The 70,451-nt window shown below is 47.9% G+C and overlaps 3 protein-coding genes across 3 annotated transcripts; all 3 read right to left on the bottom strand.

Moving 5' to 3' along the window:
- Window positions 1-15,785: 15,785 nt before the first annotated feature.
- RPS21 (ribosomal protein S21) lies at window positions 15,786-18,845 on the bottom strand. Its single transcript, XM_042832538.1, has 6 exons — window positions 18,780-18,845; window positions 18,480-18,565; window positions 17,584-17,647; window positions 16,743-16,814; window positions 16,030-16,085; window positions 15,786-15,847 (listed from the first exon to the last, which is right to left on the bottom strand). Exons 2-6 carry the CDS (start codon window positions 18,527-18,529, stop codon window positions 15,838-15,840), a joined length of 252 nt encoding a protein of 83 aa, XP_042688472.1. The 5' UTR covers window positions 18,530-18,565; window positions 18,780-18,845; the 3' UTR covers window positions 15,786-15,837.
- Window positions 18,846-19,176: 331 nt separating this feature from the next.
- CABLES2 (Cdk5 and Abl enzyme substrate 2) lies at window positions 19,177-36,461 on the bottom strand. Its single transcript, XM_042832511.1, has 10 exons — window positions 35,887-36,461; window positions 28,076-28,147; window positions 27,784-27,876; window positions 27,345-27,422; window positions 26,102-26,210; window positions 25,339-25,504; window positions 24,552-24,655; window positions 24,065-24,171; window positions 22,591-22,795; window positions 19,177-22,137 (listed from the first exon to the last, which is right to left on the bottom strand). The coding sequence occupies exons 1-10, from the start codon at window positions 36,459-36,461 to the stop codon at window positions 21,997-21,999; spliced, it is 1,650 nt and encodes a 549-aa protein (XP_042688445.1). The 3' UTR covers window positions 19,177-21,996.
- Window positions 36,462-42,399: 5,938 nt separating this feature from the next.
- RBBP8NL (RBBP8 N-terminal like) lies at window positions 42,400-52,544 on the bottom strand. Its single transcript, XM_042832247.1, has 13 exons — window positions 52,478-52,544; window positions 51,531-51,573; window positions 51,147-51,242; window positions 50,895-51,007; window positions 50,527-50,599; window positions 49,351-49,517; window positions 48,882-48,964; window positions 47,317-47,465; window positions 45,524-46,328; window positions 45,028-45,184; window positions 43,662-43,732; window positions 43,203-43,326; window positions 42,400-42,518 (listed from the first exon to the last, which is right to left on the bottom strand). Exons 1-13 carry the CDS (start codon window positions 52,542-52,544, stop codon window positions 42,400-42,402), a joined length of 2,067 nt encoding a protein of 688 aa, XP_042688181.1.
- Between the last annotated feature and the right edge of the window lie 17,907 nt (window positions 52,545-70,451).

Here is a 70,451-nt window from a genome sequence, read left to right as displayed (position 1 = left end):
TGAGAGAGGGGCATCCGACTCACGTTGGTTTAAATCAGCAGCTCCCAGTGTGAGCAGTAATGATGGAAAGCCAACTGGAATGGCACTGTGCCCGAACAGAAATGGATCCATCCATTTTAGAGGAGAGAAGGCAGCTCAGTGCACTGTGGCGGAGGTTTTTGTTCCATCCATGCTGTGCTGTTTCAGCTGGATTCTTGTTAGGGCAAAATCCCAAATGTTCATCTGAAGCAGCCTCCAGCCAAACCCAGATTTGCAGTGTGAGTAGCACAGCTCATCTCATAAATAAGAAGATAAATCAACAGCAAAAAGAGAAAAGCCAAAAAATATTTGAAGTTCTCAACGGGAGCTGCTCTGAGTCCCTTTTTATTCTCATGAGTTTCCTATGTGGTCTTGGAAGAGCAACAAACCAGCCACAGCTCCCAGCTGTAACACAGTACAAGTACAGACAAAGTGGGGAAGGAGCTGGGTGTGAAAATAGGAGACAGAGGATGCCCAAAGAGACAAACCCACAGAATGGCACATGGCACAGGCAGGGGACAGGCGCTTTGAACCTCAGCAAGTATGGGATGGCAATGGCAGCAATTTGGGAGCGCAGTCCGTTCTCAGGGAAAGCTCTGGGTGGTGTCTGACACAGCTCATATAATAGAAGCCAAACAGCCTTGGCAATGCACTGCAAACACCTCCTACTCAATGAAAGCCCACCTGAGCATCCTGCTTAGCCTCACAGCAGCTCTGCATGCAGCCCAAGGGCTCTGGGATGTGCATAGAAACACCCTGCAGAAACTGCAGTGAAACTACCTCATGCTTCCCCTCGAGCCCTCACTCAGACAAGGCTCTGAACCGGGTTCAGAATTTCAGGTACTCTCCAGCTCTGTAAATTGTTGCTGGAGGGTTGCCCAGGTCCATGCATTGCACCCAGTGAGCAGGAGCTGCCCGCAGGCTCAGTTCCTCTGTCTCAGTGCTGCAGAGAACAGGCAATCCATCACAGACCTCCTCCCATCTTCCATGGATCCCCAAGCATCTTGCTACAGACAGAGCTCAAGACCCAAAATACCACAACTCACAGAGTGGAACACTCAGCAGAATGTGAAGGCATCCCAAACCACATCACTATCACCAGTTGGTAGGAGCCTATCTCAAATATGGGAAATCCCCCACATGCAAAGAGCTGGGCTCTTCAAAGGCTGCAGCTGTCACAGTTTTTTTTGGGAGAGAGCTGCCTTCACACCTTTTAACTTCAGATATTTCACAAGGTGAACTCCAGGACCAAGGGATTTTTGGGAGATACATCACAGGATCAGTGAGATTTCAAAAGACCTTTCAGATCACTAAGTCCAGCCCCAATCCCCCACCATGCACAACGAATCCAACCCCACCATGCCCACTGAACCCACCCCACCTCACAGCAGAAACTGGTGCACCTTAACGTCATTAGATTTTAAGGTAAACAGCAACCTTCTGAAAACCAAACTTGTTTCACCAACACCCAACACGATTCGCTTTGCTCAGCAGTGCTGCCCTGCATGCAGAGGGTCAGAGGAAGATCCCGCATGAATATTCTGAAATGCACAGTGACAGAGGGCTGTTCCCCATGTGACAATGACACACAGCTGACACGCTCCGTCCTGAGAGCCCAGCAGTAGGTAAATCCCCAAATTCCTTGACAAGTAGCTGCATCCTGTTACTTTGCCTTGCAGCTTCACAAATGGAGGCAAACAGCCACGTTGTTTACTTGGGGTCACGCTCAGTCCATGCCAGATTTCTTTAAAATCCCTCTGCAAACCACTCAGCTGTCTGAAGGAGGTGAACTGGGGAGCAGCACCAGGAAAGGAATTCCTGCAGCATTCCTCAGGAATGCAGAACAACTCCACAATTCTTCCCAATACTTTTTTTTTGTGTGTGTGATTTCTAATCTTTATGGTGTTTACATTCCATATATCACTTTTAGAACCAGAGATCAGAAGGGGATTATGACCAAGCTCTCCACACAGGACTGTTTATCTAAGCAAGAAGAGCAGCACTCCTTTAACCATTTCCACAGTGGCAGAAGTGCTCAGTGTGGGACACACGCATCTGGATGCACATGTGGGAGCAGCACTTCTTCAGTACACAGCAGTCTCCAATAGCAAGCACGCGCCCAGAGCTTGTGTCATTTTTACACCCACTTTACATCCCACTTTTTTTGTGATTGGCATCAGGAATTGCATCCCTTCTCCCACACTGCTGACGAAAGAGCCCAGTGACCTGCAGACCTCTGGCAGGCAGAATTTAGGAAAATCACAGCACTGAGCTAAATCCATCCTGAAGTTCAAACCATCCCCTGGGGCCGAAGCTTGGCTACAAGTACTGGGCTGCCCAAAGGGACCAGAATGAAAAAAAAAAGCTCCTATTCACATTGCTGAGGTGAGGCCAGCTTGGCCAGCACTGCCTGCTCTCTTGGAGAAGGGTTGGTTGCTTATGGGCTGATTGATTATTGGTTGTTGGTTATGTGTTGGTTGGTTACTGGTTGATTGATTATTGTCTAGTTGGTTATGGGTTGAGTGGTTATTGGCTGGTTGGTTACGGGTTGGTTGGTTACTGGCTGGTTTGGTACGGGCTGGTTGGTTATTTAGGATACAGCTGTCAGCTCTTAAGGGTAAACAGTGAAGTTTGGGAAAGTTCCTTTGATCCTCAGCAAACATTACAGCCCTGCTATCAGAAATACTTTAAGCTCTGTTTTTGAAGTTACGAGTGGTATTTCCTCACTTCCAATTCCCTCAGAGACAGAATGTCAGAAGGAAAAGAAAAAAAAAGACATTAAAAAAGTAGGGTCTTAAAAAAGCATTAAAATGCTTGTAAATATTCAGCAACTAAAAAAGGAAATTGATTCATTGGTGTGTAACGGCATCTTCTTAAATTCAGGAAGAACAGAGCCTGCTCTGGTGGAGGAAGTTGGATGTTAGAACAAAGCAGCTGATGAAGAGAAGGAAAAGGGACCTTGAAGACATTTCAGAGCTGGAAAAGGTTCCAATTTGGGAGGTCGGGGATTTAATGCTTGTAAGGTCATACTACAGGCCTTGAGGAGAGGGTTCTCAAGCGCTGGTTTGCAGAGTGCCTTTAAGTGCTGTATAAATTATACAATAACCAAGGAGAGTGGGGCTGGGAGGCCTTTACCCTCATTTGAAGCTCACCCCCTCTATACTTCCTTGGAAGAAAAATCTGGCACCCAACCTGCAGCCAACCTGCATGCAGCAGATCAGGGCTGGGGGTGCTGCATACACCGTGTGGGTATCAGTGATACTGCACCACCAAATCCAGCCCCAGGGACCCCTCCCCTGGGGAAGCATCCAATGAAGCATTCATGGATTTGGGTAACACAGGACCCCACGTGCAGAGGTGGCCATGCATACTCCATGCTCCTCTCTCCCCCCACAGCTATAAGCTCCTACCTGAACCTGCAGCCCCTCCTGCTGCCCTGCAGCCTGCTGCTGCATTTGCAGTGCAGATCAAAATCAAACCCCAGGGACAGTGCAGGCAGCTCCACAAGGCAAAGGTTACAGGTGTTCCCGTGCCCCCGCAGCACTCCCAGCCCCGGTGACAGCTGATGGATGACATGCTCCAGTGTGGCTGGCAGCTTCCCTGCCCCAAGGAGTGCCAAGGTTCACTGGCATTTTTCTCCTCTGAAGTCAACCCCTGCCTGGCTGCCATTCCTGACCCCTTCAGGTCATTTTTTCCGTAATAATTTTAAAGATAAAAGGTACCAGGAGACCTCTTCTTTGAGATCCCTCAAGATCCCCTCCTCTGGGCCTCTGACTGCAAGAAAGACATGGAGACCCCAGAACGTGTCCAGAGAAAGGCAAGAGAGCTGTGAAGGATCTGGAGCACAGGTCTGGGGGAAGTGGGATGATTCAGTCTGGAGAAGAGGAGGCTCATTGCTAAAACATAACCCTTGAGAGGCCCTTTGCAGTTGGAAAGTCCCACTCTGCCACAGACAAAATATCAGGAAACTTCAGTTACATCAGCAGCTCTGGAGCAAAGCCAGAGACCCCCCTGCTGCCCACGCTGCAGCTCTGAGAGCTGGATCCTGCAGGGCACTGCTGTTGTCGTGTGTGTCCTGCACAGCACCAGTGGGCTCTCACATTTCCTGCTCAGTACGAGATCTGCAGAAAATTCCAAGTCTGTGTAGAGAAAATATCTTTTACACTGCAGATGTAAAGATGACCAAGGCTGCAGAGTTCTTTTCACTAAAGGAAGGTAGGCCAGGCAAGGAACCCAAAGGAAGAGCCTAAACATGTGAAGCTAATGAGTGCAGAAATAGCAGAGGTGTCGTAGCATGGACGTCAAGTACATGGACACCAGGGACATGGACAAAAGCACATGGACACCAATAATGTGGATACAAGCACGTGGACACCAGGAACAGACAGACACAAAAAGATGGGAAAGCACAGCCTGCACCTTTCTACAGCATCCAGGAAGGGCCAGGTCCCATCCCCCATTTTAGCACTTTCAAGTGACATGTCCATCCCTGGCTCACAAATCTCAGCTAATCAGAGCATTTCCTTGGGCCCCCGTATCTATGTTGAATCACTTTCCCCAGGCCACGCTGACTCTCCAGACCTCTCACTCAGTGCTTCCAGCAAGGGACACAACAAACTCCAGCCTAACACAGCTCCCCACAGCTCAGGCTGCTGCTGCCATCCCTCACACACAAAACCAGGCAACTGCACAGAGCCTGTGAGCTCCCACAGCACAAAGCTCCACTGTTAGATGCGTCCGCTCGCGTGGTTTAACATGCATCATCTACCATGCTGACAAAGATTAAATGAGTCATCCCTTAGCAAGCGTTCAGCTGGCCAAGCTCAATCTCGTGGGGCTCTTTGACTGTAACTCAAGCTACTTAAATCTGTTCTACATTAGACTCCCGACAGCCCGAATGGTGTAATTTAAAACATATGTCGGGGTGTAATTGCACCTTTTAATGTAGGTTCAATAAAACCCCAAGGTGATTGAAAATCCAAATGACTTGTCATGAAAAACCTCCAAACGATGTAAAAACAAGCAGCCCGCTCTTCCAGAAATCTGGCTCGAAACACAGCTCAGTTAGATCATGTCTGCCTGATACTGATCCATGGGAAAAGTTGGTCTTAGTACATGACACAGTAGCAAAGAGTTTAAATTGTCCATGTCTGGGGACTGCTCCTGGAGTCTGCAGTGAGTGCCTGCTATTGAAACCCTCATGCTGTAAATAGCCCCAGACCAACTCCAGTTCTAGCTTGTGACTGCAGCGGGAGATAAAAGTTGTGACAGCAAAACAAAAGATGCTCCACTTTCATTTCTGATTTACAGCTCAGTGAGCTGGGACTGGGGGAGGGGGCACAGAGACAGAGATAAAGAATGAAGCAGTGATTATTTCACAGACCTTTAAGCAGATTGGCCATGAAACGTGAGTTTCAGAGAGTGCAACATCTGCATCCTGGCATCTTCCATTACTGGGGGGCTCTGGTCTAACAAGAATTAGACATCAGTATTACAATGGAATAATTGTTTGACCTTCTTAACAATGAAGCTGCCTGGCTGGTGCTGGGGGTAAGAAGTGGATTTTGAGGCACACTTTTATGAATGGGGACAATCGGTCAGAGCTGTCAGGAAGGCTTTCCTTAGGATTAGCAAAGGATATCCAGAAGCGAAGGTGTTCATAGGAAACCAAATGTGGCAATGCTTCGCTTTGCAAAAAAACCAAGCAGACAAAATGCCCCACAAAAACAGCCACAAATGGTGCAAAAAGTTATGTTGTTATCTACCTTCATACCAAACGCTGCAGCAAAAAAGTAGGAAGAAGTGAATGGGGTGAAAGCAGCATACACAGGCAGCTACTGTCTGTCATCAGTACAGCAAATGGTCCCTACAATTAAGAGCACAGGCTCTGTCTAGTTTTGGCATCATTCATCCTAATGGCTGCTACCATATAATGTACAGATGCTGTAGGTGAAATTAAACCTGGAACACCAAAATGATACATCATTTTTGTCCCAGTTGCTGATGTGAAAGACATGCTCGTGCTGGAATGCAACAATTTCAGTGTTGTTCCTGTCAATCTTCAAAAGCATTGCAATTAAGAGTAATGAAAACAGTGTTAGACGATGAGCAGCAGGGACAGGTGATGCTGAAATGAATAAGCATGAAAAATCTTGGGGATTTATCTGTATCTCTCTGTCTGCAAGGAGCTGACCCTCGTGGGGTTTTTATAGATGTGGTCTTGGTTCAAGACAGGCAAGTAGGAACAGTGGGGAAAAACGTGCTGTGAGCAAGTCCATGTCTGAACAGTGGGAAACACTGGGGGCAGGGAAGGAGGAGATAAGAGATCCCTGCGGGGCTTCCCGAGCCTCAATTAACCAAGCAGTTCTCCTCACACAGAACACACGGCGTTTCCTTCCCCACTGCCCCAGTGGGTGATGATGCAGCAGGAAGCACTCGGTGTTCTCGGTGCTGCACGCTCCTGTCCACACAGTTTTTCCACGTGGGAAGCCCTAGCGAGGCCAAACAAAGGGATTTTTTCAGATTTCAGGTATGCACTGTGAGCATCACGGCCACAAACAGGGTGGGAGCAGCACCCAGCCTCTCTCCACCCAAACCTCACTGCTGCAGAGGCACAGCTGCTGCCACTACCATTGCATCTCCTTGCTCTCTGCGGTGTCCTCAGCTGCCGTTCAGCCCGTTACATCAAACACAAGATTTAGTTAATCATACATGAACAGAACACAGCCCTCTTTGTCAGAGCCCTGCAAGTGGAAAGGACTGTTCAGACAGAGGGTGGGCATCGTTTCCATTTGTGACACTACTGAGTGTCAAACATTACTTCTTTCCCTTTCATTAGCCACACCAACCCTGAGTAATGCAGTGGAAAGCCTTCACCTGCCCACCTCTATGCACAAAGATGGGGTCCCAGTGCTGTGCCTGGGCACAGGCAGGCTGAGGGTGGGTGGCACATGGCTGAGAACCCAGCATCTGTGTCTTTCCAGTGAGGGACAGCTATGCACAGTGCCAGCATGGCTGGTAGCCTTCTCCCAGTCATTAGCATCTTCACAGAACCACAGAAACTCAGAATAATGGGATCATAGAAACATGGAGAGACAGGAACATGGAATCATAGAATTATAGAAGTGGGTTGGGTTGAAAGGGACCTTAAAGATCATCAGTTGCAATCCCACACCAGATTGGGCCACACAGGGTCCATCCGTGGCCTCAGGGGACCTCCAGGGATGGGGCACCCACCGCTCTGGCAGCAGTGCTGGGGCCTCACCACCCTGTGAATAAAGAATTTCCACCTAACAACCAACCTAAATCTCCATGAAATTAAATAATTTCATTCCTCACTTCTCCCTGCATTTATTGCCTCCCTTCTTTTGCGATGGGACTTGATGCAAACTCTACCAACTACGTCACAATGTCTTTGTGTCTCCATGTCTGCTCCTGGAAACTTCAATGGATTCAGCCTGCTTGAGTGGCAGCAACTCAAGGAGTTTTCTGGCCTCTGTTGGGACAAAAGCCCAATGTGTTCCATAGACACAGCTTACACTTTCTTTGGTTCAGCTCATGGGAAAACCCAAGACCCATAAGTGAACGCGGAGACCCAAAAGATCAATTCCCTACGCTCCCATCATTTTCCAAAATAAAATACTAGAAATCAACCAGTGTTGCCTGGACTGGTAAATGACCACAGGCTGCCCTGTGTGGGCCGACCTGCTGTCGTCTTGGGACCTCCAACAGCAAGAAGAAATGTGTGTAGGCAGAATTCCACAGCCAGCTTCACGATTCACATAATGTGATGGGAAAACATAGGGAGAACCTATATGCTGTGTCCCCAACAGCCTGCCTGAGAGAGACCCAGAGGTTGTGTGCATTGTGCATATTGCAGACTTTGCTTTTAGTTTCTCTAAGTGCAGTACATGCCTCTTTGAGTGCTAACAACTGAACACACCACACAGAACCGAGCAATTAAAAGAGGACATTCCACCAGCCAAGGGTTTAATTGGTAGCCATTAAGTACAGTGCAGAACTAATCAAGCAGCTTTAGATTTGCAGCTATTCCCTCCGCCCCACACAGTGGGAAGAACCGGAGAACGCAATGGGATGTGGGCACAATTTGTTGGTGCCACCCATACCGTGGGCTGTGATGGAAACAGCCCAGGTTTGGGTTCGTGCTCTTTGGAAGAGTCTCAAGGGAAAGAGCGGAGTGAAGCTCTCTGAAGAATCAGGCAAGATTCCCATTGTGGAGAAAATTCCCTAGCAGATTTGTTACCACAGTAGGCATGGATGTCATCTCTAATGCACAGAGGAGAGCATTTTGGGGTCTGGAGGAGGGCAGAGCTGAGCACTGGTGCTTCTGGGGGGACCCATGGACATGGGCTGGCTCTGAGCAGGGAGCCCAGGGCTGCTGACACAGCACCGCCTTTCAAATGTAAACAACTGCCCATGGTCCAGGAAAGCATTTCACAGAGCCCAGCCCAAATATTAAAAGAAGAAATCTCCCCTCCCTCTCAAATCTCACTGCAGAATCTCAATTTAATTTTAATTTTCATCACTTTAATGAACTCTGGCGTTTCCCATCTGCCTTTTGTTTTCTGGACCACGGGGTACATTTCAAGGTGTTTGTTTCCCCGCCCCCCCTTTGTGAGAATAAATGCACTTTGAAAAATGTCAGCAGAAAAGGAAGCCTGGAGCAGCTCATGGGGCGCTGCAGGACGTGCTGAGGGCCCAGGAGCGAGCAGCCCTGGCAGGGCGCCCCGTCCCACCCACCCCTGCCCGCGTCCCTTTTTGAATCGCCCTTTGTTTGCTGCAGACTCACTCTAGTGGTTTCTCACACCACGAATTAAGCCCTGATTTATCCAAACCTGGCCCAGAGGGCCTCTGGCTCCCCGCCAGAACATACATCGCCTTTCTCTTTATTTGCTCTTCCTTTCTCAGTCTCTCTCTCCCTTCAGGCTCCCGTAATTATTATTAAAAACAACAACAAAAACACAACAGAACACACATTTTGCTGATTAAAGTACTCACTTTCATGTCAATACATTTGTTTTTGACTGCCTTTGGGGTCAGAAGGAAGTACAAATCATTTTGGATCTAAAGGGAGCTGAGAGAGGGCAAAGGAGAAAAAGAGATATTACAAAACATTCCTTTGGTACTGGTACTCAGGCACTGATATTGGGCAATGTTGGATTATTTGGGAATATTCATATTGTGGAAGGAAATGGCATTTGAATGCAGTGATTTCTAGTTTTATTTCTTTGTATGATTTGCCATAGCTTTAAATTGGACATGGTTTGGTGGACGTGGTGGGGATGGGTTGGACTTGATGAGCTTCGAGGTCTTTCCAAACTAATGCTTTTGTGATTCCTCTGAAACAACGCAGACCCTGCTTGTAAAGAGTATGGAAAGAAAATAGCTACATTAAATAGCCTCAAGGCAACAGAAGGGCGATGGTGTCTTTGTCCAAATTCGGTGTCGAAGGTCTTTTAAAATCAATTTACACTGAAAACGCATTCCATTCCTCTCCTCCCTGTCCAGAGATCAGCAGCAGTCACAGGGCACTCAGCCTAGCGTGGGCTGGAGATCAGAACATGGCTCTGACACGAGCACCAGGCAATTATCACAGGACATTGCACTCAGGGAAAGTGCTCATGTGATTGGGATTTAACAGACGATTAAATAACACCGGCATTTCTGACAACTAATGAAGAAACTGTGATTAAAGGATCCAGAAAAACTCATTTTTCTTCCCAGTTCCAATGCCAACTGCCAGGAATTTCCCTACCATTAATCCAGATGTTCAACCAAAGCCAACCAGAACAACTCCAAGGGGAATGGGACGGTCCTGTCCTAAAGGAGCCAGCCCTTAAGAAGCTCAGCATGGGAAGTTGCCTTGTGCCTTGGACTTCATCAAAAGGGCTCCAGCCACACGATTCACATCTCCAGATTTCAGTGCACCTTTGAGGTTTCCCCCAAGCCACAACCACAGCACACCTCTCATCCCCAGCAGCCGCTCACCGGCCCCTCTGGCCCCACTGTGCCTAGTGCTGCTACACTGCCCTGCCTCATCCCTCACTTGCAGAGCAGCCTGGGCATGGCAGATAGCAGACCCACTCCTGACACTCAGAGCATCTCTCTGGTGGCATCAGATCCAGGCTTGTGGCTTCCCTGATCTTCATCTCTTTGTTCCTCTCCATCTCACCTCAAGTAATTTCTATCTGCAGAGGAGGAAGGTGACTGCAGCTGCAGTGATGTTGCTAGAGAATCGTTGAGTTAAAGAGCATGGGGCTAGTAAGTGACTAATTACAAGTCCCAAGAGAGAAGCTGGTAGTTTTTTAACGCAGACTTTTCAAGGGATTGGAACTAGCTGATCTTTGAGGTCCCTTCCATCTCCAGCCATTCTATGACTCCATGATTAAACAAGCTCTGTAATCCCAGCAAGCTGGTTTCTCCAATATACATTATTTTACCCATGTGCACATTTCCCAGCCATCCCATGGCAGCCTAACAGCAGTTTGGGGCTGTGCATCCGAACAGCGTCAAGCTCTGCTCATCCCTGAGGCCACGCATGCACTCAGAACCAGCACCACAAAGACATTTCCCAGAAACAGTGTCTTCTGGGAACCTGAAAGACAGAATGGAAACTGTTGATCAGAACAAGCAGCTGTACATCCCCGGAGGCGACATCCGATGCAGAAGGGCTGCTGCCTGACACTGTGTTTAGGTTGGGTGGATTTATGAGCTCCTCTGATAACTGCTATCTGCAGCATCAGTCTCTGCCCCTTCGCTGGAATTTCTCACGGTTTGCTGTTCCCAGCTCTGAGCACCTCTGGAAGGATCCTGCTGTAGCTTTGTCATCGTGCACATTCAAAAAGGTGGAAATCAAGGTCTGATGGCACCTTGTGAACTTTTAAAGGCTCCATTGGTCTCAAAAGTCTGATAAGCTGAGTGGCAGCAGCTGCTCAGTCGGTAGCTGACACAGTTGTGCATGGCAGAGCAGCAGCGTGTTGCACAGCGCTCAGTCCTGGTGTCATTCACAGCTCCTAGATCCAAGTGATCAGGGTGACTGGGAGCAGACTCCCCAGGAGCACTATTTGCATTTTGGAATCCCAAAGTCCCCGAGGCGTTATCTCAAGCTGCAGAGCACCATAAATCAGCGGGGCCCTTCCCGGCAGTCAGCTTTGATACGGCCCTCCCCCTCCCCAACCCATGCCCTACGGGAAGAAAAACCCTCAGCCATCTCACCCTTGTAAACGGCTCAGGATACAAGAGGAGAACAAAAGATATCTGGTTACTCACAAGCTGTGTGACACTTCCCTGCTGAACAGAGGATAACATCACACAGTGGTTAAGACATGTCTGCTTCACCTACACCGAGTCTCCTACAGATTGTCTTTAAAGTATATACACCATGCACAGCGGTTATTTAATCAACACTGCTACTTCACATCACATCTTCTGATCATTCTGCAAATCATTTTGAAGTCGGCTGCTTCATTCATTACATTTATTACAGAGATGGGTAAACTGTAGTATGGGGTGCAGCAGAGGAAAGATTGTACGTAACCCAACATCGCTGTCAGAAGCACAAACTAAATGATTCTGTGATGAGCTCCTGAGCCTTGGGGACAGAGCTCCAATTTTTCTGATTTACACCAGAGTCAACTCTCTGCTCAGCAGAAACCAGCAGCATATATACATATATACATGTACATTTAAAAGCACCAGAATCAGTGGGAGTCGAGTATTAGGACAGACAGTAGCCACAAGATATCTGATGGAGTGACAGCTTGACATTTTTACATGACCGTGGAAAGCTGTTTTATACATATGAATATCCCAAATATTATTTTGGAGGGAATTAAGACTTAACAGCAGTCAGCAGCAATTCCAGCTGAGCTGAGAATTAGCTCTGTTGTCCAACAAGTTTCAGATAGGCTTGAAATGGAAAACCCGTGGAGATGCCTGTGACAAAAAAGAGTTTTGGAAAGAAACCTCACATCTGTGGCCTTAAAATGAAAGCAGATCTGATACCAACCATTTCATAGCTAAGATCAGAAGTGAGCACTGGGCACAGTGTCACTGCAGACAAGGATGCTGCCATCTGCAAAGGCTCCTGCTCCCTGGATGTGCAGATTTTGGTCAGACTGCCTGGAGATTTCTCCATGTTTGAGGGGGCCACCAACAGCACCAACACTGGGATGCTGATTTCAAGAGCTTGAATGCAGCTCTCAGTTCTTAAACTTCTAGTACCTACAGCTCCTACTGAGGATTTAGCCAAGAGGAATTCCTGCCTGATATTAGACAGTACCGTATTTCCCAGCAGGAACAAACCACCTCATTAGTTTTCTCTTTCTTTCATGGCTAACTATTCCTACAAACACGTAGGGAAGCTGTTCCCCCAGAATGCTTAAACACAAACCATCATCAGTGAATTAATCCAAAACAAAAGCATCCTTAACTTATTCAGTATTTGCACCAGGGAAGTGTTTTGTCTCTGTCCGTCACCAAGAGTGACAGCAAGTGGACAGACAGGGGTGGGAACAGTCATCCTCAAAACATGAATGAAAACCAAAAATGCTGCCAAATCTGGTGAACAGCTTAGCTTTAGCCAGGCTTTCAGCAGCTTCACATCACGGCAGCTTCAAGCCTTTGCTTGTTTCAGGAAAACAAACAGCAACGCTCCCAAAGCTATCGCAGCTCCCTTCCTGCAGGAAGCTATCCTGAGCAGCCTGTGCTCCTGGGGTGATGGAAGCAGTCAGCACAGAGCAGTAAAATGGACACACACGAAGGCAAAAGAAACTTGACCCTTTGTATTCCTCCTCTGAGACACAGCGCTCCTTTTCTGAGTAAAGCACAAAGATGCCAGGGAGGCATTTTGCCTGGTGTCTCCTCCCAGCCTTGGCAGAGCTTTGCCTGCTTGGCACCTTGCAAGCAAAGCTGATACCATCAAAGCATCCAATTCTATGCTCCCAGCAACAGAAGTTACAGCAGCCTCCTAACCCCAGACCTCTGTCAGAACGCACAGCTGAGACTGTCTGAAGCAGCTTTTCAACACCATGCAGCTCATGAAAAGAATGACAAGGCTTTAAAGAAACCAGATCAGTATGAGACATCTACAAGCTCCCAACCAAAAGCAAGGTGTTCTAAGGAACAGACTGTCTGAGCAGCAACATTTTGGCCAAATACACCAAAATAGCCCCAGCTAAATCAGATGTCTAGGATGCCACTGCCAAGTCCTTGTAAGTAACAGAGAAGAATTTCATGACTTGGTGCAGTGTAACCATGTAAGGGCAACTCTGTCCATCTTGTATAGCACAAGTACAGTTCATTCCCTTTCTTGGCTCTAGAAGATCCGAACTATTCCTGTCACATGAAAACAAAGAACATTTTACACCACAATACTAGAAAATGTAACTCAAAATTGATTTTAAAGGGCCACATACCTTTCCTTGTTAGTGCTCTGCTGTTCTGCAGTCTGCAACACCTCATGCTGGACACCACCGATGGCAGTGGGAATTTCACAAAGCATTTAGGGCAGCATTAATCCCCTCCCAGCTGAACTACATTTAGGATATGGCATCATAGCATTTCATCTGTTTATTTTACAAGAAATCGAGAAAGTGATGTTTGCTGCTCTTCGTATTTCAGAATTTAAAAAAAAAAACAAACAACACAAAGCAGCAGACAGTATGGATAGCAGGGAAAGTTCTGAATTCTAATTCTTAAATATATAATTCATACTGGGTGCAAATTTCATTTGGTCTGTTTATGTTCTAATGGATTTTTATCATTTAAAGAAACCTCAACTTCATTTTGAACTTTTAAGCTGTCAGTCCACTTTCTCTTAATGGGGGAATTCCACTGAAATCCACATGGATGAGCGAAGTCCCAGAGGATTAGATGGAAGTCAACAATATTTACTCCTTGGTAAACCAGGCATTTATCAGCAGTAAACAGACACTGGTTTATTTAGAGCTCTTCCCTAACACCAAGGCAGAAGCAGCTAATTGAAGATACGTCAGAAACATGAAATCCAATTAAAACTTATTTCCTTCTGCTGTGTACAAAAGAAAATAATGAGAATTGGACATCAGCCAAGCCAAAATGTCTCCCTTTTGGATACTGTATTTGTGTTTCCAGAAAGCGCTTTCAGAGATTTATCTGCTGGAAACACAGCAGAATTACAACTAAAAGCTTTTTTGGTTTTTTTTTGAGGTCTCTCTCATGGCTGACACTGATGCCAGAAAATAACTCCAGAATAAAGAATGGCATTCAAAAAGTGAACGTGAATTCAACACAAAGCTTTTGTTTCAGTCTTTTCAAATGAACTCCTGCTTGGTTGAAATGTAGGAGTTCAAAGGTTCTGTCATGCTGGAAGAGGAGTAAATTCAAGGGTCATCAGTGGGAATGCAGAACGTACAAGCAAAGGTGTTTTACCTTATGGCTATTCTGACAAAGGCTAACAGCTGATTCTAGCCCTCTCTGGGGAATTTGCTTCAGAAACAAAGGTCTACTTTACTCTGCAACTACACTTTAACATGGGCTGATCTACTGTGCCTCGCTTCAGCAGGTATTGCAAAGATGCATATTGCAGCTTGAAGCATCAAGAGGACAAAACACAGATAATGGAAAGATACAAAACTTGAGATAAATGATCCTCCTTGGTTAGACAGGGCCACTATTTCACACTCTCAAGAGAAGTCTGAAGTTGAAGTTTCCCCACACCAGTTCCATGTGGAGACAATTTATAGCATGAGCAGGAAAGCAACACAAAATGTATCTCTTGAGAAAACTCTGAATTTGACAGAGCAAAGACAATTGCAAACATTGTCCTAGAGGAATTAACATCGTACAACCAGGACACAATATTTCTTTCTTGCAACACACAGTACTTTCTTTCCCAATGACCACTTCATAAGCTTTTTCAGCAGTCCAGAAACAGTTAAAAATAAATACCTGAAGTACAGCAGGCAAAATCACGAATCAACTTTTTCAAATTAAATCATAAACATTTCTTTGCATGTTACATCAAAAGCATGAAATGATAGAAAATGGCCAGAGAGAAGGAATGGCAGATAAGAAACGCAAAGTCAGCAGATGTTAATTGACACTGCTTGCAAACTGCCTGGACTCTGCGAGTAAGATAACTAAGAAATAACACAGCAGCAAGTTTATCTAGCCACTGAAAGACTATTAAGTCAGCTACCAAAATATTGCCAGATACTAAGAGTTATTTCTCTTAAATCACTTCCTCACTTCTCAGCATCAAGGCCGTACTTAAGGGGTTAAAACTCTGAGTCTCTCTCATGTTGAAATCAGGCTGCAAGCACACCACAGAGTATTATTATTACATTTTAAGTTTTCTATGAGCTTCATTGTTTGTAATGCACCTACAGAACACGTGTCAAAAGCAGAACAAATATTGGGAGCCTTTTATCAGCAGGAAAAAAGATAAATTTTGATAGCACAACCAAAACAAAGCCTTTGGTTTGGCCAGTGAAAAATCAGCAAGCAGGATGAGATTGTTCCATTGCAAACTGTTCCAGCAGAAATGAAAAGAGGTGAGCTACAGTTGCAAAGGTTGTTTGTTATAACTAGAAAGATTGTAGTGGACAAAGAGTGAAGTGGAAATTCTTGATTTACAGCCGGCGCTGAATTCAAAATTAGAATCTGTATCATGCACCCCTCATTGATACACATTTCTAAGTACTTTTAAGACAAACCATAATGAAACCACTGCTGCTCACTGCTTGCACAAAAGACACAGCACAGCATAGGTTGGAACTGTTTATTTGACATCCGATGTATCCATACCAGTTTCAGTCATTAGAAGTTCCTAGAAGAAAACCAAACAAAGACATTACAAGCTGTTGCACCTCAACAGCTCCACTACGTATTGCAGATCAACCGTGCAACAAGCATCCTAAAAATACAGTGCATGCATTTTCATCCTGAAATCTGGGTTGGGACTGAACGTTACCTCTGCAAATGTTATTATGGAAAGATAAGCACACGTACTTGGAAACAATTCCATCGTTTTTTGCCAGACGCAGAATGGAGTCATCTGATTCCCCCTGTAAGAAAAACAGTAATTCTTAGGTGAGTGAATGATTGCTGACACAGGCTGAAAAGAGGCAGCAGCAGCACTTACTGATGGCAGTGAAATGCACAAGGTTGTTTGTTTTTTTTTTTCCAAAACAGGTCGTTGCATTTCATTGCCACAGATTATTGTTTTTAAAACAAGTTGTTAAGTTTTCATTCTTCAGAATAAGAAACAGAGCTTAATAAAATACACACTTGCATTAACAAGACATATTTCTGAGCAAATGAACTGCTGATGAACTGTAGGAAGCTTCACAAAATGCTTCTTTAACAAATTCCAGACAGTATCATATCTAATAACGATAAACTGATGATAAAATGATAAAAAGCCAGCTATCAGCTGCTTGGTGCATTCTTGGAAGAAAAAAAATTCATTTGCATCTTGTAGTGATTTTTAAAAAATACAGACATAAATTATTCCCCAATCAAAGAATTGAGGAAAAAACATAAGAGATTGACTCTTAAAGTCAATTAGCTCACGTCTTCACTCTGTTTTTATTATCCCAACAAAAGCTTTTCCTCCAAAATATGCTGAAAGCACACTTCATTTTCCAGGGCCAAACAAACCTAAAAAATCACTGGTCAGTATAAACAGGACCACAGTCATATTGTTCCAAGAAAATACCCACCATCCTACGAATTGCTCCACAGATGGCATATGTTTTGAACTGCCCATTGACTCTGCCTGTTACCTTGTCGACCTGTAATAACAAGCACATTACTGCACGGATTCTTACAGAATTCTTACCAAGTTTTACATCATGCTTGCCAAAAGCTCACTAACAAATATTCTTTGCTTTTCTGCAAAACCCCAAGGCAAACACTTCTGTTAGAATCTACAAGGTATACATTCAAAGCAAACACATTGTTTACGACGTAATGTAACTGTAACATCTAATGGATCACACAGCATTACAAAACGCAACAGAAAATGGTAAATGTTACTGCCTGTTTAGTTTTTTTTGTTCAAGTTTCTTTTAATTAAGTCAAGGTAATTAATTAATTCAAGCTGCCCAGAGAAGCTGTGGATGCTCCAACCCTGGAGGGGTTCAAGGCCAGGTTGGATGGGACCCTGGGCAGCCTGGTCTGCTATTAAATGAGGAGGTTGGTGGCCCTGCGTGTGGCAGGGGGTTGGAGAAGAGCACGCTGAAGAAACGTGCTTTCTTGGACAGGTAAAATTAAGCACTACTTTCTATTTCCTTCGGGAAAAGAAATCCCCTAATTTTAACTCTATCTAAAGTTGGCTGTTTGATTTAGTCACACAGTTAAATGGTCAGCAATAAGTCATTTTCAACCTTTCAAAAGGTTGAAAAATAACCAGGAGTGACACAGTAGTATCCTAGTAAGTACAAAAGCTCTCCAGCTCTGCACTTGTACAATTACTGAAGCTTACAACAAGTGTATTTACTAACTTCTATCAAAACTGAAAGGCACTGCTTTCTTATCAAACTCTTCTGTGAAGAAACTTACCTCAGAAATATTTATCTGAATGGAAGCATGGTCCTTGGCACCAATTATTCGGTTGCTGGCAGAGCTGAGGAGTAAACAACGAGGTATACTTAAACACTGTCAAAGCTACACTTACATGAAAACAAGAGCTGCACATGTTCATAGTGACAACACGAGGCTCAGACACTGCAGTGCACAAAAAAGTCAGAATTCAGTTTTAAGAATGTTTGATGGAGACTTTCACTTTAGTCCTTCTCAGCTGCCAATGATCCCTACGGTTTGGCACACTCAGTTTATTCCTATACAGTGCAGCCACAAGCAGAGACCTTTGAAATGTTGTACTAAATTTGACTTTTCTAACGTACAAAAACCATTGGTCATTTAAATCCTTCAAAAATGTATTGCCTATACCTTTATTCACTAGAAGCCATAAAAGCTATCAAAAAACATTCACGTTGTTCAGTCTGCTCAGAAATTACTGGCTTCAAAAACATCTAATTAAAAAAAAAATCACCCAAAAATAAACCATTTACGTGCATTTTATGAGATATAAAAAAAAACCTTCTCTGTAGAAACTGTCCATTTTCTACAGACTCAACACTGTCTTTACGATTCATGCCTGAGATAACAATCATCTAACACGTTCTCTGCAGCAGCTTGCAGTGCAGAAGTGGTACTACACTACAAACACGTTTCCTTTAAAAGCAGCCCTAAACGATCTGCCACAGCCACCGTACGGGCGGCTGCTGTACAAACTAAGATAGAGAATTCTCTTCAGGGTCTTCGCTGAAAAAAACTTATAGCAGATAAGTAGAAAATACGGAAATAAGATTCTCCTCCCTCCAATTAAACATAATAAGCCAAACATCAGCCTCTGTTCCCTTTCTCTGCCCGGGAACCACCACAGCTCCGCTCACCATTTCCGAGGCACGTAGAGGTCCACGAACTCGCCGGCGTCGTTCTGCATCGCGTGCGGGTGGAGCCGGGCACCGAGCGCTGAGATCTGGAACGAGCGAGGCAGAGCTCAGCGCCGTCCCACGAGGCCTGGGCCCTACAGCTCCCCCCACCCGCCTCACGGCACGCTGAGAACGGAGCTACGGTCATCCTCCCTCCCGCCTCCCAGCCCCCAGGACCTCCCCGGCTCTCGCAGCCCCTCTGCGCCGGTGCCCCCCCTCACCGAGCCCTGCCCTCAGAGCAGCCGCGCGCCGCCGCCATACCTCACACACGCACCGCGGCGGAAAGGAAAGGCTGCTCGCCGGAAGCGGAAATGAGAGCGCGGGCGGGGGAGGACTTCCGGCGTAGCGTCGACTTCCGGTGTGTTGCCACGACGTTACGGGTGGCGTTAGGCTGCCTCAGAGGCGGCGCTAGCCGCGCTGTCAGGCCTCCCCCGCCCGCCCCCAGCAGCACAAGCACCATACCGGAACGCGACGTTTGGTTACAAAACACGTATCAAAACAGTTTTATTTCACAGCATTTTAAACGCACAAGTTGACGGGGGAAAAAAAAAAAATAAAAGTACATGGAACTGTATAAGCCAGGTTCTTAAATAACATAGACAAAAAAAAACCATAACACAGCATTGTTTTCCTTTTCGTTTTTTTTTTTTTTTTTTTCTCTCCTTTTCTTTTTCCTTCCATACACGAGAACCTACAGCCTCTTGTCGAGAATCGCAAGAGCAGCACCGCACTCACAGGTGCGCAGCATTCGGCCGCCCCTACCCCATGAGGGCTCTGGGCACAGATGAAGCTGGTGAGGGTTCGGGTCCCGCTTTATTAATAGGTAACGCAGTAATAGTCCTTCGCCACACGGTGGCAGCTTTTAGGTGAAATGATAAATATTGCTACAAAGGAAGAACTGAACGGGGCTGGAAGTTACGCACTGGAAACAGAAAAATAAACACACATACACAGCTACTGTATCGCTCCAGGACTGATCCTGCAGAGACAACACAAAAGAGGTACTCATTTACAAGCTGTATCTGGCTGCTGTTGGCCCAAAGCACTGCTTGTGCTCCTTTCCAACATCACTGCCTCCCCTGGGCTGTCGCATCTGCCTGCACCCCACACAGCCTCCAGGCTCAGCACCACTGCATGGGCCTCAGCCAATGCTTACAGTTACTTTTAAACAGCATTCTGTCACTTAATACTCCTAATCCTAATCTGTTCTTCTGAAGAAAAAAACAAAACAAAACAAAACAGAAAAACAAACCACACCAAAATATAACCAAAACCTTACCCATTTATGATGGTAAACAATAGTTCCCATTTTGCAAGGGGAACTCCAGCCCAAACACCCACAACCAGACAAACTTCCACTGAATACAGACTGAACTGTTCCAAAAATAAATGCGTTTTTTTCCCCTACATGGGGAGAAAGTTAATTGTTAAAGAAAACTCTTCGTATGCTAAGTAGAAGGAAATCCCCAGAGACATTCTCCAACTTCATTCTCACTAAGCAAAGTGGTTATGAATTTCTGGACATACCACCTGAAAAATTTCTTTGCTCAATTTCAGTTCTTCCTCCTTACCCAATGACCACAGGGAGCAGTGGACCAGTTGTGCTCACATCTGTTCACTAATTCCAAGGCTCACTATATATGTTTAGCACTTTGTTATTGATTGCATGCAAGGACAGTTACATTCAGTAGAAAGTTGAACCAGTAGGCAATTTTAAAACCCTTCTGTTAGATAATAGGCTAGCCTAACTTGTTACCTACCATCTCACTTACAGAGATTGGAAAGTCCTTCTGTGTTAAAGAGAAGCCAGAAGCACATTAAATTTACACAAATAACTTGAAGCTACGTACAGCTAAACAGTTACAAAGGAGTCAATAGTCAGTGTAGTTATTACATATGAAAAATACAATTTGAGCCCTACATAAAGAGGAAGGAGCTCCAAGACAGTTTGCTCCAACTCTAATGAAGCAAAATTAGCTTCAGGCCAAACATGGCTGATGAACAAAGATTCAGCTTTGTTTTTGCCCACAACATCTAATACAAAGAACAGAAATTTACATTACTTTACATATTAGATAGCAGGTACCCATACCTCAATACAAGGTTTAGCATTCCCATTTAGAAGTCAATCAAATTACAAATTTCTCAGTCTTAATAGCTAAGCATCAGCTTTGCTTCTTGCAAATGGACACAGCTACCTGTATCACAATATTGCTTCAGAAAATAAAACCAATATCACAAAAGGTTCCACATGTAATCAGAGCTCATTCCCAACCTGGATATTTTAAGAACAAATGAAGGAATAGTCAATGGTCAAAGAACTTATTAACCTCTGTGTAAGCAGTGGGGTGCTGCCTGGCACCAGCTGGTAAGTAGCTGTTCAGATGTGCAACAAATGCTAGTATTATGAGGACTGTCACAGTGATGCAATGCTTGGAAGAACAGAGTAAAAAAAGTAGCATTTTCAATATCAAGCATGCTTTGTGTCATTGGCTTGGCAGGAACAGCATTACTGACTTAAGTACTTGCTCAGAGCATGTAAGACCATATATAATACAGTCCTACTGAAAAAGGTGCTTAGTTCAGACTACAGAACACAGAAACAAATCAATATAAGAAATTATATATTTTAGACCAAGTTGCTCTTGGTCAAAAGCACTCATCTTTCATTTGAGAGTGAACTGGGCTGGTAATCACCTTGCTGCAGCTACCTTGTTCAACAGGTGGTGTTTCATGACAGACTTCAAAACAATCTTTAAATAAAGTGTATGTTCTTAAGATATTATAGTTAACTAAATTGAAACAGCAACTTAAGTCTAGCTATAGTATGGGACAGATGCCCTGGGTATCACTAGTGCAGATATACTGGAATTGTTTTCCTTATACACAAGGCCAATGCAGGTAAAGAATAAATGTCTATATAAATTCAGGATTCTCTATGAAATAACATAACTAACTTAAAAAGTACTGGTACCAGACCAGCCAGTTTTAGGCACATCTTTAAAAAAAATAAAGTGTGTGTTCCATTAATGTAAAAACGCAAGAAGACTCTTGGAAACATCTGGACTTTATGGTGCATTGGAATGGAAGTGATGCTTCCTTTAGTTTCAAGGAATAAAATAAAAGCTTAAAAAAAAAAAAAAGAAACAATACCATAGGATTCTTCATGTGGAAGAACAGTTTTAGTAAAACTGCAAAGATAAATAAGGAATAATCAGCAGCCATGACAGCTGACTGGTGAACACTTGTGCTTTAAATGTCCAAAACAAAATGAAGTTCAACATCTCTTCTCGTACCATCTCCCAGACTTCGCATGTGTCTCCATAATGCAAACCTCGACAGTTTGAAAACACACTGCAGACTTGAGAGCCAGAGCTGGCAGGATGCTCCCAGGGCACAGAGGCCAATGGCAAGTCAGCAGCAGGGCTCAGCGATGCTATCCCAGCGCTGCCAGCTACCAGCTGGAGTGGAGCTTTGGTTAAGATTGTTGTGTGAGCCGTCTGTAGTGAGGTAACACTTGGTTTTCAGGAAGATAGAGAGCCAGTTCCAAAGCTACAAGGACAGTGAATTCAAAACCGATAAGATCTCTTCTGTTGAATCTGAATCTCTCTTCTAGTTTCTATGATAGTAAAAAAAAAAAAAAAAAAAAAAAAAAAAAAAGCAGAGGGAGAGAAACAATCAGTTATCCAGAATTTCTCAGTGCACTTTCAGATTAAGTCAACACAAAAGAGGAATAAGTGATGCAAGACCAGAGAGAAGTATTGCCACAGATCAAACATGTAGATCAGCACAGCTGTCACACCCACACAACAGTTACTGTTTTCCAGGCAACCACTGAACACAAAAAAACCTCACTGTAAGATCAGTAGGACATTTACTGTATCAGTCAGCTTTTCATAAATTAGAAAAAGCATCCAAAAGGAAGAGCCCTGGATGAAGCTTGAAACTAACTGAAAGAGTCAGTCTTGAATGCAACATGCAGCGCTGAAATTCTTGTTTCTTTTTATCTTTGCTTTGTTCTATGGAAAAGGAAGGTTTTGACCACACGCAAAACATGCCTCATAGTACTTACATCTATAAGATGTTTAACTTCATGTTTCCTGAGATCACTGCTGATCTTGGCTGCAAGCAGAACGCAAGCACCAGCACACAGTTTGCGGTTCTGTTTGTTGAGTTTGCCTTGCAGAACAAGCTTCTCAAAGTACACATAAGCCATGGACACAGTAACTGGCTCCAGATTGCATTCTTCACTCAGATTCCGCATCTCTCTCTTCAAACTAAGAACAGGCAGGAAAAAGGAAAAAACACCCTCTGAGACAAACAGCTTTTAGAAAATGCTGTAGGTACACTTCAGTGCGTGCCCACCAACAGTGTGAGTTTCACTGTGGAAACTCAGAAGAGCACACATTCAAGACTCTTATTTGGAAAACCAGGGCTGGTATTACCCCAGACTGGAGCAGCCCAGTTGGCAGCAAGCTGGAGCTGATCCATGAACTGATTTCTCCTGGCTGACTGTGGAAGCACAGTTCCTTATCTGACCATGAACACTACGAGTTCAGCTCCCTCACTGAAGCACAGGCTGTTGCTGTATGGAACCCTCTGAGGTCCCAAACAGGTTCATGATTCATAAGACCCAACTGCCCTGACCTACACACCATCACATCAATGCTGTGCACAGAGAGGCCTGTCTTCCACACACCTCAGAGAAGAATCAGGTCTGAGGGGGAAGGCAAACTGCTTCATTCCCCCCCACAGCAGATGGCCCTTCACTTCTGCATGAAGGTGAACGTTATGCAGGATGCTCCCTCTCACTGCTATCACCATGCTACAGAGCTCTCTGCAAAAATCCCTGCTTGAAACAACTACAAAGAGGAGCATGCAGGACACTGCCAGACTTTGAATGAGCAAACCTTGTCCTCAGCTGGGAACTGCAGTGCTAGTGATTCAGCAGTATCATGTTCTAAGCTGGCTATTTCAGAAGGCCCTAATTGCATTAACTCTGGTGTAATACCAGCAGGATTACAGCTCTCAGAAGGCATAACAGTACATCTCATTGGTGAACAGTCAGACGTTTCCTGAATGGTGAGGAATTCTATGCCTTCAAAAAATACTTTACCAAGTGTTCCCAGAACAGACTTTTTTTTAATTTTTATTCTAGAATACTGTTGAGACTGCATTCATCAGCAAATCTTGTAATTGAAAGGTGGAAACAGCCAGAGAGACGAGCTGGATAAGAGCAGGACTGCATGAAAACCAATCAACCAAGTTACGAGTATTTGTTTCAAAGCTGATATTACTTCATTGTTAATTGGCTATTAGTGTTGATGAAGCAAAACTCATCTAGGCTGAAAGATGAAAACCAACTGTTACTCCTTCCCAGCAACCTAAGCATTCCTGTCATCCTACAGCCAGCTCAACCAGCAACAAGAGATTAGCATTTAATCATATATACTATAAATAGATCTAGTATTTGCTCTATACAAGTGACAGATAAAAGCAGCCTTGCACTGTGTAGATGATGATCTCAATCACTGCTTGTTCCTTACCTCCTAATTTTGCTCAGTGTCAGCTTGATATGAGGAAACTTCTCTCTGAAGGTTTCATTCATATCCTTTTTAAGGTCTGAGGGTTTCACGTATTCTATGACTGTTGTCTGAAACAGAGGAAGAAAAATTATTTGTCTTGTGAACAGCACTGACAGCTGAACAAGTTTGTCAAGGGCACTTGAATACAAAGGCAAAAACAAGTTTTATTTTATAATTCTCTGATGCCTAGGAAATAGCCCAGATTGAGTCTCAGCCACAGAAAAAAAACCGAACGAGTAAGCAAACAGTTACCATAAATAAATGCCAACACGGAGATATGACAAGTTGGTCCTTGACAAGCTCAGCATACAAACTCAACCACTTGTGCATCTCCCAGTCAGCTCTTAAAAAGCCACAACTGCTTCCTCAAGGATTTTTTCTCCCCAGGGAAGTTGTTTACAGGAGGATCTCTCAGGCACTCTCTCCGCTCAGGTACACAACCACTCACCATGTAAGAGGCAAAGATGAGAACCCGTTTATGTTTTCCACAGGGCCACTGAGGATCATCCAGAAGATTAGGATCATACTCTGCCACTTCCCCAGCTTCGTTTCCTGAAGGAATGAGGAAAGCACAACATTGAGCCACAGAGCTTCAAATTTCCTGTTTCCTTTTTAATACAGTGTTCAAACAGAAAACACTAAAAGTCTTCGCAGACCCTACAGACAGGCAAGCTGCAGCTAGGGTCATCCATTTGCATTCTGTATGTGTCAGGCAATAGATATACAAAGCAAACAAGCTGTCTCCAACATATGCCCAACACCATTTTATACAGTGCAAACTAACAGTTTGTCTTCCACAAGTATGCATAGAGAACTGCACAAACGTGGTTTGCTGCTCAAATGTAGCAGATGATAGCATTGTCAGGTTTGCTCTTCTACACAGTTTAACATAAACCTTTGATTTGTGCATTGTTACACTGCTAGAAGGCAAGGAAGGCCATCTGTACCCATGCACACCAGATGTTTCTTGCTGAGCAATATTAAGCTTCACATTGCCAAGGAAATGCTTTGCAGTCCTTGAATTGCACCAGCTATGCCAGATATACAGAGGATGCAAGGAATGCATACAAGCCTCTCAGTCCTAAGGCTCATCCTTCACTAACAAACCTCCCCTGCTCAGCTCTAAGCGGTCTCCTTCCAAACACTTCACCACTTGCAATTCTTTCAGACTAACAGTCCTTTCCCACCTTTCTGCTCCATGCAGAAGCGGTGAGCATGCTGGCAGCCATCCTTACCAATCTCTGTTCCTGCTGGTATCATTTTTGCAGTCACAGGTTTGTATCTCGACCCAGGAAGACTCCGTGAAGCACCAGCTCTGCAGGAAGGGACAGCACTATGGCTGTCAGCCTTGCGAACAACCAGGGCATTAGTTGGGTACAGGAATTTTGCATAGGACACAACCTTCAAGAAAAGAAAGTTGTAGTAGTTATGGGGGAAAAAAAAATACTGGAAGCTTATTTCCAGACATACAGGATCCTACAACACAGAGACCCCCAGTGAGAGTGAGGACCTTGAAATTGGGGGATGGGAGGAAAAGCCTCTACTTGGGAATACTTTGCTTTTGTGGTCTTCAGTATGAAAGAGTTGTTGAGGATGTAGGAAAAGGGGAGAATTGCATCAATAAAATTCTGGCAATATACAAATATAACTGAAGAGGTATGCATCTCATCCTTTAAAAAAAACTTCTATTAAAAAAATTATTCACATGATGTCTGAGATGACAGTGAAGACAATTCTCCAGAAACGGAGGCAGAAATGACCAGAGACTGACAGCCTCCTCAGAAGCACTATCACAAATCAAACATTCCAAACTTTAAGGATCTAAGCAGACTTCCAGTGCTCTGATAAGTTACAGTTCTCAGTTTATAGAAGTGCTACATAAAGCAAGTGATTTGCCCTGGATCAAACAGTCACAGAGGTGAAAGCAGCCAGCTGACCACCCATCACCCCACACCAGGCATCAGCATTACAGACCAGGAGAAAAAAGGATTTTCTTACCTTGCCATCCGCCCCCAGCTCTACTCCTTCCATTCCAAGGACCATCTCAGTGGAGACTGAAACGCCCCCAGAAGGATGGCGCTGCTTCTGTCCATCCATCTTCAGATCACTAAATGCAGACAAGAAAACGCGCTGTTGGAAAACACAGCATGAACTCAGCTGCCTTTAAGGTGAATCCCAGGGCCTGCCCTGTGCCTCCACCAGCACCACAGGGTCACAGCTCACTATGCATGAACTGGACTGTCCACCAACCTCATCTCCAAGTCAGCGCTAATTTTTCACTACTCTTTTCAAAACATGGAGATGTTCATTAAATCAAGAACCACACTTCATCTCATTCTAAAAGTCAAATCTGCAGCAATGTGCCCATCAAAAAAGGGATTATTTTTAGGTACAGTCCTTCTGCCTAAGACAAACCATTGGTAAGACAGAAATGCTCACTCAGCAGCAAGCATGATTTATATGACTAGTTTTCCAGGATCAGAAGCTGGCCTTTCAGTTGCCATTTTCCAGCCACTGAGCACATAAACTCACACTAGGAATTAGAGCTGCCACCAGAACTCTGCTTCAGTGATGGCAGCATGCAGCATTGTCACCTATATTCCAGCATTCAGTTGAATAACTGCATTGCCAGCTTCCACACAAGCAGAATAACACTGAGCTCACAAGTGCCCTAAAATAACACCAGCAACCTTGCTGCTTTTCCATTCAATGGGAAAATGTTTTCCCATCAACTATTTTTACAGCAAGTGTATTTGAATACAATACAATTCCCACCACTAAACATCCGTTTCCTTCTGCTGTATGTTACGTACAGGACAGAAGTGACAACACAATTGTTTTGGCAGAAGTGGATTAAAATAAAATGATTTTCTATAGTGTACTTGTAGGTCAGACCTTCACAGAACCAACAGTTCACGAGAACCTGAGCAAAGCTGCGTGGAAATCTAATTAGCAGGACTTGTTTCTCATATTTGATCCTATTTACAGTTCCATGCAAAAAATGGAGTACAGCTGTTAAAAGAGTATCAATCAGGCTTAACTGCTTCTATTTGGCCTAGACTGTGGACAGTGACATTCACAGCTTCAGAGAGGTGAAAAAAAATAGAAGAGCATCTCAAACCCCTTTTATAGCTTCACTATAGAACCTTGAAGGCTTCCCAGTAAAGAAAGCTGCAGACCTATAGCAGATGTACTCACTTAAGACCTTTCACAAACAGTAGCACAGTTAAAGGCAACTCACCTGATACGTAAACTCTCCCCATAAGGTAGGATAGAAAAAGCCACACACAGCGTTCGTTTAGCACAGATTAATACAATCCTGTAAACAGATGGGAGAAGATCAGGATAAGAACTATGGTCCAGAAGTTACAAAGCAGCTTTCTATGAAACGCAAACAAGGGACTCTTCTTTGTGCTAGAAAGGATGACAGTGTTAGGGCAGAATGGCTTAATTTCCTCCCTTTCTCCTCATGGAGTGGCAGAACCATCAGCAGATTGCTGCAGATGTAGCAGATACAAATACCCACTGCCTTTGACATAAAACATGTTTAAAATTAGGAAGACTACAGAGACAGTGCATTATTCCCACTGATGTTAACCAGCTAACCACAACTCGAACTTGTTCATGGGAACACCCCATTTCACACAAGTACGAGGGTACAGCTGATCTCCAGCTGTTACCTGCTGTTCTTCGTGTCATACTGCCTCATGTTCTTGATGAAGTGCATCTTCTTCAAGTTTTTGTGCCTCGGAGACCCAGAGATATGCTTCGTTCTGCAATTATAAGACAAAACCCAAACACTTCAGTGCTCTGAAAAACACCACAAAAAAAAAAAAGGAAAAACCGTGCCAGATTTATGATCAGATGGCAGCACTAGCATGCAGGACCTCAGATACTGGCGTGGAAGAGGGTGGAGGGAGGAGAGGACTGCATGCAACGAGTCAAGGTTAATGCTGCTTTTGAAAAAAGTACCTTTGTACACTGGCATATTCCACTATGTCTTCTAAAAAGTCTAGAGAGCAGCGCTGGGAGATAAAACGCCTTCTGTAAAATGTACAACACCACGAAGAGTGAACAGTATTAGTTCATGGCCTCTGAGTTTATGAACTGCAACAGATGTGTGAGCTCTTAGGACAAATGGCAGCTTTTCTTGGATTTGTTTTGTAGGTAAGCGCTCTTCCAACGAGTTCCACATTCCTAAAAAGGCCAAGAACTTGCTTTCCCTGCTAGGAACTTTGAAGTCTTTGGGTACATATTTATATTGGCTTCGTTAACAAGACCACTCAACACAAAGGAACACCTACCTCTAAGCTAAACACCTAAAAAGTTTCCAGAAACACATTTGAAGTCTTATCAGAAATACTACAAAAAGTTCCCTACGCATACCAAGGCATTTTATATAAGCCCACCAAAACACATCAACACACACATCTCTATGATGACAGAACATCTGTAGCTCCACTCCTGCCCCAGAACACAGTGCTGCTCCAGTAGCAGACCATGAGTCTGGGACGTGAGCTCAGTAACACGGACAGAGCTCTCAAGAACAGCAGGGAGGGCTTAGAGGAAGCAGAGTACTCAGGGTCCATCTGAAATCCCCAGATGGAAGATACAAAGAGACTAACAGTAGGAACCTTGTGAGTTAGTGTGACAGTTCAGTTTATTGACAGAGTTCTACAAAGAAACTGGCTGCAATTTCTATAGGAACAAGGTCCTCAGATTCAACCAACATCACCAAAACACCACAACTGTCAAACTCTATGTTTTCCACTCTAAGCATGCATTGTGCTGTGCTTTTAGCACAAACCACATGTATTCTAGTGACAGTGACAAAGCGACACCATAACTCAACTGACAGACAAAAAAAATCACCATGGAAGCCAACCTGGGAGAAGCTTACAGGACATACGTGTAGGATGCTGGATTAACCAAGGCCTAAAGCTTCAAAGTTAACATCCAGCCCTAGACCAAAAGCATGCACCTCAGGTAGGTGTGGGGAGCTATGGGCAAGGAGGGCAGATAACATGAGATTTCTTAATTGCTAGCAGCTATGGATGAGTTTTTACAGCAAAGTTGGATAAGCAACCCAAACGCACAGCTTTGTTGCTACACAGGAGACCCAGTGACATTATGGATGTGAATATGATCTTGTTCCTCCTTATAAATGACATAAGCATCCAAACACCTTTCATCCAGGCTTCAGTTTTAAAATATTTTTGCTTGCTAGTGAAAGCTTTAAAGTTCAATGCTTTCATATACATGTGCTTTAATCTACTTTGGCATTTATCCTGTAATTTAAAAAACAAACAAAAAAAAAACGACCAAAAAAAAAAAAAAACCAACAGGCCTACACATTTAATGAAAATGTTTTCTATTTCAAATGTTATGGCATGAACACAGCTCTCAGTGACTCCACTGCTGTCATGGAACCACAGATCCTGAGCTGGAAGGACCCCAAAGACCATCGAGTCCAACTCCTGGCTCCACACAGGACCACCCAAAATTCCAACCAGGAAAAGCAAACCCAAAGCCAATGACAACAGGGATGAGAGCACAAAGCACCTGATCCCATGGCGCTGCGAGAGCACATCTCATCGAGTGCTATTGCAGTGAAAGGATCTCGCCCCTTTGCTCAGAGCCACAGTGACTCATCCCTGCTGTGCCAACAGGAAACTTCATTTTTAGCTGCACTTCAGCTGAGATTTTCTATCCTCATGTGAAGCTGTCAGCCCGGAGAAATTCAACGCACCAGGCAAAGCAGGATGCTCTCCTCCAACCTCAGAGGTCTCACAGGTTCAGAGCACACTGCACACTGCGTGCTCAAGCAAACATTTTGCAGCACCAAAGCCTTGTTGGAGTGGTGCTAACAGCAGCACTTCTCTATTACACAGTGCAGTATGCTGCAAACTAAGGCTTTTTTTTGAGTTGTCCGCACTTGGCTTGCAACCTGTCTTAGTTTCAGTGCTCTTCTCACACAGTTCATACTTACAGGAAGCACAGTCATGCAACAGCCCTGCTCCTGCCCAATGAAGAACAGCAGAGTCATGCACCCTGTGCTAAGCAGTCACCCAAGATAACACCCCTTGTTCTGATCTGCTGAGCTCAAAAGACTTGAAGTCATTCACACAGAGCACCTGCTGCCAAATGTGACCTCAATACAACAGCAGAAAGCCAAAATCATAACTTGGTTATCTTACACACCTCACTGACAATCTACCTGGCAATTAGAAATCAAAGCAGCCAGTATTAAAACTTTGGTAAGTTCTCTGTAGGAGGCTGTAATGTCAGCAGGACCCTAAGGGAAGTTCAAACCACCTGAGAGCCAACACAGCTTGCTCCTGGACAAGCTACAGAGGGTTGGCTTGTGTCTGTCTGTCCATCCAGCCCCCATCAAGGCCTCCCTTTGGTGCTTTCTCACTGTTTTGAGTCAATAAAGGACCCACCCAGGACTGCACCACACAGAGCATGTGCCCAGAGATAAGGGTCAAGATGAGGAATCCTGGGTTAAGGCTGGCCTTGTTATCTGTGTGCACACAGAATCCAACAGCACTGCTCTGAGCTGACCAGGCACCAACCAGACACCTTCAGAACAGATAGAACCCAACCACGTGTGCTCAGTTTCATTTTCACTCCCACCCTGGGAGTCAGCAGCCAGCCCTAATTACCCTTCCGATAGATTTCCCACTGAAAGAACCCCACTTCTCAGTTCTTCCAGCCTCACATTCGTATCAACAGGGAAGTAACAAACAGAAACAGCACTTGGATCCTGGGCCAGAGGTTAACCCAGCTCTTAAGTGTTCCCAGCAGGACAGGACACAGCTCAGAGCACTCTATGTATAGCACCGGTAATCCCTCAGTCTCCTACAAACTGAAAGGAAGAAGCTGTGCAAGTCACTGCCTCTGACTGCAGAGCAGCGGCCTTTCAGGGGGCTCAGGGCAGGGTCCCCCAACCCACTCACAGGCCTGGCCACATGCAGACACCCAGGAGACCACAAGAGAGGAAGCAAACCAATGATCAAAGAAAAAGAAAAAAGAAAGGCATAAGAATAGGAAGAGGAATGACTCACACCCAGCCTATATTTTTTCCTCAATAATATCTGGGTCCTTCCATCCCATAACACTATGAGCTGCATCCCTCACCCTTCTCCAGGGCGCAGGATGCTATGGTGCACACACACACCCATGGGCACTTGGCTAAAATCAGCAGGTGGGCTCGGATCCTCCGCTGCTCCTTCACAACGCACACTGCTAATAGATGAACAGAACAGAGGAGGTCAAGAATTTTTAATTACTGCGTGAAATTAGGGCTAATAGAATTTGGTTTCTTATTTCTCGCTCCAAAGTTACTTGTATGGCTGCCCCCTTGTAAGGTGTTCCACATACCTTAGTGTAATCACAGCTGTCAAGAGACTGAATTATTGACGTAATGATGACAAAAATCAGTTACTGGTTCGTGCAGGCTTACTGATAACTGCCAAAGGTGATCTGCTCAAGGAGCCCATACATCCCAAACCTTGCTTGCAGTAGGGAGACACACCTGTCAGGTCTGCTTTGTCAGGGCACACCATGCACAATCACAGCGTGGCTTTCCCTTCCTCGCGGGTAAGCCAAGAACCCACGATGAACTGTGCTGCTGTGGCTGGGTAACAGCACTGCCATCAGAGGATTACAGGCATCTGATCCCACCTTTAAGCTTAATTTTTCTCAACTGCTACTACGTAGAGAGCCTGGAAGACACTTGCCTGCTTCCAAGCTTGCACTGTAGTGTGTGTGTGTGTGAGAGAATTGTTCTATTCCCATACCCCATGCCTCATTGCTGTCAGTGACTCAAGCATTTGCTGCTCCTCCAAAGCAGATTGAGCACAGCTCACTGGCAGCAACACCTCTGCAGTAACTACATAGAAATTAGACCACATTGATAGTGAACTGCATTCAAACCACTGTCATCACCACAAATTTGGTGCAATACATGATTTCGAGTACACAAAGTACACTCCAAAGCATGGAGTGGGGCTATGTGGCATCCCTCAGGGTTAGAAAGGAGGCCCCAGATTTTTGACCTTTGTGCTCTTATTCAAGGTTTGTTTGCAAAACTGAAGGGCTGCAGGGCTTTTCTGCTGGTCCCAAACCCACAAGCAAACCCTGCACTCCTCACAGAGCAGCAAAGTCCCATGCAGGGAATGGAGCATGCAGCACATAGGGCAAACAAGAAGGAGACAAGAAACTGCAGCAGGACTGGAGGTGGAGGCAGATCAAACAGGGAGCTTACTCAGCCTGTAAGATTTTAAGTACTAACAAGGAAATAACTGACTGTAGATCTTTGTCACAGTAGCTGCTGCCTCACTGCTGGTTCACAATCACATAAGATTAAGACCTAATGCTAATCGGAAGCAGTGCCCATATATCACATTGCTCTGGTGCTAAGGGTGTTTCAACAATCCAAGGAGAAACGATGCCTTCCAGCAAGAATTACGAAAGCAGTCTGTTGCAACAAAGCCCCAAGGCAGGCAGGCAGATGTAAGGCTGCACAGTGCCCAGAGCCCACTGCTCCTAAAGCACATTTACACCTCTGGAGAGCCCTCTGGGGCTGCTGCTCCCAAAGCCAGCAGGAGGTGCCGGCCAGGACGCTGTTCCCCAGGGCTCTGCCATGTCCTGGGGGTGTCTCCAGCTGGACCAGTGTGGTCCCCTCTTGTGCTTCATGCTCTGTTTGCTAAGATGACCAAAACGCTGACCAAAACAAACGTGAAATGCAAGAGATGTCACTGAGGACATTATACATTATGGAAATATTCAAGTACTTCCCTGAGAGATGATACATCTCATCATGTGCCTTGCTAAAATAAGAGCCTTTGGCACAATAAAACTCCCAAGTTAAAGGAAAAACCCAACAAACAACCCAAGGGCAGCGCTCCCAGAAGGCAGCTGCTTCCAGCCAAGGTGCTTCAGCTCCTGCAGAAGCTTCTTGCGTTACAATCTCAGTGCTTCCCACAAACCTGGGCACTGCCTTGTGAGACTCTTTCCCTTCCCTTGCACTTCCAAGAGCTCTTCACATAACATCATCTTTACAGGTTGAAACAGTAAATTGTATACATGGTATCTATAAACCAAAGGTTAAGAGTTTAATAGCTCTGCATCCAAAGAACTCAGCTGCAGCCCTGCTAGTACCACCCACCTGCCTTATCAACAATACCTCATTGAAAAACTCAAGTTTCATGGCTTGCGTGCCCATCACAATACAGAATTTCTAAAAGTAATGTTCCCTCTCTCTTTTTTTTCCTGAAACAAAAGGCCTAGCAAGCCATACCCAAATCCAAAGGAAAAGCACTGTCTTGTGATTAAACTGCAGCAGACTTCTGTACTCAGCAAAGCTATACAAGAAGCACTGAGAATCTCAGACATCAGTATTCACCCTCATGTGCACACAGAATCCAGTGTATGGCTCCGTTCAGAGTGGTCTTTGCAAAACCCAGGTGCTATGGCTCAAATGGGAGGCACCAGTTGAGGGGGGACAGAAGGAAGGGAATGTAGGGAAGTACTCCAGACTGCAAACCAAACAAACGATGCTTTAAAGCAGCATGCTGAGATCCCGTAGGCTTCAGTCAAGAATTACAGCTGCCAGGCACACCCCTTGCTGCTGACTGATGGATGTACCTGGCTGGGAACGACAGGCAATCAATAACAGAGGCAGCTATGAGTTGTCAGGCATTTGCTATTGGCCACATGCATTCACCTGTGGGCACAGCGTGGGAGAAGTGTGCTGAAGCAATGCTGCTGGGGAGCAGAGTGCAGCCATAACACCTCAGCTGAGCTTTAAATACAGCCCAGGCACAGGAGGTGTTCGTGTTCAGCCCTGAGCAGCACAGCAGCCCTCGGCTACAGCTCAGAGGTCGCAGCTCACAGCCTCCAATCAGTACTGCTGCTTCCTTAACAGCACCATGCCTGCCCAGGCTATTGTACAGAAGGTTTAGAAATTACAGCTAAAGCTTTTAAGCTTAATGTTTCATTCGTCTCCAAAAAATGTGTATTAGCACAGGATTTGTGCTTTTCTTCTTTTTAATAAGTGTTTCTCAAAATGAAAGCAGCTGCAGAGCTGACAGCAGGACAAAACACTGCATTAGCCATCACCAGCAGGAAAACCTGATCGAGCACTTCTATTGCACACAGAGAACTGATGTGATCACACCTATGTCAGCAATACAGCATCCAATCAACGCTTCCAAGCAGAGTTGGTCCAAAGCACTGCTGTTACCACTGCTGCTCAGACTCCCACTCCCACTTTGAAATGATTTAGATTAACTCAGTCCTTTCTGATGCCCCTTGTTCCACTTGTTCTTTGACAGAACAAAAGAACAGAGTAAGGTAGAAAGGGAGAAGGGAGGAAAACAAGGTGGGTAAGGAAGCAGTACACACACAGCATTGTAATTTAAGATTCCATTAACAGAAGATACCTGAAGGGAAACAAAAGTGGGAGGTTAAATCATTCAGTTTCTGAAGCAGCACAATGAAGCAAAGCATTCAGATTAAACCATGCCTCCAAGGAGTGCTGCCAGCACACACCCAGCTCCTGCTGGAAGTTTCCATCCTAAAGGACCTGACAGCATCTCAGGAACTCCCCACCACATCCCATAGGTTATGGTGCATAACACAGATCAGAGACACAAGCAGACAATTGCTGAATGCAATGCCCTATGCTCTTGCAGCCATCTCTTCCCCAAGATGAAATATTGGCCTGTTTTGTCACTGCTCACAAAGAAGCCCTTTCTGGTTATCTCTGCACACTTCTCTCTACCTTCATTTCCCAATTCAATCTTTCTTTTCAGCTGGATTGACTGGAGCCACTGGTGGAGCACAACAGCTCGAGATGAGATACCAAGAGAGGCAGGAAGGACATCGAAGAAGAGCAGACCCAAGGAATATGTACTAAAGAGTATTTTCTCAGTGTCTGATTGACTTGGCATGGAAAAGAGAAGGAACAAATAACGTCACAGATATCTCTCTACTTCTCAAGCTCCTGATGCTAAGCTCAAAATCATCATCCACAACATTAAACCAAAGAGAATTCAAGAGAAGAACAGCTCAGCACCCTAAAGCCCTGGAGGAGGAGGATCCCACACCCCTACTCACAGGGCTGCTGCTCTCTGGCTTTGCTCATCCTCCCGCGATCACGGCAGCACACCCGGCTGTGCACCCAAAGGCAGCACCGCTAACTGCACCGCAGCTCCCAGCTCTGGAGCACGGACATCAGCACGGACAGAGCCCCGAGAGCAGCTCTATGGACCACAGAGAATTGGTGCCTTCGGTTTTGTCCTCCTTATCGGCAGGCTCTGGGGGTCAGCTCACTTTACAAAGCTCTTTATGCAAGAAACGGCCTAAAAGGAGCTCTTTTACAGCTCAAATCCCCGAGATCCCAGCCGGACCAGCTGCCTTCCACCGAGCAGAACGCCGGCACAGCGGGGCTGAGAGGAGCCACCCGGCCGCACAGTGGGAGCTCCGCACCCCGGGGCCGAGCGAGGCGCTCCCGTAGGGATGAGGGCAGCATCCCCCGATCGGCGCGGCCCCGCGGCTGCCCCGCCCGCCCCCTGCAGGTGCTCCCCCGGCTCCGCGTCCCACGCCCCCCTCTTCCCCCGGGGCCGCCGCTTTCCCACGCTCGCTCCCCACCCCTCGGGGGCACCGGGCGGGGTGAGGGCCCTGGGAAAGCTCCGCTCCCTCCTCGGCTTCCCACGCCCCAACGGGGCCGGGCTCCGCGAGGCAGGGAGGAGCCGGGAAGCCCTCTCCTCACTCACCTCTGCCTCTGCACCTCCAACGCTAAGCCGCTGCTCTGCGTGGGGCTCAGCAGCCCCGCGGCCCCCGGTTTGACGGCGCCCAGCAACGCGGGAGGTCCGGGGGGGGCGGGCGGGCAGAGGGGGCCGCCCAGCAGCAGCGCGATGCCCCCGCGGGGCGGCTCCGCGTCCCCTTTCAGCCCCGCGGGGGATGCGGCGGGCGGCGGCGGCAGCAGCAGAGCGGGAGGGGGCCCGTTGGGCGCCCGCGGTGGGGACAGCAGACGCGGGGGGGCTCCGGCCGGTTCGACCGCTTCCTCCGCTTCTCCCGGGCCCGCGAGGGGAGGCGGCGGTTTCTCAGCCTCCGAGCAGGAAGGCGGGCGGCCGTCCAGGGAGATGTTGTTGAGGAAGAAGAGCGCGGCCTGCCGCCGCCGAGAGTCCCCCCGCTTCCGCGGAGGCGGTGCCGGCTGCTCGCGGGGCGGCCGGGGGGCCGGGGAGCCGCACGCAACGGCCGCGGCCATTCTCCGAATGAGCCGCGAGCGCCTCGGCAGCCCGGGCGGGGCGGCTCGGAGAGCGGCGCCGCCGGCGGCTCGCTCGCTCATTGGCTGAGTGCCGGCGGGATGCAAATGAAACTGGACGAAACGCCGAGCTGATTGGCTCGGAGCGTGGCCGCGCTCATCCCGCCGGCCGGCAGAGCGCCGCAGGGTCCTAGCGCCGCCGTGCCGCCGCCGCAGGGCTGCGCTGGTCGGGGGCTGCACCACGCACGGCCTTGCACCCCTCGGGGCTGCGATTCGGGCAGCCTCCTCCTCTCTTGGCTGCGTCCCTTTCACACCCACATCCCCACAACCACCCATCGCATCGCAACGCTTTTTTTTTTTTTTTTAATAAAAAAACTTTTTAAAACTTCACCATCTCTGTTCTCAGTGTCACATTGCCACAGTTTTGGCCTTCCTGCAAGCAAGGATGGCACAGCTGCACAAACTGTTATCTCCAGGGAACGGCTCCGCACGGCACACTGCTCCCAGTCTCGTGGTTATGCTGTATAATATAAGCACACCCTCTGGCCCAGGTGATGCTCCGAGCACTCACTCCTAAGGGCTGTGCCCCATGTGCCAACCCTGGAAGATGTCAGTGTGTGCTGCTGATATTGTGCAGCGCTGCTCAGATGTGCTCTGGGAGTTTTGCTGGGAGCAAAACACCAGCAACCCAAACAATGGCCAATGGCATGAACTGATGTGTGTGCCCTAAGTAGCAAATTAGGTGCTGAAACTGTCCTGAAAGATGCAAACAGGTGCTAAGGACTGTGTGATGAGATTACTTTGGCTTGCAGTTACAAATGGTACATTAGCATTTCTATCACATCTATAACATCTAATAATATCAGCAATAAGATGGGAGATATAATTTTTTTCTTGTAGGCACTCATTTAAAGACTGTTATAATAAGAGAGCACAGTGTAAAGTCTCCCCTCAAGGTCCTGAGAACATCCTCAGTACCTTATGATATTCCATATAGGTCAGATTTTGAGCCAAGATTACTTGGCAGAACCATCTCATATCACAGCTGTGAAAAAAATAATTTGGGATAAAGCGGAACTAAAATCCTTCCTGCTGGCAGGCTAATCAAATAAGCCAAGGGATAAATGGGCATGGAAACCTCACTAGGCTTCCTGTAAACAATTCTCTAGAACTCAAGATTCAAATACATTCATAAAAAAAGGCAATTTTTTTTCTTCATCTATCCTTGCAAAAGCAGTTGTAGGACACAAATTGCCCCCATGGAGTCAGCACTGGGTGAAGCAGAGGAGGTGGCCTCCATCGCTTGGTGGGCTGCTGCCTTCAGAGCTGAAATCAGAGGTGTGAGTATTGCAGTGCTGGGACCTTTCATCTGCATCTGATGGGATCACAGAGCGTGGCTGCAGTGGGCACAGTGCTGTATTTCATGGATCTGCTGCTAAAAGGGGATGGGTGGCCTCACTGCATTGCTCTCACAAGGCAGGGGCTGGGTGCAGGGCAGGGGGATCTCTGTTCTTTGCTGCTCCCCTGCGATGGGGAATTGCTGCAGCTGGGAAAGCTCTGCTTTAGCTGAGCATGCTGCAAACACAGGGATCCTATTTTGGAAAGGGGTTGGGATTGTCTCTGTGTGTCTGCACAGCTCCAAGTTCCAAGCTGGAACACACAGGAATCTTAACTTCTGCCAAGCCCCAGGTGAAAGCAGGTGGTTCTGCATTACTAGCAGCATCATTTCTTGGATGTAAAGCACTATTTTGAATTTCCAATACATAACTCAGTTCACTTTGCTCCTGGACTAACAGATGGATCTTACTGGATGCCCTGAGGAATGTGGATACGTGGCTGCTTAGCCAGGAGTCGCTGGAATAAGGCCCTGTTCTGGCCCTTATTCCAATACTATGTGGGCAGCAGAGGTACCAAAGACACTGAGAGTTTTTTTTTCCTACATCCAAGAGCTGCAGGATTTGGCCTGAGCATCTGATATGAGACAGCATTTAAAGTACATCCGTGGGCTGGGTGTTATGTTTTTGCAAAATCATGGCCTGAGCTCAAGCAAAGATAAGCAGGTCAGGAATATATTTAGGCAGGAAGCCAGAGGAGCAGCCTTCCAGTTGGAGCAGCTGCTCGTACGAAGATGAAGCACAAGGAATCTTTGTACATTTTCCATCCTGAGCACAGTGTAGTCCTTCTGCAGTCTCATGTCGCTCAGGTGCTCTCCTCTGCCAGCCTGTGCCATGTGGGGAATGAAAGGGAAACAGTGAAAAATGCTGCTTTAGTCCCTAAGCCCAAACACTGGGGCATGGTTTGAAAAACAGCACTAATCTCATAGGCCGTTGCTGAAATACTCTCCTTAGCCCATGGTTACAGCAGCACATCCTGCACCCATCAGTGTCAGGCCCTGCAGCAGCCTGGTCAGCACTGTGACAGCCCCCAGTGTGGAGCCCAAGCCCAGGGGACATCAGGCAGGACAATTCCCTGCAAGGAAGTTGGGCTGAGGTGGGGGGTCAGACTGCGCTCCCAGCTAGCACTGATAGGATGAGAGGTGATGGCCTTAAACTGTGCCATGAGAGGGTCAGGTTGGCTGTTAGGAAACAACTTTTTCTCCAAAAGAGTGGTGATTCAGTGGCACAGCTGCCCAGAGTGGTGGGGTCGCTGTCTCTGGAGGTGTTCCAGAGCCGTGGAGATGTGGCTTTGAGGGATGTGGGTGTGGGGGGTGAGCTGGGGTTTGTCTTGGGGGATCTTAAAGCTCTTTTCCAACCTCAGTGATGCTGTGGTTCTGTGATTCTCTTCCCCTCTCCTGAGCAGGCTCCAGCCCAAGGTCTTGTGCCATGAACCCCTCATCCTCATGAAATCCTCTCCAAACACCATCACAGCCAGTCAAAGTGATCACCGTCACAATCGCCACATCCATTCCAGCTGCCACAATTGAGATTACGCATTCTCCTGAGCTCCTCCAGCCCTATATATTATGCCTCAGAAGTTTTTGCAGGGTACCATTCCCATGTGAATGAGTATGGCTTCAACTCCTGCCCTTAAGCTTTGTCCCAACACTGCAGCTGTCCTACATCAGCAAGCTGTGGGGTCGTGGCTGCCCGCACCATGCCTGCAGAGTGTGCCTGACCTTGGGAAGCACTCACCCAATTGTCCATCCCACACATATCCCCCAAACGGGACTTAAGCAAGAGTGCAGCAATGCCTGGAATGAGTGTTCCTGCGGTGAGCGGAGGGGTGAAGCTGTGTTCCCAAAGCCAGCACTATAAATGGGCATCACTGAGCAGATCCCATTTAAAGGGATTTCACTACAGAGAAAGTGGCAGACAGCCTCATGAAAAAGAAACAGCCTTAGGATATCTTCAAAATACCTCCTGCTGTAGAGGGAATGACACTGCTGAAAGCTTTAAGGGAAGGAGGAAAATCTGGCGTGCACTTCTCTATTTTTGGTGCTTTTAGTTCCTGCATCCCAGCACGGCCCTGTTCACTCCCAGCTCTGTTGCTGCCTCCCTGCACAGCAGCAGCTCAGTTACAGTGCAACAGAGGAACCTTTGTGTGGTGGCATTTTTTTTCCCCTGAGGTGGAGATTTATATTCACATCGAGGCTTGCGCAAACATATTTCTTACAGCACTTTACAAACCGGTAGCTGGAAATGTCACTTTGCTGCTGAGTCAGTGGGAGGCTGATGCATTGAGGACAAGGGGCTGCTGTGCATCCCCCAGGTCTGTGGGCTGAGAGCAGCCGGCAGTGCTGGGAGAATGATTCAGCATCTACAAATGCTTAAGGATCAGCAAGCAAAAAGCTTGGAGTGGTCTGCAATCGGAAATGTTTTGCATGACAGGCAGCAAGGCAGCCAGCCATGCTGTTTCTGATGGCTAAATCAGAACAGCAATGCTTACCCTGTTGCTCTTTCAGATTTGCACAATTTTCAGGCGCAGCCAATTGCAACCAAGCTGCTTTCCCAATCTTGTTCTCTGGGAAAGGAGCTCATGGGCACAGGAACGCCACCTGCATGCACATCTACATGGATGGCAGCAGATCTATGATTTATTCAAACAAAACCAACATGGACTGCCAGCCCTCCGGAAGGACTGAGCTGGTTTTGGGACAGCCTCTCTTCTGCTTTTTTTGCTCCAAGGGACATAACTCACGCATTCATCATGGGTAGATTTTGGGTCATTGCACAAGGCAGTGCTGTGCTCAGAGCTTCCTTCCTTATAGCAGAACAAGCTCAAGCCTCAGCCTGCCTGGACATCACTAAACCAATACTTGCATTTATCTGTCAAGAATCACACAAGCAAGAGACTGGCAGCAGAACTACAGGCACTGATGGACTCCAGCAGTTACCCATGGCCCTGCAGAATGGTGGCGGATGTCAGCATGCAGGGGCTGGGTGAGGGCAGCATTACAGGGCTGGATGGATTGTGGTGTGCGAAGCATGATTTCCCTCCAGCAACTTGCTACGTGTCCTTTGATTCAGAAAAAAAAAAACCCACACAACATGGTTTGTTTGTTTTCATAGTGATGGGATTGTCCTAACTACGAAATATGTGTCACCTCCAAACTCCTGGAACACCTATGCATGGAGGTATGGGGGCACTAGCTGAGAATGTCTACTGGAAAAAGGCAAGAGGCAACACAAATAAATAAATAAATAAATAAAGGTCCAATAAGAGAAGGTGAATTCTGTGCAGTGCACTGCAAAGAAACAAAATATTGGTGAATTTGTTTCTCTTGGCAGCACTTCTGCTTATCGAGGGATCATCAAAGGGAGGGGATGATTTTATAGTTGCATAAAAAAATCCTTCCCTCCTTCAGTTGTCCTGGTCTAAGGCTGTCTTCTTGCAGAGGGACCTTTTTCAGGTTTATATCCCTTTCTCCTTTCCTTCCCATCCCTTTACCCCGCAGCCCAGGGGAGGCGTTGCGGGGCGCAGTGAGGAGCGGCTCTGCCCGGCAGGCGGCACTGCGCGCCCGCGGCTGTCTGCTCTCAGCGCCGGGCCCAGGAGCCCTGCTCTCTCCCTGCTTGGCTGCAGTGAGTCTTTTTGCTTTATCATTAATGTTATCATTATTGTCTCTATTAATATATATACGCATACTTATCTTTTTTTATTATTTATTTTTATTTTACCTGGCTTGCTCTAAGAAGATGGAAACACAATGCGGAGAAGATGCCTGTGCCAGTTGTGCATCCTGCTGGGGGTTTGGCTTGCCATGCTTCCCCCCCATGTGAATGGGACAAACAAACCCTCAGTAAAATAAGAGCAGTGCCAGGCAGAGAAAGTGGCTGTGGGAAGGAACCACACAGGGCACGTGCTGTGTCTGGCACTTTTGCTTCAGCTCTGTTTGCTGCACGTGTGCAAGGAACAGCCCTGCCATAGTGCAGCACTGCTCACTCCTGCTCTTCAGTCCCATCCCAAGCAGCAGCACTCCATCAGTCGATGCTGAAGGCCATGATTCAGAAAAATTGCATGAGAACAGTTTATCCATATGAAAACAAGCTCTCTGCATGAGCTGCTGGGCTGGGGCTGTGCCGTGGGGCACAGCCAGGACCACACACCTGGCTCTGCTGGGGACACCGGACACCTCAGGCATGCTGTCCTTTCTCATGCTCTTGTCCCTTCCCTCACTGGGAATGTGTCTCATCTGCTTGGCCCATGTGCTCAAAAAGAAATCCATGGGCTTTGCAGCTCAAACAAGATCCACACCTGTATGAAACCCAGGTCAGGATTGAATTGATGCATAGGGACAAAGGGACCTGCATTGCTCAGGTGGGCACTGGGTTCTGGGCCACAGGGAGTGAGGTTGGGGTCCCTCCTCCCAACACCAAATCCTGAGGAAGAATATGGTCCCTCTTCCTGGCACCAAGGTGAAGGTCCATGCTTGAGCCGCACCCAGGGAGGGTTCGAGAGTGCTCCGCTCCTGAAATAGTTCTTATGGGTCCTTGTGGACAGCAGTTGCTCTCTTGGTGTTGGTGGAATACTGGATCTGAGCTCTTCTCCTTCAGTTGCAGTGTCCATGTGTCTCTGCACCACCCAGTTAACTCTCCTCAGAGGGGTCATGGTGGGAAGCCAAGCAGCTCTCCGCTTTCTCTGTCATCCCCAGCGAGCACTGCTCCACTTTGACTTTCTTTCTTCCTCTCATTGCCTTCTTGGAGCCTGTTAACAGCAAGACGAGCCCAAGAGGTCACTGCAGAGTAAAGGATTTGCACATACAAGGCTGATGTGGTCTAATCCCAAAACAGGGACTGCACAGGGGGAAAGCAAAGCTCAGCAAAAGAGAGTGTGACAGGGCCATATGTAAGGCTTGATGGCCACACTGGCTAATCCTCATCTTCATCAGGAACAGCTCTCTGCTCATTCACCTGTAGGAAGTGTGGGCCCAACACATTCCTTTGTCAGCCAGGGAAAAGCTCTGAGGCCACAGTGGAAAGTCAACAGAGCTGGCAGAATCCTTGATCTGAATGTCAACAGCTTGCTGCTGGGAATTTGGCTGTCCCCAGCCAGCTCCTCCCAAGTGGTGAGCAAACAGGATGGACGTGGAGCAGTTAGGTGCTCAGGGTGCTCTCTGGCCAACAAGCATGGCTTAAGTTGGAAGGAGCCTTAAAGATCATTCAGTTCCATTAACAGCTCTGCTCTGACTGGGGATACTGCTGCCAAAAGCATGGTCCAGTATGGCTTATTGCAGCGAACCATAAGACTCTACTGTGTCACGTTGGGCAAAGGTGTGCACAATGGGGTTTGTTTGCAGAAGAACACCCATGAATAGGAAAGTGCCCAGAGCCCTCGGGTGCTGCACTGAAGGAACCCCTCAGGAAATAGAATGAGAAACTCCTTCCTCACCTTTTGTCCAGGAATCCTGTCCTCTTCTCTTCTTCTGCAGTGCATGAGCTTTGTCTTTGGTGCAAAAATATTTCCCTTCTGACTGGGCTTCTTGCAGGACGTCGTATTCATAGGGAGAAGCCACCTGCACCAATGAGAAGAACCATCAATCTACGAAATACCTGATTGCCAGTGCACTGACAGCCTGGCTGAATTGCCAGGGACCTGTGCAACCATCACCACAGAGTTGTAACAAGGTTTGGTGTTCAGAAACCTATCTACAAAGAGTGACATATCTACCCCTCAGCAACCAGTTGGGTAACAGAGTGCAAATGGATCTTGGCACCTGATGCAGGAAGAGCTGTCACCTCCTGGAGGGAGTTGGGCAGGGACAACCCGTCCTGCACCTCCTGGTGCTCCCAGAACAGGAATTCCTGGTCCAAAGGCACTGTTTCACCCAAGAAACCAAAGCCAACCAACCTCGCTGTCTGTTGTATCTGCCTCATCAGATTCCTGCTTTGTGGACTCGTCATCATCACCATCATCATCATCTAAGGAAACACAAAATTAAGGGTTTTTGGTTGGCACAGGGGGCAACAAGCACATGAATATGATACAGAGCCACAGGACCAGGCTTGGAGAGCCTTCATTATGAGGTGTCTGCATTCATAGAATCACGGAATCATTGAGATTGGAAAAGAACTCTAAGATCCCCAAGCCCAACTCCAGCCAACCCCACTGTACCCACTGTCCACATCCCTCAGTGCAACACCTCCACAGTTCCTGAACACCTCCAGGGATGTTGACCCCCACCACCTCCCTGGGCAGCTGTGCCACTGCATCACCAGTCTTTTGAAGAAGAAACTGTTCCTAACATCCAACTTGGACTTCCCTTGGTGCAACTTACAGCCATTACCTCTCTTAAAATAAAGTTGCACCCTGTCATGGCTGGCAGCTTTGGCAGCAGGAGATGTGGTGTAGCCTCTTCCCTGCTCAGCAAAAGAGGTTTTGCCACACACAGCCCCAAGGCCACACAACTCCTGGCATGTATCTGCACACACCTAGCTCCTGCATTGGGCCAGAACCCAGCATTGCCTCATCTGCACCCCCCTTGTACCAACAGGTTTGGAGCTGTGTCCTCATCCCTGCCCAGCACCTTTAGCATCCCTGAAACCCAACCCCATCCTCATGCTGTCCTTCCAGGGGTTAAAGGTCCAATAGAAAGCACAGGAAGTATTTGTGCGCTTCGTCCTGGGCTTTGTGTCAGCCTTCAGGTGAGAACTGAAGAAAGTTCTGTGTTTTCCCACACCCAGAATGTAATCAGCTGAAATTCTTCTGTTATGATGATATCTCCTTAACATGTAAATCACACAGGGCTTCCCTCCTCCCCCCCCCCTTTTTTTTTTTCCCCACTGTGCAAAATCCCGCTCCCAGTGTTCCCAAACCACTCCGACACGCCCAGACCAACTAATCCAGGTGAACTCAACATTCTGGCCAAGCCAGTAGGTCTGCTCCTAGGAGCTCCGTCAGCTCCACACGGACGTGTTGCCCACTGTGCTCCCCATGGCTTCTGCTTCCCCCCACCAGCAAACCCAGCCCTGCCCCACAGCCATTAGCGAGAGGGAGCACCTCAGCCAGAGGGCACAGCTCAGTTGAGGGATGGAAAAAGGCTTTGTAGGGGTTGGGGTGGGGAAAAAGGAAGAATGCAGGTAACAGCATCCCTCCCCCTGTGCACAAGAGCAATTTGGGAGGATGGGGAGCACCTGTTGTGGTCAGCAGGCACTGCAGGTGTTTGCAAAAGTTGTTTCCCATTGCAGGTTGCCTTCACACACACACCAAAACGCACCTTTGGCATTTGCCTTCTCAGATGTCAGGCTCGCCTGAGGCTCTTTACCTGGTTCTTCCTTCTGTGCACTGGCTACCAGTCTCACCCTGGGCTCTGGAGGAGTCTCTGTGTTGCTTGGTGGTGACTTGTTTATAGGATGCATCCGGGAGAGAGCGAGCTGTAAGGGACAGTGAGTGCAGAAATCCCATAAGTACCATAAATAGAACCACTGCCTTCAAATGTGGGAGAAAAGGGCCATCCCCAGTCCCATCTCACTAACTGTGACAAGTACTGTGATGAGCATCATCTCTACCCAAACCAGTGGGAATGATGCAGATCTTTCCTCTGAGCTGAGTGGAAAACACCACTGCCAAACACCTGTTGGTGACAAAACCACCTGTTTCCAGGGCATTTCAGCATGGGACGTTAATTGTGATTGTAATGACACTGGCACTGAGCACCAGAATTCCAACAGGAGAGAAGGGGTTGGTGTGATGCCAACCTGAGTTGTACTCACCATAGCTGCCTCCTCTTCCTCTTCCTCCTCCTCCTCCTCCTCCTTAATGGCACCAGGCTGCTCTGTGACCTGTCTCTGGGCAGCATCATGCCAGCAGCTGTGAGGCTGTGAGCTGTCCCGCTCCATCCCATGTCTTCTGCAGGAGCCATGCATGGGGCTGTCCCCTGGGCTCAGACATGGACTGGTGGCCTCCTGGTGCTTGATCCGTCCCATTCCCCTCCCACGCCTGGTGTCTGACAGGTCCAGTGGGACATCCATACCATAGTCTTTCAATGCTTCCACCTTTCCTCGGTGCTCAGAGCCATCCCGGCTCAACCAGAGCACTCTCTCCACCTTCCCATCTGCAGCATCCTCCATCCTCTCTTCCTTGCATCCCACTGCGATGCTCAGGCATGGGGACAGTGGCCGCTCCTTGGGCACAGCTTTGGGCTCCCCATCCACCCTGACCCGAAGGCTTTGCTGCTGCTCCAGATGTTGCAGCCGCTCACGGTGCTTGAGGAGGTGCAGCTTCCCCTCCAGGTGCTGGTCCCTCACATACACCACAGCTGCAGGGAGCTTCAGAAGGGCAGCTCTGTCATCCCAGTCATCACGTGGCCTTGTCCTGCCACCACCATCTGTGGCCCTGAGCAAACGGCTGTGGAAACTGCTGTCCCCATCGGGTGGAACGCAACCACTTGCCAGCCCCAGCTGGTGCAGGGCAAGGTGCTTGTTGAGGAGGCAGAGCTGCTCTTTGCGGGCAGTCAGCTTTAGGCTTTCATAGGATGGAGCAGTCTTGGGGGAGATTGGCTTGGTTGTTGTTAAGTAACTAAAAGATATGGGAAAGAAATCACGTTTTGGGGGGAACCTTCATGATTTTCCAGCTCCTGCAGGTGGTGGTGGGGATGTGGTGACCACTTACTGCTGCTGAGAATCATAGAATCACAGAATCCTTAAGGTTGGAAAAGGCTCTAAGATTCCCAAGTACAACCCCAATCTACCCCACCATGCCCTCTGACCACATTCATCAGTGCCACATCTCCATTGTTCCTGAACATTTCCTGGGCAGCCTGTGCCTCACCAATTTTTTTTTTGAGAAGAAATTTCTTCTAGTATTCAACCTGGACCACTCCTGGAGCGAATTACAGCCAGTACCTCTTGTCCTGGAAGCCATCGGCCAAGCCAGACCGTGCATCCAGAGGCCCCCTGCCTCCCAGCATGGCTGTCCCCAGACTCTCCCAGTGGCTTGAAAGATCTGATGACAGAGGAGCGATCCCCAGCCCCACTCCGGAGCAGATCTCTCAGCAGTGCCAAGGAGGCAGCGCTGTGCATGAACCTGCCCATGCAAACTGAGTCCCTGATGTTGCTCTTCACTTGGCAACTGCCCTGTGTGTGAGCAGTTCTTGGGAATGCAGGGCAGATCCCTCCCACTGTGGGCAGCTGGCAGTCTGCAGCCAAACAGCTTCTTGTGCTTCCAAAATCAATGGGGAGGAGAAGCCCTGGGAATCGCTGAGCCCTGCATAAAAGCCCATTAGAATAGATAAGGAGCAGCACGGACTGCTGCCTCCTGCTCAGCCAGGTCCTTACTCTGCAGGCTGGGGACAGGCGCCTGGGTCTATCTGAAGGTGAAGTAACACGAGACTGGACTGGTTGAGTTGGATTCCAGTCATTTTTCTCAACTGGGAGACCCTCCCCTGTTCCCTGAGGCTGTGGGCATTGTGAGAAGTGTGGACAAGAAGGTGGACAAAAAGGGATCACAATTTAGGTGCTGCCTAATGGGGTCCTGCTCCTGCAAGGGGCACAAGCAGAGGACTCACGGCTCCAGGCTGGGGCTGCGTTCCTGCTCTGGTGGCAGTGGGATCTTCCTGGCCGGTGGAGACACTGCAGCCCTCGAAGGACTTTTCTCCAGGCTGTGCCTCACCAGGGCGATGGTGCCGTGTAGCTGGTTGGCAATTCTCTGGGATGCCTGCAAGGAAAAGTGGGGTCAGGCAGTGGGATGTGTGCTGGGCCGCTGAGAGCACCATGTGGCTCTGGGAGCTGTGCTGGGTGCAGACCCAACTCCTCACCAGTGGTAACAGAAACTGCTCCTGCTGTTCCATACCAATGACTCCCCATCAGCTTTTACAACAGCTCCCACCTCAGAGGTGGTAAGAAGTGATTTGATATAATTCCAATCAGTGGCTGAATCTTAATTGTTTTGGCTTTCCCAGGAAAGCTTCCCTTTGTGTTTTCCTTGATATTCTTTAATTTCTGGCTGCACTGATCTGTGGCCAAAGAGACCACATCCCTTGTCTCAAGTCAGCGGCTTAACCAAGATAAGACCCTGCAAATTCCCCAACCATTGCTCAGGACTCTGGGATTCATTCCATGCTGCTGGTATTTCTTTGGGGGTGCATTTCCAGCAGAGACCCAGCAGTGAAGCCAGGACATCGCAATCCCATCTGCTGCGGAAGGCTCACCACGTGTTCTGACTTGACTTCTCCCTGCTTAACAGAGATGTCACCAGTCCTTCCTGCGATCCCCACATTAATTATCCTTGCAGCCTGCCGGCAGCCTCACCAGAACCTCACTTCACCCACTCCTTCAGGTTTTCTGCACAGTTCAGCTAAGCAAAGGCTGTGCTAAAACAGAAGCGGCTGTGTGGGTGTGTGTGTGGGCTTGGGTTCCCATGGCGAGAGCAGGGCTCCAGGTCCTGCAGCCTCATTTCCCAGTGCCCAAAATCATCGTATCACTCAGCATCCCTCAGCTGATACATGCTCTGTGCTTCAAAGGCATGGCTGGCTTGTATCTACACACAAAATGGTAACCAGTGAATGCCAGTTCCTCTGCAAACACCACTGTTCATTATGCTGCAGATGGAGAGATATCCGCGATGCTCTTGGGCAGGTCTGCTGTGCTGCATTTGTATTCTGTATATCCAAAATCTCCACCATTCACATGCTCTCCAGGCTTTGCCATCGTTCACAGTGCTGCAGCCTCTTGTTCCTGATTATCACTTAGAATAAGCTGCACCAATACATGAGTTGAGATGATCTCCTCATGAGAAAGATTTTCTCAGCAAGAGAGGAGCCATTGTGTCGGGGAGGGGACTCGGGGGTGCTAGATGTGTTGTCATGAAGGGCAAACTGAAGATGTACTCTCCTCCAACAAGGAACAGAAGCCTATGATAAAATCTAAAGGATTTGCTAGCAGACAGTGGCAATTCCTGCAAAGCATGCACCTATCATTGGGTTTTCCTCCTTATCCCTGGCAACAGCATTCTGCCCAATTCTAGGTAGTTATTTTACCCTCTTAAGTATTTCCTACTCATTCTCCATCCGTTTCAACCCCTTCTCACCCAATGCAAACAGGGAGCAGCCCTGGGCTCCCTCTGTCTACTCACCATTTCTGCCAGGCTGGCTTCTTGGAGGATAGTGCTTGGGGAAATCCTGCTGCAAGGAGAGCTTCTCTGTCCTGTGGTCTTCTCTGCAAACAAAAGACAAAACCAGCCTCTGGAACAGTCCCACTGAACTGAAAATTCCTTCTGGTTTTAGCAAGTATGTGAATGAATGGACTCTCCATTGCATGCATAACTGGCACCAAGGCAAACATATGGTCTCTGCACCATATGGGTGGTGGCTGCATGCCTGCACAGAACCTGTCTTAGAGCAAGAGCACCCAGACACCCCCAGCTACTGTTTGCACAAAGCAGAGCAGCATAATTGTCCCTATTCCGTGTGAGCATCCATTTGAGCTGCCAGCAGCTTGCACTGTGCTCTCCAGGCCCATTCCTTGAGTAGTTCTGCCCCATGGCTCAGCCACTCTGTCTCATCTCTAGGACCCCAGGCGGGTGGTTGGACCACAGCACCCACCTTCCCCCAGCTCGAGGCCCGGCACACCGTGCTGGGAGTCCTCTGCTGCTCCAAGAACCGCTCTGTCGGCGCTGGTGTTCCTGCTAGTGGGGGACAGTAATGGCAGTGGGGAGCTGGGTGTGGAGCTGTGCTCCCTGGAGATGGCTCCTTGGTACTTGATCCTGTCCCTGCAGAGAGCAAAAAGGCACAGAGGGATGAGAAGGGATGGGAGAAGGGAATCATCAGATTGAGAGCCACTGCAGCAGCAGCTTTGAGTTACAGAACCAGATGTGTAAATATACATATTTATATATCATGTGGATAGACCAGATCTTCAGCATCACCTCCTTCCCTTTCAGGTTATCACTGGCTTGGCTGCAGTCCACAGCATGAGACAGAGCCAGCATGACAGCTCAAGGTCTGATTTCCCCACCTGCCCATGGGTAATGTTATGGGGAGCCACGAAGTTGGGTAAGACAAAACCCCATTGCAGCAGTTGCAAAAGCTCTGTGATCTGTACATCCCTGTCTGGTGTAGGGCTGGATTCAGAGCTCCCAGTGTCACCATTTTGAGATAGTGTGTCCCTTGGAGGGAGCTGCTTTGAGTCTGAGCCCCACACTTTGGTCACCAATCAAGTCCTGACCAGACCTTGATGTCAAGACATGGGTGTTTGGTTGGAACCTTCCAATGCAGCAGCCCAGGGAGGAGCAGAGCTCGGTGCTTAGCAAACCCAACAGGATCAGCAGCTCCCAAACTGCTCAGACCTTGAAGAGCATCAGAGGATAGAAGTGAGTTTCTCTTTAAGTAGGCAGTGCTTCTGAGCTCCAAAGAAAACACATTTCTAAACTAATCCCTCGGTGCTAATTCCTCTGGACTTTAAGCCCTTGAGGAATGAGCTGATTTGTATGTATCAGCCTGCCTGGCAGGTTCCTTGGCTTTCAGCATTAACCTGCTGGAGCAGGTCTTTCCCTTGTTATCACTGGATCCCCATGTTCCCAAAGACTCAGCTATTGGGTGAATGAGAAGAGGGGAATGAGCAAAGCTCAATGAGGACTTGGACCTTTAAAAGTGTTTTGCTGTCTTAATGCCTATAGGAAACTATCCCTGTGGACACAAAGGTCCAGACGTAGCCCTGCTCAGTGGTAGGAAAGCCACACCAGCACCCTGTGCCATGGATGACATTCAGAGAGCACTTACTCTGGACTCTGGAGCCTCTTCAGTTCTTCCTTGAGAGTTTTGTTCTCCTCCTTCAGGCGGCTCATCTCATTGGCTACAAAGAGACACCAGGAGAGCCACAGCCTTTGGGTGCTGAATGGAGCAGGATGGTGCTTGACCTCTTATCTCTCCTTTTTCTGGAGATACAGAGGGCTGAAACCCCAGCTCCAGTCTTCATGTGTAGCTGTCAGACGTGATTCCTCAGCACCTCCATGCTTCCATCACTCCCTCCCTCCCTCCTCCCCATCACCAAACTCCTCCTGCTTGTTCAGCCACTGAGTGGCTCTCTGCAGGTATCAGAACAGCCCCAATAAGCCAAATCTGAGCTTACAGCAGACCTTGGTACCTACTGAGAATGAAGATGTGCTGGAGGCTCTGGAAATGGGAATTTTCATATTCATTCTGCTTCTTTTTTGCCAGCTCCTGGGTGACCATGCATCTGTCACAGAGACCTGCTCGCAGCCTGGATGAAAACCCATGGTTGGGAGCTTGTTACCATGCATTCATATGAGGAAATGGGACCGTGCCTGTGCAGTATAGTGCACTCCTCACCATTACCCGGAGATGTGAGTGACACCAAACAGCTGACCATGAAATCCTACCTGTTCTCCAGCACTTTTACATTTTCTTTGAGGACCTTCTGTTGTTCCCTTAGTTGGTGGTTTTTAGCAAACAACTCTTCAATTCTCTGGGCATCGCTAATGCAAGAAAAGAGTCAGGAAAAGAGAGTTACTGGGCTTCTCCAAATACCTATGGCTTCATTCTCAGTGCCTAGACTGTGGGAAGGGTTTCTGCTCTGAGCCCACTGTACTGCTTGCACTGCTGGTGCTTAAATTTGGCACTGCCAAATAGGTGAAGGATGCTCTCTAAAACAGGGAAACACCTGCTTACGGCTGTAGGCACCTCTGTGATGCACAGAAGTGCCTGGAAGTCTTAAAACCCATCCCCTCCACCCGCTGGGACATCGATACCCAGGCACTGCTCACCGGCACTTCTCTGTCGTCAGCTCCGTTAGCTTTGTTTGCAGACCTGGAACAAGGAACAGAAATGGAGAGATGGAGAGATGGGTGCTAATTGCAAATCCCACAGGACCTCAGAAACAAAAGGCAGTCACCTGACTTCTGCCTGAAAGGAACTTCTACGCTTTGCAAACCACATACCTGAGAAAGACCAGCACGCATCCTGCACCAAACGACACCGCAGTTTGACATAACTGGCAAAGCTGTACAGCATGGGAGCAGGTTTTGCATTTCCACTGTTTAATGGATTTGCATTTCCCCTCCTCCCCCAAAAGTCTGTTACAGCTTTGTTTCTGGTTCTTTTAGCTACAGCAGACATTTCCCAGGTGGGCAGTATTTTATAGCTCTGGGGGCTGCAAAGCGTCTCGGAGAATATTTACAGCTCAACAAGAACACTTTCATTGATGGATCTGCAGATGTTACGTTTTGTCAAATCCATTTTATGCAAAATAGATGTAAACATGTGGTTTAGATTGCTCAACAGTTTCCTCTAACTCTCCCGTGGCCCGAAATCACAAAGACTAAAATGAATTCATAAGCCAGAATCTTCCAAAAGCACTGTTGCTTTGTTCATAATGCTGACACTGGGAATTGTTTTAATAGGAAAGCAATTGGATTTGGCATTTGCTTCCTTAACTGAACAGTTCTTACTTTAATGATGTATGACTGGGAAATTCCCAAGAGCAATAAACTATCTAAGGTTTTCCACAACACGGCATTGAATTCTTGTTGCTTCTTCCTTGTAGACCGCTGTGTCTTTCCCATTCCCTCTTTCCCTCCGTATCCAAGCTATATCCCAATAAGATGGAGGAAACACACCATCAGAGGGTTATTTGAAACCAAGCAGATGAAGGCAGCACCAAAAAGGAATGGACTTCGTCCAGCTGTTAAGAAGACTTATCATGTCTCCTTACCTTGAACTTCTTTTTCATGGATTTCCTTGAGCTTGTTCAAGAATTCTGCAAAGCTCTCTGTGGTCATGTTCAGGGCTGTGCCGTGCTCCTGGGTCACACGCAAGGATGTCCTTTTGTTTCAGATTACTCAGATTTTAGCCTAGAACAGAAAAAAATGTCCAATAAAAGATCTATCTTGTGGATATTTGGTTGGACTACATGATCTTAGTGGTCTTTTCCAACTTGAATGGTTCTACAATTTTATGATATGGTGTTTTGCTAAGCCTTAGAAAGAGGACAAAGAAATACCTTCCCAAATGTAGGAAGTAAAATAATTTGCTCACCCACACATGCAACAAGAGCGGTGTGTTCACTGGGGTTTTCACAACAGTGCACCCTGAATCAGTCCAGAGCTGGGAGCACAGACAGAATAGTGATGGCTTGAATAGTGGGAACACCACAACAGATAAAATCAGGCTTTTCCTCTACTTTTGGGGACTGTGGGGCTCTACGTGGGGAGCAGGACTAGTGTCCCATGCTGCTGGGAGAAAAGTCTTTGTAGCTGTAGGGCTGGAGCCTGATAGCTCTACAAATGCTTGCCTGATACGCACCGCTCGACTGCCCAGCTGCCATCGCCCTGGCTGCCCTGCTGCCTCCTCGCACCTGGGGAGACACCAAAACCAGAACCATTAGTCCTGTTCCTGTTTTCCAGACGCTTGGAGAGGAGAAGGCTGAGTGAAATCCATGGCCCCTCAGAACTATGGGGAGGGCTCGGGTCTCTGCTCCCCCTGCCTCTGCCTTGGTTTCCCCATTGATGCTGTGGGGTTAGGGTCAGCGTTAGTAAGCCGTGGTACCCCCAGTTCAGTAAGCTGTGAATGACAAGACTGTAGGGGTTGGAAGGGATCTCTGGAGATCATTCCGTCCAACCCCAAAGGCACCAGGCAGCCATCAATCTGAAAATCAAGTGACAGGTTGTAAAATCTGCCCTAACCCCAATGATCACGAGCTCTGATGTTGCCAGCAGGGATGCTGACATTGATCTAAACTTTCTCATTCCAAAATGGGGATGCTTAGCCAAAACCTTGGGCAGTATCAGGATATGACAGTGGTCTCCCAGATAGCTGTGATCCCTCCTGGGCCAGGCAGTGCTGTTGAACAGCACGTATACAGATGTCACTTGGGGCATTGCAGAGGGTCCCCCACTTGCTTTGGGTGTCTGATTTGTGTGCCCTGGGCCAGCAAACCCCACACAACAGGGAGAACCCAGAAACCCCACGGCAGCATGGGAAGAGTTCTGCAGCTGCTGCACGCTCCCCATCCCTGCCGGCACCTGCGTGCCTTTATCTGCATGCAGAGCAGAGGTGTGCCTGATCGCCTGCATATGCAAGATGTGGGCATGAAGAGCTGGAAGGAGAAACTTTCCCCTAAAGGGTCTGATTTTAAAAAGAAATTAGGCACGCGCCAGTGAGCACAAGCAGCAGGCTGGGCTTGTGTGCTCTCACCACGCTCAGCTCAGCGTGACGGAGACTAAAATACAGATCAGAAACTCAGTTGCAAAACCACGCTCTTAGAACATGAACATCTGAGCAGCTCCCCTTGCCTTTTGAGCATAAAAATGTAAGAAAAAACATTGCTGCCCCTTCTGTGGGCAGAAAGCAGCCTGTGCTAGCAGTGGGTGATGTCTCCCGAGCACACACAGCTTGTTGCAGCTCGCACAGCCAACAGGCTACTCGGGATCAGCCACCGTGAAATGGGATTGGGAGCTGATCTCTTCTGCTCAACCTCAAAAACCACCGCTTAACAATGAGCCAGGTGAAATAATACCCAGCTCATCTCCGACAAAAACCCGATGAAATGGTGTTAACAAGTACACCATCTGTGCAGCTGGCAGCCTCTTGGAGTTGCTGAGTCCTGAATTTGGGGTGAGGGGGAGATGGGGAGGCTCACCGCTGCCTGCTAGGGTGCCGGTGGGAAGACTTTGAAGTGCTGAGGGGTGGGATGGCTTTGCACCTGGAAGCTGAGCATGTGCCATGGTGTGGGCTCCATTCTGGCCTTCCAGCACTGGATCGGCCCCTACTCACACTGCCCTGTCTCACTGTCATCATCCCCATCTATGGCACTCAGGGCTGAGGCTGGGATGTGCCAGGAAGGAGATATCTGGGTTGGGATGTGGGGGGAGCCGGCTCCAAGCCCCAAAAACAGTGCAGGCTGCAGGCAGCAGGCAGCTGCTGTGAGTCAGTGCTGTGGGCAGAGCCTGGTGGGTCAGGATCCGGGCTGTAATTTTGGCTGGGGTGTAGGCAGCAGCCTTGCTCCCCTCACACAGCTCCAGCAGTGCTAGGACTCTGTCTTGGTCTTTTTCTCAGTGCTCCTGAGTCAGCAGTGGATATGCCTGCTGGGGATTTGATTGTGAGGCTTTGGATGAAAAAAGCTATGGAGATTTTTGCTGCTTTTTTTGAGATGCTAGCATCCATCCCTGTCTGCAAAAGGGGCCTGCAAATGGGACTGCCATTGCAGCAAACCTGGAGGAGAGTTTTGGTCTCTGCTCTGTGTGCAACCACAGTTACTATGAGACACCGTATGAGCATTGTTCCCCTCTCCTCTGTACCCAGGATTTGGCCTCTTGCCATGCAGATCAGCCCCACGGACCCCCCAAGTTCTTGAGGAGTTCAATTTTCCTCCTTCTTACACTACATGGACCAGCTCAGGTGGGAATCCACATCCACTCACTCCTCCGACCCACTCGGGAGCATTTATTGAGAAAGATTTATCACTGAAGATTAGACCACAGAATCCCTGTGACAGGGTTTTCACTTGCAGCCTTGAGCCCTTCTCAGAACTGTCACCATAATTTACACAACATGGTGCTGGATGCTGCAGGGCCAGGAGCAGCTCCTCGGTGCGCTGCTGGCATGGGACCACGCGTATCTCAGAGCCATGGGTGCCCTCTGTTTGCAGAGCCCAGTGTTGGGGCCAACCCCCATATCTCGCTGCTTTGGAAAGAGAGCCAAGGCTGATGCTTGCTCTCCATACCCATGGCTGGGGGGATGATTTCTCATCCCCTGCTATGGGATTTGGGAAGTGATGGGCTTGAGCAGCACTGCCTGTTTCAGAAGAATGAAGCAGCTCTTTGGCTAAACGAGCTTAAGTCATTCAAAAATAAATTCCAGACTCTGAAGTTCTGACAATATCAGATCAGCTCAGCTTAATGGATTTACAATGAGGTATTTCCTCATCAGCAGTACCGGAGAGGTTCAGCTTCAGCCCGGGTTTATGCAATACACTCTTTGCTGTGAGACTGCTGGGCAGAACTGCCTTCATTAGCCAGGCTATTTTTTCTTGGCCACCCTCTACGTTCCAGTCTAAATTCACAAATAAATTAATTTATACTCACAAAAACTGCCTCATCAGTCACGGAAAATCTGTAGGGCCCTTGGCCCATTGGGGGATGCTTCTTCTTTCCCTAACACCTGTGGCAATCACCAAAGCGCTGGGGATTTTCCCCCATTATATTATTATTTCCCCAAATCCCCCACCTGGACACAAGCTCAGGCCCTGCAGCTGTGCCATGGTGTTGCCTGGAGCATGGGGGGATTTGGGCAGAGGCATGGGCAGCTCGGGAAGCCTGAGCAAGGATTCAAAAGATGGTTTAAAGGAGTCCCTTATCTGCCTGGGCATCTCGGGATAACCACTGCTTCTATAAACATCGCTTAATTAACACCTCAAAATGCTCTGGGAAACGGGTAATAAAGCATTATTGCGTTTTTCAGGTGTTTTAATTGAGAAGTGGTGAGGCTCAGGGAATAGCTCAAGGCTTTGTCGGGAGCAGAGGTGCATTCAAAGCACCCGAAAGTCCAATGCTTTCACAGCCTCTCCCTGCCGAAAGCCCCCCATCTGTGCACAGCAGGTGAGAGCAGCCCTGAGAAGGGCTGGGGATAAATGAATGGATGTAGTGCATGGCACCTGGAGCACCTCGGGCATGAAAATCCATCCTAACCACACTCACATAAACTGGTACCTCTGCACCTGCATGCAAGAACATTCCGAGTCAGTTCAATGTGAAAGAAAAGGGTAAATTTCTTTCTGCTGGACATGATGTGGGTAATGAAGTTCTTAACTGAATCCACTTTTCTGCTCAATGCTGTTTATAAAAGGAAAACACCTGTAAACAGGTGCTGGTGGAGATGAGGGGCTTCTGCCCTCAGGAGCTTGTGGGGCCTCATGTTCTGGGTCTGGCTCTGGGAACCCTGAGAATAGGCATGCCCCAATAGATTGCCCAAGGAGCCCCTGCTGATGGGGTTCCCCAAGGCAGATGCCCTACGAGGATGCTCTGGGACCCCCTGCAGCTGGAGATGCCCAAAAGGAGATTCTCAAGTGGGAATATCTCAGAAACTCCTACTGGTGGGGATGTTCTGATGGGGAATTGGCTGCCTGACCTGGGACAAGGAGGGCTGCAAGAGGCCGTTTGTAGGGGTCTGCTCTACATGAACCACACTAACAGCCTTGGAATAATTTGTGCTTTGGATTCCCCTTTGTATACCACGTGGTCATTCCAAGGCAATGATGGCACAAATCTCTGACTCGCAGCACAGCTCTGGTATTATGGCCAGGTCCCTACTCACCACTCAGCCCCACACAATGCCGACTAGAAGCAGGACAGCCTCAGCCAGGCATTTTTATGGGTTGAGGCATCTCTGCTTTTCCCAAATACTTGGTGACACATTGGTGATGGGGACACTTTGCCCAGGCTGAGTTTTGAAGCAATACTGAGAACTGGTGTCCCTCACCAAAGCACTCAGAAGGATGTGTGCTTTCAGTGCCTTAAGAAAGCATTACCCATCAGGGCATTACCCCCAGGGCATTCCCCATCACGGGACCAATGCAGGAGAGGGAATGAGCAGCAGGCAATGGATACAGCACCTTGCTCCCCCTCCACCCTCTGATATCCCTATCTCTTCCCTCAATCTGGATGTAAGGTAGGGGAGAGAAGAGAGGGCAAAAAAGCATGGGTGCAGCTCTGTATTCCCAGCAATAGAAATTCCATTGATTTAGGGTAGGAAAATTGGGATAGGAAGTGAATCTGATTTTGGGAGCTATTGACTTCTGAGCGCATGAGATGCTGTACAGAACTGGGGGTGAAGCTGCAAGAGCCAGGTGCTGACACGGGGGCAGCAGTGTCTCCTGCCTGGGATGGGCACTGCTGATTGCCTCGTGCTGCCACAGCACATCCCGGTGCGACTGAGGACAGGGCTCTGCCTCAGCCCTGGGTATTTGCTCACTGAGATCTTTGATGCTCCCTGCCTTCAGTCCCTGTTCTTTAGATGTAAACGTGACCGGACTCCCGACATACACAACCCAACACCCACAGCCTTCTCTGATTCTTGTGCAGCTATCGCACTCAGCCTGAACGACAGCTGAATGCCATTTCTTTGCATTTCCAATCCCAGTGACGCCTCATTGCCTTTCCTGTTCAGATGGACAACGCCAGAGCAGAGTTTTGTTACAGGTCCCCAGCAGTCCGGCTCCCTGCTCCCCAAAGAAGCAGAGGTATTTTGCAACACGCCTGAGGCTCCCCGGCTGCTGGAAAAGCCCCAGTAGTCTCCATGAGCTCAGAAAGGTGACAGCAGAGCAAGCAAACCTGAGACACTGCCCATGGGCTGCCGGTATTGAGTGACAGCACTGCCCAAAGCACTGATGTGCGGTTTTGGGGCCATTTCCCAGCTCCCTCCCAGCTCCCTGTGCCAGGTGCTAAGGGACAGATAAAAATCAGCATGGGTACAATACTCACATGGAGGGTCTGTGTTTCTCCTTGGGCTCCTCAGGCTCAGTTAAGCTGTGATCTGAACGCAGTCATCTGGGACACGGGAGACAGAAGTGAGCAGTGTGGGTGAACTTGCACAGACAATAAGCCATAATTTTTTCTTTGCAGTCTGACCTGCTCTACTGGTTTGCTTTTCTTTGCCCCAGCAGCAGAAAGGAGGCACAGCTCAGCTGAAGCTGCTGAACAGGTTCTGCTGTAATAGAAAAAAGTGGCAGGACCAGTATGGTTTGAACCCAAGATAGAGATTTGATTGTTTTCCCATAATTACAGCTCAACCTGTGCTGTTGGTTGAAGTCAATCACATTAACAAACAGACCCATTTAAATAATTCAGCCACCATTAAGGTGGGAATTTTTTCTTTTTACATAACGTGTGGCTCCTTCAGAGGGGAAGAGCAAAAAAAACAAAACAAACAAAAAAGAAAAAAAAAGAAAAAAAAAAGAAAAAAATTGAAGTGACATCAGCATCCTGTTAAATTCTGATGCATTTCTTAGGTTCATTCAAGGGGATGCTGCCCCTACAGAGGCGCACTTCTTGGTGGTGCAGCTCAGACAAGGGGCTGTGTTTGGGCTTGGGATGGTGTGCAATGCACAGCACAGGGCATGCAAGAGGGCCATGCAGCAAACCCAAAACACTTGGCAAAGGAGAGGCAATGTCCTCCAAATGACACATATGGGAGTTTGCAGGTGGGAGGTGGAAGAAATGCTGCTGTCATGGGTGGGTTCCTGGGGCACTGTGCAGTGGGGGATGCTCTGGGGAGCAAAGTTTGGGTGGGGACTGTGGGGCTGACCCCAGCTGGCATCCCTTGCTCAGCATGGCTCATCTCCCTGCTCTGGCTGCTGACACAGCGGCTTCCACCCAGCCGTGGGCCGGTGCAGCCCCAGGCAATGGAGACATGTCCCTGAGCCTTTGAAGTACATCATCCTCCGGAAAAATGCTGGCTGCCATGTGCTTCCCACCACAGCTGGGCAGGAGCAGCCTTCTCCCTCTCTGCTGAAGCCACAAATGTGCAGAACACAAGAGATGCATTTGCATTTGGGTAGGGAGGGGGACTGGATGCACCGAGCTGAGCCTCTTGGCTGAGTTTCCCATTGGACAGCCCCCCTGTGCACCCCCAAAGCTCAGCCCCAAAAGCAGGTCAGATCCACGATGGTGTAAGGTCGCATCCAGCCACCCGCAGCCCCATCCCCACCATGGTTTACACCCTGTTGCTGAGCTGGCTGGTTCAGCAGGCTCAGCCTGGCGCTGAGCATCCTTGGCAGCGTTTCCTGTCAAACATCAGCTCTGCACTTCCCTGGTGGCACGCGGATGGGTCGGAGAGGCGGGGAGCAGCTGGGGCTCACAGGAATGTGGCTGCACTCCCACGCCATGGAAATGGGTGGCAGGTAAACAAGCAGCTGCTCAGCAAGCCACGGTCCTTGGCCAACCTGTAGGGACAGTTTGGTGGTGGCAGTTTGTGCATGGAATTCCTGACTAGTTCCTCTGCAAGAGGGACATGGTGTGGGGCTGTGGGGGTGCTTCGCACAAGCCAATGGGCAAAAGGAATTGTTTGCCTCCTTTCTTCTCCTCTCTTTCCTCTTGGGCTGTTTGCTCTACAAAGGATTAGAGATTGATTTCTCGATGCAGCCCAATATCCCAGGATGACGTTTGCGGTGATGGAATTAATGACAAGCACATGGACAAGGGATCCATGCTGGGACAGACAGACAAACAGCGGCGCGCAGTGGCAGTGGGACAAGTGGCACTGGCCTTGGGGGCACCTCCGTGTGCCTGCTCCAGTGGCTCAGCAGCTCCACTGTTGGCACCATCTCCAGCTTTGGGAACGGGAGCAAGAGGGTCTGGTGCCACAGGTGGATGGGCTGTGCTGATGGGTGAGGGGCATTCCTGGGATGCAGGAGGTGATGTGTTTTGAAATACTCTCCTCCTTGTCTTGTAGATGTCTATTGGAGATCATGCAGACTGCTTGAAGAAATCATGATTACGCCAAAGATTGCTGCATTTCCCAGCTGGAAAGTGCAAAATCTGGACAGGAATTAAATTTCTTTAGAAGTGACCAGTTAAGAAAAAAAAAGTCATGCACTTTTTCTAGGAAAAACCCAGAAGTCTTTTAAGAGAAGTAACATGAAAGCACTCATGCAACCTGGAGACAGCAGATCAGGACTGAGATAGATGACTGGAACTGGAACTGTGCTTCACCTGCACAGCTTTCCTGGTGCATCCAGTGTGGTGAATGCAGCTGTCCACGCCATACAAAGAGAGGCAAGTGCAGGATATATTCACCTGCAGTGAAAATCTTCCCATTTACTATTCAGGACTCTGACTTGTTCCATCGGTGGCCAAAAGACAAACATCCCCTTTGCTCGGGACTTCGAATGGGGACGAGCCTAAACCCCGGCGCCTGGCTTTGGCAGATTTCCCTTGCGACAAAAAGACAGCAACACAGCAAAGCGAGCTGGTTTTCTGCTAGAGACGATTGCAACGTCCCCTCCCTTCAGTGCAGCCTCCGGGGCACGCGTAGCACGCAGCCTCCGCCAGGGGCTGCTGCCGGCTTTGCAAAGCGTCCTCTGCGGCCGAGAGCTGTGCGTGGAGCCCCGCGGAGCTGCGTGCGGAGTTTGGGCTCTCGAGGCACGAATGTTACCCGGTCCTGCACATCTGCAGCAGCAGGAGGCTCCCCGGGTCTCATCACCCACCTCTTATTTCCGTTACTTAGAGATACAAAACCAGGCTGGATGGGAGAAGGATGGCTGCTCCAATTACAGTGATGACACAGATGGAGTAAATTCTGGTTTTATGCCAGTTTTCCTTTTGTCTTCTGCTCCTGGAGAGTGTAACTTTGCTTCTCCGAGTCCTCTCACTGTTTTCAAAAGCTTGTGAGGTCCCTGTCATAGTAAGCAACCCAGAGCACAATGCTTTACGGGGAGAGGGATGAACTTTCCTCTTTTGGAACAGTAAAACATTCAGACTCACAGCAAAGGGCATCACTCCTCAGACCTGAAAACCTCACACCAGCAAGGAGCTTGCCAGGCTTGGGAAAGACCATTTCTGCAGAGGTGTCCCATGTGGGGATACTGGTGCTCTCTTTCCTGGTATGGATCCAACAACCCAAGTGCTTGAGGTGTGGCTACAGAGACTTGGAGTGAGCAGAGACAGCTGACAAACGAGGGGTGCAGAACTCCTGGCTCTTTGCAGTGGGCAGTATCAGATCTCAACGTGCGGATGGAGGAGATGCCAGTTTGAGAGATGGGAATTCAAGATGATGGAGCTCACCTGTGGTACTACAAACCAGAGCCAGGTGGGCTGGCACAGCTGTGGGGTGCAAGGTCCTTCCATCAGAGGGGCTGCATCCAGCAGCTGACAGTCCATTTTTATGCTTTGCTCCTCACGATGGCTATATATATTGTCCAAAATGAAACAGAAGGGCAAATTTCCTGCTAAAAATCCTCCTTTCCTTCTTCTTCCTGGGCTGGAGAGCTGCACCCGTGCCTCCAACCTCCTCACATCGGTGCTGCTTTGCCCTTTAGCTGTGGCTTTTCTCTGGGTTGGAAGGAGAAGCAGATGAGTCCTTCCCGTGTTGGCTCAGTTTTCTTTCACCTCCTTGAACCTGCAACATCTGGGTTGCAAACACACGGGGAGAGCAGCATTTGCCTTCCAAGGTGCTGCAAACGTGCAGGGGAGTACAAAGACGGTGGGAAAGTGGGTGGCAGCTGTTCTCAATGAAGCACAAAACGATGATGGAAATGCATCTGTCCGTGCCCAGTTTTGGCACAATGTGTCGAGTCAGGAAACACATTGTAAGTTTTCATGATCCCACCTACATTCACCTGCTGCTGTCACTGTTCCTCAGATTTTCCCAATAGCCCAACATATGAATATTTGGTGCTCTAAGAAAAAAAAACAACTGTGGGATGGTTTGCAGGGCACACTGGCATCATGGTCCCCGTGCCTGACTCTCACCATCAAGGAGGAGACCAACAACATCTGATGGTTTTAACCATTTCCTCTTGGATCCAAATGCTGATCCTGCCCCAAATCCATCTTTATTTTTGCCCCTGGGGAGAGTGGAACTGCGTCCATTCTCAGCTGGCTCCTGCTTGGCTGAAGTGGGGAGTGCACTGCTGTGCTCTGACACTTCTTGGCTCTCCTGTGAGCGGCCATGACTCACTGCACTGAGCAGTCCTCCTATCTCATGCTCCTCCATTTCTGCTCTGTCTCCTATGACATCCATTTCCCTTTGTCGCTCCCTCCTCCTCTGGCCAAAACAAAATAAAAAATTAAGTGTGAATCTAAGAACCAAAGATGCTTTGGGTTGTTTTTTTTTTTTTTTTTTTTTTTTTTTTTTTAAGCAGATACTGAGAAGTGAGGAAAAATCCTTCTTGTAAATTATGGTCCCATGAAAACAACTCCAGCTGCACAGAGAGTTTGGCAAATTACAGAAGATGCAAATGTCAATTGAAGGAACTCTGGTAGTAAATATTTTTCACGACTGCTTCGTTAACAAAACTTGTCATTAGAATGGCTCCCGCTCTCTGGAGCTGGGGAGGGATGACAGCTCTTTAGTGTTTGGTAGATTTCAACACTTTACCCACAAAACACAGCTATGCCATTTATTCCCATGTAATTAATCCATTGGTACTATCTTTCTTAAAGACAAAAAAGCTTATTTTGAAGTTCAGTTGTGGCACAGACCCTTGCAAAGAGAGATGTTCCACTGCTCTCCTCTTCCAGATGGACACCCAACTTAGGTTGGATGTTAGGGGGAAGTTCTTTACAAGGAGAGTGGTTAGGCCCTGGAACGGGCTGCCCAGGGAGGTTGTGGATGCCCCGTCCTCGGACGTGTTCAAGGCCAGGTTGGATGGGGTCCTGGGCAACCTGATCTGAATGTGTGTGTTTGGTGGCCCTGTTAGGCAGGGGGTTTAGAACTACATGATCCTTGAGGTCCCTTCCAACCCGGGTGATTCTGTGATTCTGTGACACCCATCAGATGGAGCCTGGAAGCACCACAAGCTTTTTTTTTCTCATTGTTTCCATCTTCTCTTCTCCATAATGAGAAACCAGGAGGCAGGGCGGTGCCAACCCTGTGCCTGTCACCAGAGAGTGCAAAGAGAGACACTAGATATTCCTGTAGCCTCTGAACCCAGAAGGTGAAGAAAAGGACTCAACTAAGCAAGCACTGTGCTTGCACATACAAATTGCTAAGCTGAACTAAGCTGGTGCTGGCAGCATTGTGTTCTCCTACTAGGGCCAATGTCTTTGGACATGTCAGATTTGCCCTCAGGCCACATTGCTAATCTGCACAGCTTGGCGTGGTAGAACTGCAGCGTGTGCCGTTGTGCAATGGCTCAAGCTGTACAAAGCCGTGATTTATGTCCCTTCCTCACAAGCATCTCCTCTATTTTCAGGGAACTCCGTGAAGTTTTGCTCTCCAAGTGGGGATGTGATTTCTTTGGGCCAATATTTCTGCTGAGCCCACCAATGGCTGATGCAAAACTCCGACTTTCTGAATCCCCCAAATCTCCCTGCCCTGCCCCAATAACTGCAAAACTGCTGCAGCCACACACTCTTGAATCTTAGTCCTAGGGATCCTTTCTCCTTTGTGAGTCTTTCAACAAGTTCCCTTCTGCACGCTGGTGAAAGATGTGCCCATTCCGTGCTCCGTGCAGAACTGAGTGTGCAAACAGAGCCTGGAGGTGCAGGGCTTCACCGCCTGCCTGGCCCGGCTGCTCACAGTGCTGTGATTTATGCTTTGATTTGTGAATGCCTCTTCCTGCCAGGTGATTGCATGGGCCCTCGCCTGCACATTATTTTCACATTTGCTTTTGCTTCCCCCTTCCCACTCCCACCCCCACTTCTCACGAAATGGTTTTCATTTTTATGAAAGCAATCTATTCTTGAGGCTGCCAAAGGCTTATCAGGTTCGGCATACGTTCAGACAAGTTGTGCCTGGCGATTTTGGGAGAAGAAAATGAATGAAAGCAACAGCACAGGGGAGGCTGAGAGGGGCTAAGCTCCAGCACGGAGATTTTGGCTCCAGGCAAGGGTGGAGGTGAGGAGCTGAGCCGAAGAAGGACAGAAACAAGGCAAAGGGAGTGGGGGGAGACTTCACACCCCCCCGAGATATTTGCAATAGCATCACTGCCAATCTGGAGCTGCTCTCCTTGCAGGAAAGCGTGGTGGTGAGTGCTCCTTTAAGAAACTCCTTGAAAACTCCTTGGAAACTTGGAAGATGAATCTTCCCCTTGACGAATTAATTTTCTCCCTCCTCCTGACCCGTCAGCCTGCACTGCCAGCAAAGTTCCCATTAGCTTTGGTGGAGTTTGCCAACATTCGCTCAGTTCCAAGCTCCGTAGAAATCCACTGGAGCCTTTCCATTGATTTCGAGGAGCTCCGGGTCAAATCCCCGACTGCGGGACGAGGCGCGGGTATGCGCTGCCGTGAGTGATGAGCTGTGGGACGACGTCTTCATCGCTGGGCAGGGCCAGGAGGAGGGCTGACGATGCTAAGTGGAACCATCCTGCAGTGAGGTCATTCGCTTCGCTGCGCTCCTTCCCTTCTCCCAGGGAGGAGATGGCAACTTTCACTCTGAGAACGAGGGCTTTATTTCCCATCTGTTCTATGCTCTGTCCCTGAGGCTGTCACCCACAGCACTGCCACAACTACTGTCCTGCAGCCCCCGAGGAGAAACCTCCCTGAGCCAACAGCTTACAAATGCTCCTCGAGAGGCAGCCAAACACGGCCTTTATCAGCACATGAGAGCTTGCAAAGATAACGCTTCAAAGAAAACACGTTCTAAATACACCTTTAAAAGCCTTAAAACGTAATTCCATAAATGTTTGTGTTACTTGGGTGAGAGATAAAGAGAAGTGGTATTGCTGAATTGTAGCGGGGCCGAATACCTGCAAACTTCTCCCGTGTCCCTATCAGATGAATAGTTCACTTATTAACCTAGAGCTGCCTACAGCGGAGCCCTTTCCTTTCTCAATGATCTTCTCCCTGCTGTGGGTTCTGTTTGCTCGTGGCAGCGCCACTCCACTAGGACATGGGCAGTGATGCAAATCAGAGCAAAATCTTGAATTGAAATCCTTCCCAGTGCTCCAGCCAAACACAAGCAGCTCCCACCGTGCACCTCTGGAGATACTGCCCAACTGCAGCAGGAGGTGAAGACATTTTCCATGGGAAGACTGCAGGAATACAACAGCCTCACAGTGCGTACGTGGTTTGGCTTCATGGGGAGGCTGGTGATGCATTTTCTGATTAATTTTCCCGCTCTCTGCTTGATGCCTGATCAGGAAGGCGGCACACTGCTTGATTGGTGTAATGGCGCACTGAGACAAAGCATCACATCGGCACCTTTGGAAACTTTAAGCCTTGTGAGCATCAACCACAAACAGCTGTTTTAGGACTGAGGATGCCCACATGTAACCCTCAAACCACATTGATTGGTCTTGGCAATTGGTGCAGCATTTGGTGCCCATTCACCAATCTCTTCATGCATTCAGCAGCTGGGCACAGGCAGGGTTGTCCCTTAGGGGCTGCACAGACCCCAGTTTGTGGCCACTGAAAAACATTTTGAAGAAAGCCAGAGGTTTCTGGTTGCCCTAACTGCCACACGGCAGCACTAGTGGGCTGGAAGTAGGAATCAATGGCAGCACAGGGACAGTGCAAATCCATCCCAAATCTGGTCTGATGTATCCTTCAGTGCTCTCATTCTTAAATAATTAACATTATTCTTAAGGTGCCCTAAACCTTGTGTTCACCTTTCTCTGTATTTAACCTCTATATGTTACAGGTAACCTCTTCTCAATGTCCAGCACTTTCTCCTTTGCAAAACAAACCCTTGGGATTTCTTTGGATGCCAGAAAGCAAGAGTCTGAATAGTTGGTTCAGATCCAGAAGCATTTTCCTCTCTCCCTCTCCCTAAGCCACAGAAAAGGCATTTGCAACCTCTTTGAGCTGTGCAGTGCAATAAGCTGCTCAGAGAAAGGGGCAAGGGGTGGCCTGGGGCACTGCTAACCGACAACTCCAGAAATGACAGCAGGGAACCAAAGTCTTCCCTCACCCCACACTGCCCATCGGGAACCTTGATAAGCAAATAGTGTGCAGGAGGGTGGCTCCACACTGCTCCAAGAGGCTCTGCAAACCCCAGGGAAGCAGGAAGGCAGCTGTGAGTGGTGTGCCCCAGGAGATCGAAATCAGGAGACAGCAGAGATGAAGCATCGCAGAGGGAGAAATCCTGTGTTTTCTCTCAAGGAGATGTTGTCACTCCTTTATCTAGTTTGCAAGCTATCTAGGCTGTGTATATGTCGAGCTGTCAGTGACTGGGACACTGAACATATTCCTTTCTGCTTAGCATCTGGGCTGAGCAGCCAAAGAAATGCAATGGGTGCAGCAGCTCCATGGGCAGACAGAGAAGCCCAATCCTTCTCCAAAAGTCCACTGGAATCCCAGTTCTGCACTTGCCCACTGGTGCTCAGCAGGAACCCAGCATGCAGGGTGACAGATCAGTGCTCCAGTTTGGCCAATGCCATTCACCAACAGTAAATAAACGGCATAATCATTTCTGCAATCTTTCCTAATGACCATGTCTGAGCCCACCCAGAGGCTCCAGTGTCAAACACTTCTCTGCATGGTGACTGATGCCAGGTGCTCCAAATGCAAACTGTTAGAAACATGTTGAGTGAGAGGTGATGGGCAGGCAGAGTTGCCTTGGGGCACATGTCCAGAGTGACTAACCATGCTTGTCGGGACCATCAGCTCCTGAGAAGAAAACATGTTAAAATACCACCCCTACCATTTTTGTGTGCAAAACAAGGCTCAGAGTGATCTGCTTTTGGGCACAGATTTTGGGGACGGGGCTCTGTTCATCCTTAGGTTATTTCCATATGGTATTCTCTGGATTGATGGAGATGCCCATCACGGAGTGACAGTGGATACTCTTACAAAAAAACATTAAGAGTGCTGAGGGCCACCACAAAGTTTAATTAATTAGAAATTAATGCGTCATTCTACCTGGGTTACAGAGCAAAGAGATGCCTTAAGATGTATTCAAGGTGGGATGTCATGAAGAAAGGCAAAGGAACTGAAAGCATCTTCCCCTCCTGCCTGGCAGGGCTGGACATGGCTCCACTGTGGGAACCTGCTCCTGATGTGGCTTATAAAGCACAAACTCATTGCAATTCATCTGAAAATGCAGCAAGAAGAAAACATTCACCAGCACGTCAGTTCCATGGGGTGATGCTCCTCTTCCCAGACAGATGGTCTGATTTTTGTGTGTCTGTGTGGAGCCAGGAGCTGGAATTGATGATCCTTTTGGGTATCCTCCAACTTGGGATATTCTATAATTCTTCCAGTCAAATTGCCTATGTTAATCACAAAGAATCTGCTTTTTCTTCCATTGTGCCTGGATATTATGCTTTCTCTCCACAGGAGCTGAGTGTTGTACAGCAGTGGTGCTGAGGCTTCATTCATTCAGTCTCAGGGAAACAAGGGAGATATTTCTTTAGTTTGTGACAGCTTTGTAGCATGAATTACCTCGTGTTTTACAATGCTCTCTTGCAGTGTGCTGTGCATGCACGCTAGCACTGATAATTTTTGGCTAACGGTGGTATTCAATCATCAGATAAAAACTAATGAAGCAGAGGGTCAGAAGATGTGATGATGATGAGGGGGAGGAATTCAGAGTAGTAGAGGGGGGCAGCCATAATCCAGGCAGGGCTGTTGAATTGATGTGAGTGATAATTAACATTCTGATTCATTAAGCAATGGCTTCATTGATGGGATGATTTCAGAGCTGGTGCCAAGCAATAGGAAATTTCTCCAGGGCTCATCCTACCCACGTTGTGCTGGTGCAGGACAGAAGTTTTTTCCAACTTTAATGATTCTATGATTAATATAAAATAAAAATGGAAACAGAACTTAAATAGGGCATGTCTGACAGTGCAAGCAAGAGAAGAGTATGGAGAGGCCAATGCTCAAATATTTCCCCATTCTCAGTATTTACTCAGCAGCCCCGTGTACTGAGCCTCCATTGACTCTCAGGCAGGGATGCTGCAGGCTTCCAGCTCCAGCTGCTGTTACTCCTCCAAGTTTTCTGTGATACTGCAGCAGTCAAGAAAGCTGAAATACGGCACTCGGCTCCTCCAGCCTTCTTTTCTATGTGCAGAAAGCCTGTACATCTCCTGGATGAAAATACACGGTGTAAAGAGGTTACTGCTGCAGAGATGGGGATGGCCACATTACTCATGTGTAGCCAAGTGCTGAATCATCTGGGTCACCTTATGAGATGTCATCTATACTCGTCAAACAGATTTTACAGAAGGAATATTTCCAGGATGTTTTAGGGAGCATTAATACCATTTATATGTATTGCTTCTTTTATCCCTTTGCATAAAAAGCCAGGTGAATCTGGCTGCCCAGGACTTGCAAGGAGAGAAGAGTTACAGTTCAGACATTTCAAAAATCTCCAAAATGCACCTGCAATGGTCTTCTCATCCATCACCATGCTGTCATTCAAGCTTCAGCATGCTGGGACTTCCCCACCCCTCGAGCAAGAGTTGAACAGGAGGGACATGAACAGTTCTTCTAGAGGAACTTCAATAGGTTCTCCTCTGCGCCAACGCATTACAGGGAATCATAAACTCAGGAAAAATAACAGTAGTAATAAATTAGAATCATAGAATGATTAATTCTACCTAAACATCAATAAAAGAGATGGCCAAGATCAGAATTTGGTGCTTTCGGTATTCAGCCTATTCGTCCCATACCCAGTGCCCAGACTTTGTACCAACAGTGCTTTTCCTTCAGAACAATAAATAAATAAATAAATAAGCAAGCAGCCAAGTCGCTCTGCTGGCTGCCCTGTACTTTTAAGAAGTGCATTTGGTCTCTTGAGAATGCATCAAAATTTTGATGCTTAGCGGAAAATAAAAATATTTGCACTCAGTTCATTTCTAGAGCTGCACATAAAGTGCTCCCCCTCAGGGCACATCCAAGGAAAAGACTGGAAATAAAATATAAATTCTAAATAGCAGTAAAAAGTTTATCGCTTGGGGGTTATGAGTGTTCAGCTTTTATTACTACAAAAATCAATTTACTGAACTTAGGTTTACTGCAAAATCAAAAAAGTTAAAACCTGAATTCATTCTGCATCCATGGCTTTGCTGCTTCTCCCTTTTGTGCCAGTGGTGGCTGGGGGCAGGGGGGATGGCGATGGTGATGGGTATGGTGATGGCAATGGGGATGGAGATAGTGAAGGAGATGGGGATGGAGATGGGATGGGGATGGGGATGGGGATGGGGGTGGAGATAGTGAAGGAGATGGGGATGGGGATGGGATGGGGATGGGGGTGGGGATGGGGATGGGGATAGGGATGGGGATGTCATTGGGATTGGCAGTGGGGATGCATTGGTGACCTCCTCCCGGCGGTGCTGGTAGCATTGCATCTTCACCAACACCACTGTGGTGAAACCAGATTACTTGCTGGGAAGTGCCCATCTGCACATTCCCAACAACACAGTGCTGATTTGAATGCTGAAAAAAAAAATAAAACAAAAAGAAGTGGAAAAGTAAGAGCAGTGATGTCACTTCACTGTAGCTGAGCTTCTCTCAGCCCATCAGCAAATCCTGCATATCCTCCTTTCTGTTTTCATTCCTGAAGTTTTCAAGGTTAATGCCAGTGTGTGTTTTTGCAGAGCTGGTGGAAAGTGGCAGAGTTTGGCCATGGTGAATAGATGCTGTAAATGCTTCCTGGTCCGCCACACCACTCCCAGAGTCCCAGTTCTCAGTAAGCATCAAAAGTTCTTGTAAAGAGAATTTCAGCCTTGATGACAGTTTCTGGATATGTAGCAGACAAAAAAATATATATACTGAAGGAGCACTTGGTCACCTTTATAGAGATTCAAAGGAAATATTTTGGGAAGAAGAAAGCTGCCAAGTGAATCAGCAAGCAGCCAGGGCCAGCAGGGATGTTGGGTAGAACTGCCACCCACTACCAGTGGGTTTGGCACGTGCCCCACTGAAACACGCTCTGACCCACAAGAGCAAGGTGCAAATGCAGGCTGCAGAGTCAGGATCCCATTGGTACTGCCCCGGCATTTACGCAGTGGAGTTTTTAATTGGGTTCCCCCAACAGCCCTTTGCCCCTCCAACAAAACAGTGAGGTGCTCAGGGAACGCCTGGCTG

This window comes from Centrocercus urophasianus, unplaced genomic scaffold (genome assembly GCF_019232065.1).
Source record: "Centrocercus urophasianus isolate 14NV4802_14NV808 unplaced genomic scaffold, USGS_Curo_1.0 seq_38, whole genome shotgun sequence".
Lineage (NCBI taxonomy): Eukaryota > Metazoa > Chordata > Aves > Galliformes > Phasianidae > Centrocercus > Centrocercus urophasianus.
The sequence above is the reverse complement of the archived record's forward strand: the minus strand, read 5'-3'. Positions and strand labels throughout refer to the sequence as shown.

Coding starts and splice junctions, on each gene's coding strand:
- RPS21 (XM_042832538.1), bottom strand. CDS start 18,529: ATGCAGAACGACGCCGGCGAGTTCGTGGACCTCTACGTGCCTCGGAAA. Junction 16,815..17,583: donor TTCAGATAAATATTTCTGAG/GTAAGTTTCTTC, acceptor TTGTTATTACAG/GTCGACAAGGTAACAGGCAG. Junction 16,086..16,742: donor GTGGAGCAATTCGTAGGATG/GTGGGTATTTTC, acceptor TTTTTCTTACAG/GGGGAATCAGATGACTCCAT.
- CABLES2 (XM_042832511.1), bottom strand. CDS start 36,461: ATGAGCGAGCGAGCCGCCGGCGGCGCCGCTCTCCGAGCCGCCCCGCCC. Junction 26,211..27,344: donor GGGGAGAGTTTACGTATCAG/GTGAGTTGCCTT, acceptor GTCTGCATTTAG/TGATCTGAAGATGGATGGAC. Junction 25,505..26,101: donor AGCTGGGGGCGGATGGCAAG/GTAAGAAAATCC, acceptor CTTTTCTTGAAG/GTTGTGTCCTATGCAAAATT.
- RBBP8NL (XM_042832247.1), bottom strand. CDS start 52,544: ATGACCACAGAGAGCTTTGCAGAATTCTTGAACAAGCTCAAGGAAATC. Junction 45,185..45,523: donor AGGAAGAGGAGGCAGCTATG/GTGAGTACAACT, acceptor TGTCCCTTACAG/CTCGCTCTCTCCCGGATGCA. Junction 42,519..43,202: donor ACAGGATTCCTGGACAAAAG/GTGAGGAAGGAG, acceptor TGCTGTTAACAG/GCTCCAAGAAGGCAATGAGA.